Genomic DNA, 64,853 nt, shown 5'->3' with positions numbered 1-64,853 from the left:
GATGGATGGATGGATGGATGGATGGATGGATGGATGGATGGATGGATGGATGGATGGATGGATGGACAGTGTCCATTCTCTTTCTCCTTTATGCATGTGAACTTTGAGTTGTCACAAATGTTAACTCTATTAGACATTTTATATGCTAACTCAATACGTACCCCCAGAGAAAAAAAACTACAAAATAAAAACAAAGAGCTTCTCTATCAAAAGTCTTGAAACACAATCAGCCAACTCCCAGAAAGACACACTTTTTGACACAAATTCCTCCAGTCAGTGTCAGCCCCCTGCCTTCACACCAAGCCCTGAGGTAATGTAGACAGTAGAGGCTCACAAAGGTAATGTTTTCTCTTTGCTTCCTCTAGTATTTTCCCATTCCATTTCATTCCCCCTTTGTTTGTCTAGAGGGCATAAGTGAAAGGATGAACTGGTCCTGGAACGAAGAAAAAGGAGACACTGAAAACAGATTTGTTGAAAAAGACAGAGCACATTTGGTGCCTTATCAAAAAATAAAGACTTTATTGTTTTCACAGTCACATGGGGTATATCAAATGAAAACCAATATGTATTAATAATAAATGTTTCACAGTGTCACAACCGCTTTATAAAATGAAGAAAAGCAAATTGTGTTGTTTTTCTTAACCTTCATCTGATCTGATAAAATGATTTATCAAATAAAATGACTGAAAAGATGATGTAACCTTTAGTGAAATGGCTTACAAAACGTCTTTTCAATTATTAATGTAAGATAAACTGAAATTTTCTCCCTTCATCAACTCTTTTTCATGTAAATTTTCTGTTACTTTGTTTTTATGCTTCTGAGATACAGCCAGTGTAAAGTCATCAAAGGCTGTTCTCCCCTTGACCTTTTAAAGACTCCATTTAGATGTACCGTCTTTCCACCGAGAGACGCAGCTTTGACTGACGTGCCATGTGCTCAGGAGAGTTTCCTGTGTGCGCTTGTGTATTGGTCCAACACATGAAAGATTCACCTTGATCTTACAACAAAGAGAACCACTCTCCTCAGGTGTGCATTGCTGTTTGAAGCCGACAAGGTCAGAAAAAAAAGGACGTGTGAAAAAAATTGGCAGCAAAGAAAACAGGTTGAGATGGATGGTTTGAGAAAGACATCTATAGCGAGGAGGAAAAGGCAAAAGCGGAGATGGAATGAAATATTTGAGGCTAGTTTTTATCAGCATGGCTGATATTTGTCTTTCACAGTTTCAGCATAACTGTCATGAAGAGTAAAGGTTATCTCAATATAAGTACAGATGATGGAGGAATACAGATTTTTATTGAAAGATGGAAAAGAAGGCGATTGGAGAAAGGTTAAGTCCGCTGATAATCCAACTCAAATGGAAAGCAACAAAAAAATGCTGTGACTGATGCACATTTAAACTCGCCTTACAAACTGTGGTTGGATCCCTGCAGCTTCTTGCCTTGACTATCATAAAAATATCTTAAAAAATCAGATGACTTATTTTATCCTTACTGTTTTATCTCTTAGCTTTTCACATTTCTGTTTGCGTTTTGAATCAGGATTATCACTGTGAAAAACTAAATCACTGTAATGCCACTCAATTGTTTATGTGCTGCTGACTATCCATGCTGCTGCACTCATGCTTCTCATTTATTTCATGCTGCCGTGTTCATTCGTACTCATTTGCTCACACATACTCATGGTCATGCTGCTGTTGTTCGACGTAATGTTTTTGCACCAAGTACTTAGTGTATTCCTTAGTTCATATCTTAGCTCTTACTACTGTTTTTCTTTATAATTTATACTTTTGTTGGCTATAACTGGGACCCTTTGTACACAATTTCATTCCACCACATGTACTACATGTGATGTGAATGGCAATAAAGAAACCTTGACCTTGACTTTGAACCTGCTCATTGCACCACATCTTTGCTTTCTTATACCATAGTTAATGATTCCTGCTCAGACAGAGGGACCGTGGGTGTATGGATTCATTCATTCAACCTTTATTTAGACAGGTAATCCCATTGAGCCTCGAGGACTCGTTTACAAGAGAGACCTGATAAAGACCGGATACCAAGTGCCTTGACCACTTGGGCTGTGAATCAGTTCGTTTTGTAATATCACTAATGATAATTGCAAGGACTTGTGAGAAGAACAAATAATTAAAGGAAGAGGAGGAAAGAGGCATATTTATGCTTCCAATGTCAAGGGTAGTGTCTCTCTGGGTTGTAACTGTTGGTAACAACATTGTGAGAAAATGAGCAGATTTTCAGTTGCTGTCTTACTGAATTCTGAGTGCAACTGGTGAAGACGTGGACACATTTTGATCAACCTTTTTTTTTTGTTAATGATGACTTATTTTGGTGCTTGCAGAACTTAATACTAGGCTGTGAACACGTTGATGGTTTAATCTACAAAAGTGCAGTTTTGAACTAAAGATAAGCAGATTTGGACAGTTTATTATTATTATTATTATTATTATTATTATTATTATTATTATTATTATTATTATTATTGTTACTGGCATCATTTTCTGTTATAGAAGACTTCCTAAATAAAACTCTACTGCTCTAGAATTGATGGAAACTAAATTGCAAATGATTGGAGACAAGTTTGAGAACTTGTGAACATTTTGAGACATTTTGGAGTTTCCTTCATGAACGCTGTCTCCCAACTAGTCACCAACAGACTTCACTCAATGAGGAGCTAATTAAAGTCTTTCATTTTCATGAAATCTGAATATTTATCATTTTTCTATAAAACTGTGTAGCTTTTGTAATACAAGGAGTAAGATGTGCAGTCTGTCATTAGAATAATCCACTGAGTATGGGCAAAGCAGGTTATTTTATAAATATTTTTTACTATATACCACATTCAAAAGTTGGTAAGCTCATTAAAACTCATCAAACATATTATTAGTTTAGCAAAACTAAGTATTGTCTTCATGAATATACATTCATTTTGGTATTAGATTAAGTATCAAGTCTTTATTAGGCCTTTGATGCATTTTATTTTAAATATTTCACTGTTTTTTCTACAGGATCGCATATATTGGACAGACTTGGAAGATGAGGCGATCTACAGTGCAAACCGACTGACGGGACATGATGTGGCGAAGGTAGCAGAGGATCTTAATAACCCACTGGACCTGGTGGTGTTTCATGAACAGAGGCAGCCTAAGGGTAAGACATAAACACACTCAGTACATCTGATCTGAAACGGTGAAATGAAAAAACACCAAGCTGTCACAGCATTAAATATGAAGTCAAGGGTAACGTATGCAAGGACTGCACTGTGTCCAGCAGAATACATATTTCAGTCATATACCGTATTTTCCACTGCACATGTCGTACCGCCATAAGTCGCATCAGTCCAAATATGTCTAAAAGTGAAAAAAAAAAAAAAACATAAAAATGTCACTTTGCCGTATAAGTCGCATCTTATGCGTCACCGCTGACGTGTCGTGTTTGTTATGAGTCACTGCTGACAACCCGGAAATCTGGGCCGGTGTTGTGCCAAAAATCAATTGGCTGCCAAATGGTAGCTGCAGGAGAGTGCATGGGAGGACTTTAACAAGAATTTAACAAGATTAACACTTAAAAACAATTGTTTGTTTGCTAGAAATTATAGCAAAGGTGTGTCTCAGTTGAACGTTTCTTTAATAAATGCACTTTAATGGTCAAATCAGCTGCATTTCGCCTGGGCGGCGCAGCGAAATGAAGCTGATTTAACGTTTGCTCCAGGAGTTCCAGAGCGAGACAAAAGGTGGCAGGCAAGTATGGCAAGCTAAGTGTCTCATTAATAGCCACGTTTACTTATTAATGAGACACTTGGCTTGCCATATTAGTCGAGGGCCCTCTAGTGGCCGAAAATGTTGGTGTTCAATATTTTCCATATTGGAATGAATGAAATTGTCAGATCTCAGCCAAAAATTGTATTAAAAGTATAGAGAAAAAACATAAATATGTCACTTCAGTGTATAAGTCGCAGGGCATTCAAATTATGCAAAAAACTGTGACTTATACTCTGGAAAATATGGTAGTCAAATAAATTAATATAAAATTCTTTCAGCATCACAAATAAAACCTTGAAATATTATTATTATTAATTTTATTTTTAATGTTTTGTAATAGACAAGAGGATTAACTGTCTGAACCTAAAAAAAAATGTCTTCCTGATTAGTGCGATTACATTTAATTTAGGGTTGTGTTGAGAATGTTAAATGATGTTCTCATTTTTCCCCTTGATTGGTTGCTTTGTGTACGTGGGGGGTGGTGTGGGGTGGGGTAGGTGTGTGAGTGTGTATGTATGTGTGTGTGCATGCTAGCTAATGTATGGTGTGTAATTTGGCGTGTTTTCGCTGCGCCAGCCGTTTGTTTGCGAGTCTGTGTTGTTGTGATTTGTTTTCTCTCCTCTCCCATGTTCAAAGCAGCATGTGTGCCAGTTGGGAGATAATTGCATTCTCTCATTAATAAATCACAAGTTTTTCTTTCAAAAGATATCACAGAAATGAACGTTAGCTTCACATTGCCAAAAAATACAAAAGTAAAATCATTCTCCGGCCCAGACATGTTAGACTCTGAACAAAGTCCAGCTCTCCTGTCAAACCAGTAGCTTTAATAAGTGAAATGTTTCATAAAACATTGTTCTGAATGAAGCATCATAGTTTATACAAGTTTATCCTTTACTATTTTACTCTTTAATTATATTGTCCTCACACTTTCCCTAATATTGTATGTTGCTGGTGGCATTACTCTGTTATTTGTTCCGTTTTAATGTAGCTATAACTTTTAATGGTTTAAAGTAGTGTCAAGGTAATATCCCACTGGGCTGTCACTGTTTAAAACTAGTTATTTTGTTTTATTTCTTTATTTCTTTATTTGTATTTTTTGTTCGGTTTAGATTGCTAAAAAATTCCCCTTTTGCATTTGTGTCCTGATGCATGCTCAATAATCCAGGTAAATAAATCTAACAAGGTTGAATCAGGTTTGTTTGTTTGTTTTGATTCTCAATTATTTCTAAGTGTGTGGGTAAACATGCCATGGTGTTCCTAAGCAATACATCCAATCCCTAATTTCTCCCTGGGTGCTTATGTAGCTGCCCACTGCTCCACCTGGGTGTATCTCCTGTGTGAAGGGTTAATGCAGAGAACTAATTTTGCCATTGTATGGAAACGTACAATAATGGCAGCACATAGCACTTGGCTTTACTACTTACTTAAAAGATTAATTTCTCATAAGTGCTTTAGTCAACCCAATTTTAAAAATTACAAAATGTCCCTGAGGATTCAAAAATAAAACGAATGTGGCTTTACATCACTTTTTACTCAGATGAACACAAATCAGATTTAACATTGGGACTGCCCACCTCATTCTTTTTCCACAAAAGCAATGTAGTGCCTTGAAGTATTCAAGGATTCTTTATTGTCATTCCACCACATGTGGTACATGAGGTGGAACAAAACTGTGTACACAGGGTCTCAGTTACATCCAACAAAAGTATAAAATATAAAAGAAAAACTGTAATAAGATCCAAGATATGAACTAAGAAAAATGTTAACTAAAAATACACTAAGCACTAGTTGTACAAAAACGATACACTGAATAGCAGCACGAACATGAGTCTATGTGAGCAGATGAGCACGAATGAACACAGCAGCATGAAATAAATCGGCATCATGATGTGATTTTCCACAGTGATTATCCTGGTTAGAGATTCATGAGTCTAACAGCCTCATGGTAGAAGCTGTTCCTCAGTCTAGTGGTTCTACACTTAATGCTCCTTAACCTCCTTCCTGAGGAGAGCGGGACAAAAAGTGTGTGCGCTGGGTGAGTGGGGTCCTTCATGATGCAGGTGGCTCTCTTCCTGCATCTGGAGGTGTAGATGTCTGTGATGGTGGGGAGACTGACTCCAACAGACTTAGTATATATAGTATATAGACTTTTAGACTTAGTATATTTAGTAAATATGTATAGTATAAGAATAGGCTCAATGATTAATTTACTTTCTGAAGCAAAGGGGAATATATATATATATATATATATATATATATATATATATATATATATAGATAGATAGATAGATAGATAGATAGATAGATAGATAGATAGATAGATAGATAGATAGATAGATAGATAGATAGATAGATAGATAGATAGATAGATAGATAGATATGTTTTTGTTACTTTTCTTTTCTTTTTACTTTTCTTTTTTTAGCCATCCTATTTGTTATAAAAAAATTGTATGACTTTTTAATAACTGTTTATTGTTGTCGCTGTTGTCCATTGTTGGCATCATTCTTTGTTGAAATCAGGTCTCTCTTGTAAATGAGTCCTCGAGACTCAATGGGATTTACCTGTCTAAACAAAGGTTGAATGTATGAATGAAAAAAAAAAAATTTTAAAATGTATATATATATATATATATATATATATATAGTTCCTTTCAAACTCAGCTGTAAGTCCCTCTTTGTCTTGTATTTATTTATTTATTTTATGTTGCACTTTGCCAGCTTTTACACTGGTGCAACATTTTAAATGTTCCATCACAAATCAATTTCAAGAAAGTGTTTTGAAAGTGTATCTTACAGATATGGGATTCAGAAACAGCTGTTATTTGCTTTACAGAGCTACTATGTGAAGTGTAAAAAAAAACCCATCTAATTAAAGCCTGTGTTTAACGAGTGGCACTCGGGCTGATAACTCCTCACATGCCGAAACGGCAACGACCTGACGTCCTTCTGTTGCTGTGCCACATTATAAGCTGAGCAATATGTTCACAAGTCGGCATCTTTGGTTAAAAAGACTGCATTTAAATATTTTACTTGAGTAAAGATTTTGAAAAAAAAAAAAAGTTTTGTCACCGCTTCAGTTTGAGTTTTCAAATCTATTTGCTGAAGTCACACAAAGGTTTTGTAAAAATATATATAATAATAAATAAATATATATATATATATATATATATATATATATATATATATATATATATGATTTTTCTTCTTATGTCTTCTCAGCTCCTGACACGTGCAACATGGGCAGTCTACCCAACGGTGGCTGTGAGTATCTCTGTTTAAAGGCCCCTCAGATCACAGACCACTCCCCCAAGTACACCTGTGCATGTCCTGACGGCATGGAGCTGGGACCAGACATGAGGCGCTGTGCTGTAGGTACGTCGTTCACACTCTCACCCAATAAATCACAAACTCCAGGGGTAAACCTAATGAGAGGAACTGTGCTCACATGAGATCTGCACCACTTTAATCACAGCGACAAGATGAAGTGCCGGGTTGTACAATTCCAGCACTGTCCACATCTTTATAAAGTACTTATGCTTTCTATAAATAAACACTCATCTTTCAACTGTACAACATTTTGAGTGTTTTGGGGCTTTAAGTTTTCATAAATACTCACAAGAAAATAAATGATATTCGATGATAATATGATTAGAAAAAACACACCCTGGAACATTTTGTGAGATTCTATAAACTCCTTATGATTTTTTTTTTTTAAAGACATGTTGTGCTTAAAGCCCGTAAAGGTAAAATGTGGTAATTTGTAAATTGATGCTCTGTCAACTAGTTATGAATAGTTAGAGTGCAGAATATGTCCAGGTTAGACTAATGACCAGACTATCCCTTTAAAAATGATAAACATTTTATTATGACAGCACATTCTTGCTTTTGGATCATTTCTATTTCATTCAGCAGATCCTTTATTTCCCCTGAAAAACAGCCTAATAATAATTTTAGCTCTTATTTAAATCAAATTTCATCATGTGTGTCTTGATTTTGATGGATTCAGAAGCTGACTCCTTCAAAGAATGCAAACCTTTTTTTTTTTTTCCTTCTTAGTACTAGCTCAATAAATGGGTCAGGAATTCTGCCTACGTCCCCAACGCCCCTCCATTATTTCACTGACCTTATTTCACAGCTCACCTTGCACAGCTCCTCGATAGAGTCGCAGCATTTGTGGAGTTGTTATCCTTAATAGACCCTCTCTAGTTTCACACCTCGTGCAGCGGCAGGTGAGGCAAAATGAGCTGACTCAGAGAAAAGTGAGAAAGAGAGGATTGTGATGTATGTGGGCCATCATTCAGCGTCTCAAGAGAGAGCAGGAGCATGTGTGTTGAGCTGGCACCATTTTGGATTTCCTGATGTAATACAACTGTTTCTGCTGAACTCTGATATTTTATGACCTAAATGTCTGCATTGGTTCCTTTTTGCGTGTTGTTTTTTTTTAGTTTGTTGGTTGAAGCAGCTTTAAAGAGATGTTTTAGTTTGTTGATCAGATAACTTCTGTTTATTCATTTGGTTAAGAGGAAACAAGTGGTGCATCAGTGTCCCCTGTTGCTGAGGGATTTGAATAGTGAATGTTTGTAGTTTTCAGAACGAGTGTTTTTTTTTTCTGGAATGGAATTGAACAGAATGCAAGTAAACTTTCTGTTGTTTTTTTTTTTGGTGTAAGATATTGAAATGGGTAGGAGTTGCACTGTGTAGAAGAATGCAGGTAGTTTTGATTTATTTATTGATTTTTGCTTGTCTGAGGCAGCGCAGAGTGACAGATTCTGGTGAGTGGAGGGAGTAATTTTTTCCACAATTGGACAATTAGCCTAATCTCTTTGGACTAGACTACTGAAATGCACTTTATGTTGGGGTCAGTCAGGTGTTCCTGTCACGTCTCCAGCTCATCCAAAATGCTGCAGCTCTGCTCTTAACAGGAACTCGTAGGTCTGATCATATTTCACCAGTTCTGTCCTCCCTTCACTGGCTCCCTGTGTTCATCAGAATTGATTTTAAAATTCTGCTGACATTTAAGGGCCTAAATGGCCGTGCACCCTCTGACCTACTTCAACCCTATGTTCCTTCTCGGGCGCTGGGATCATCCAATCAGCTGCTTTTGGTTGTGCCAAAAACAAGACTGCAAAGAGGAGATCGGGCTTTTTGTGTTGTGGGCCCTAAACTCTGGAACAATCTGCACCCCCCCCCCCCCCCCAACATTAGACAGGCCACTTCACTTCCTGTTTTTAAATCACTTGTAAAAACACATCTGTTTTCACTGACTTTTAACACAGTGTGATTTGATTTAGTATTCTATTGTCTATGTTTTTCTTTTGATGCTTTAATTTTTTTTTTTGGGGGGGGGGGGGACATTAAATTACTGCCATTGATTTTTATTGTTAATCAATTTGGTTAAGCTGCTGTTTTTAAATGTGCTTTGTAAATAAACTTGACTTGCCACCATAAATTAATCATTGGCCACTCCAGGGACCGTCCTAATCATTTGAAGAAACTATACTTTTAAGCAATATAAAAAACTAGAAAGCATAGTTTTCTCAAATGATCGGGTGGTCAATTTGCACACATACACACACACACACACACACACACACATGATCTTGGATAATGACGTGCAACGCAATTTTTGATAGTGACCTTTCTTACACCTATGCAGCCACACACCAAATGAAAGTTGATCACTCCCTTTTTATTTCAAGTTAACAAGTTCTCAACACGCACAGATGGACAGACAGAAGTGCGGACGAACGGACAGACTCAAAGTATTTCCAATACCTCTCTTTGCTCCGCAATGGGGAACAAAAACGCCTCTATGTCACCAGCATTGTGTGCTTTGCCTAAAACTTTATGGCCTAAATATCTTCATTTATATGAGCAGTTTTTAATGTGCCCTTTTTTTTGTTTGTATCTTGTATCCAGTTCGAGTCAGGACCACCACCAGTACAACCACTTCCACCACAACTACAACAGGCACAGCAACGACTACCACCCCTGTCACCACCCCTGTCACCACCACTACCACCGTGACGCCCACCACCACAAGCACCACCACCACTGTTGCATCTACCACGCCAAGGCCCACAACAAGGCGCCTGACGACATCAGCGCCACCTCAGACCTCGAGAAGCAGCAGAAGTACAGAGCACCCTCAAACGCACGCCGCCACAAGCACAGAGACGACCAGCCTCAGCTCCACCAGTCTGACATCAACATCTACACACACACCCGTACTGGGCTCAGTGGTCCCCAACAGCATTCAAAAAGAGACCAATGCCAACCTTTCTCACAGAGGTATGTATCATGGTGGAACGTTGACCGTAGGTTATGAGTGAAGTGTAAGAACAGTGTGTGTGTGTGTTTGTGTGTAAATCCCCACTACCATTACCAACTGCCTTCAAAGCAGCAGGAAGCTGAAATCCAGTACTTACAGAACATTAGCTTCCTCTCCATCCCCTGCTTCTCTTCCCCTACATCTGTCCTTCTAACCATCTGTCCATCCACTGCATGACTTCTTTCTCTTCTCCTTTTCTCACTTGTTCACTCACATAAACACACTCAAGAACTCACACTTTGTCTTCTCACTCTTGGTCCCTTATGACCAGTTTCAGAGGTGATGGAGCTTACAAACGAGACTTGGTTTTATTTTCTACAGCCACTGTTCATCACTCATCCTCACTTTCTGACAGCCACTCTTTTTTTTTTCTTTCTTCCTCTGTTTCTGACTGTCCTTTGTGCTGCCTCGTGTCTTTCACTCCCTAAAACTGGCAATATTTGCCGTTGCCTCGCGGCCATGAGGTCAAGAAAAATAAACAGGATAAGCCACAATTGAGTCACAAAGATATGCTTAAATGTAAATTATATTTACAAGCAGATGTTTTGTTGGAACACTACGGTTAAGTTGACGATGCAGTGTGCTGCAGATATGAAGGTTTGTATTACAGCTATAGTTGAAAGTCAGTTTCTGATTATTATTGTTTTGTTGAGAAATCGACGTTTGTTTCTTTGTTTGTTTTACCAATATAAATGTATTTTTTTTTTAATCACTCACCCTTTTCAGATAGTGGGAGGCTAAAAACAGAATCAAAGTGGGAGAGGTTTTAAAACTGTAGCATATTGAATTTAGAGTAATATATTGGTACAAATGCATTAAATGAGGACTATATTTTATCTTTTAAACTATAAAATTTAAAAACTGATGTATTTGTATCTTGCATGCAGTTAAAAAAGCGTTGCGCTCGCAGGTAAGTCCTGGTCTCTCATATATAAGTGCATAGTAATTTTCAATACAGACAGTTAATGTCAGTAATTTGAATTAAATGAATAAATCCAACACCTTTTTTCAATAGGAATTGATCATTTTCATACAATTCTGTCTGGATCGTAGCAGTTGTTTGTGCTTGTAAAGAGGAGAATTGTGATTGTTCTGTTGCTTGTAAGTCACTAAAGTTTGCACATTTTTCCTTGAAAAGTGCCTTGTTGTAGCTTAATTGAAGAGAACAAGGATCAATTTGAACACAATAGGACATACATTGTTGTTGTTTCTTTGCAGAACCAGAGTGCAATAGATAGAAAGCTAATTACAAGTTAGTACACAGCCATCCTCAGATAGTCACACGCACGTCATTTTAAAACATTTGCATCAAATTAAAGCATCTTCTTTTGACAACTGCATCAGACTTAATGTGAACAACATTTACTTTTTCATAGAAACATATTTTGCTACCACTTTACAATAAGGCTCCCCTTATAGATGGCTAATAAATAGTTTATGGATACATTATTATTTAAACACTTTATAAATCATTAATAATTGTTTATTATGCATTAATTAAGGGTGACGTAGAGACAAAACAGCAGTTTCTTGCCAAATAGTGAGCCAAATCTGTTATTTCATCTAGAGTTGTTATATTAAACAACTCAGACTAAGTTAATACCTTGTAAGCACAATAAGCATTTGTAAACCAATATATTTTATGATATAATATTAGTTGTAGATACTTATGCAGTGTTAAAGTACAATATGATATTAAAAATAGGTTTACAAATGCTTATTGTGCTTACACAGTAGTAACTTACTCTGAAATGTTTAATATAACAACTCTAGATGGAATATAAAGGGAACAGATATGGCTCAATATTTGGCAAGAAACTGGTCAGTTTTGTCTCTCTGTCACCCTTAATTAATGCATAATATGCAGTTAATAATGATTTATAAAGTGTTAATAGAGGAATTAATAATGTATCTATAAACTATTTATTAACCATCTATAAGGGGAGCTTTTTTGTAAAGTGGTACCCATATTTTTATTTCCTTATTGCACTTTATAAGCATTTGGCTTGAATATATTCACATTTTTATCATTGCCAAATTCAACAACGTCACTTTTTTGTCCTGTTCCTGATTCAAATTAAAACTCATTCAACAACGGCCAAGGAAAAACTGATTTTGGCTGTGACTAGAAAATGCAGTAAGCACTTGTAAAAAGGGCTATAAACAAAAAAAGGTTGTGAGCATTTAGAGGGCAAGAACAGTTGCTTTCAGATGTGAGCCAAAGACGTAAAACAAAGTATAATGATGTAAACTGCATTTGATAACAACAAGGTGCTGTATTGTGTGTGTGAACACATTTTCACAGAAATGTGAAAAAAGTCAAGAATTTTCATTCTTGACTTTTCGTTTTATTTAAAAAGACAAGAAATGAAGCATTAAATCATATAAAGGAAGAAGAAGATGGGAAAGACTTTTTGAAATGAGAGTTTGATTTAACAAAGAAGAATTAATGGCATAAAGGTCATAAATGAGAGAGTAAATTTCAAAACATTTAAACAGAAAGGGACAGTTAAATCCAACAAAGAGGCCAAAGAAAGTGAAGAGTGGGCAGAACAAAATAGGACATAACTAAATATTTCAACACTGTTGGAAGAAAAAATGCATTTCTACAAGGATAAGAAATGACAAAATGAGAACAAGGCAGGAGTAAACATGCTTTTCTGGGAATAAAATAAAAGATGTTTGCTGCATCTCTTGTGGAGGATGAGTTTTTTTATGTTACTAAGTTCAAAAATGTGTTTCCTTTGAGTTTCTGAAGTTGTCATCTTCATCACCAGAAATGCTTAAAACAAGAGGAAGCAGACACACATTAAACTAAAATGGGAACATGAACAAGACGTGTGTTGAAAGCCGCAGGCCATGCGTTATATTTTTACCTGAGTGCACAACGTCAGGTTTGCCAGCATCAGCTGTTGTGTGTTTGCAGCAGTGAGGCTGGCACTGTGGGGCCAGGAACAACCGGGAGTTTAACAGAAAACATGGGAATTAAACAACAGCTGGTAGCAAAAGTTTCAATACATCTACACTCTTCAAAAGGTTTTTATCTTTTTTTTTTTTCATTGTGGGTAATTATTGAATAGACATAAGAGTAAGTCAACTGTGAAGTAAAATGATATTAGGAGTTTATTATAAAGTTAAGCGTTATGTTCTGCACATGCCTATTTTATCAATTAAGTGATAATTTGGGGGGGGGGGGTTACATTTTTATCCACAAAAACAAAAAACTGAAAATAAATAATTTAATAAATAGATAAAAATATGAATGAATGAATAAATAAAAACATTTTGATTCCGTGACAAGAGCACAAATTTTAGACAAAAAAAACAAAACTGTTGGTGCAAGTTGAGGTTTATTGCACGTTATCACATGTCACTGAAAAAAAACTGGTACAGTTGTCACAATTTAACATTTTTTGTTGTTATCTACCTGGATGATTGAGCTTATAACCTTTTTCATATATATTCCAAATAGTAATAGTATAATAAGTGTCATGTCCAAACTTATTTAGAAAAACCGCAATACAGCGAGTCCGTGAAAAACGCAGCGCTAAGTAGCGAGGGATTACTATACATTTTTCTGTTCTGATTTTAAGGGGGGCAGGGGTTGTTTTTTATTTGTATAGTGAACTACATATTATTTCTGACCATCCCAAAGCAGTTTTTTTTTGTTTGTTTTTTTACAGAAGGCAGCTTTCAGTGTGTTCTTTTATTAACAGTTTAGTATTTTTCCTATTTTTAGATTATTGATCATTGTTTTTGTGTCAGACAGGCCATATACACAAGATAACAGCTTTACTGAAAGCCAAATATGAATATGCACAGTTTTAAGAATAGCTTTTAATGACATGATGCATGCTCAATAATCCAGGTAGAAAAATCTACAGTAAAAACATTGTCAAGTCCTTTGCATGGGTTAAAAAAAAACATCCAGAGGACCTGACTTAACTTTTTTAGCTTTTAATGAAGTCTTTTTTAAATCAAAAATCCTTACAGCCATATTGTTCTTAATGAGAGTGAGACATTTTCACTGCTTCTTTCTGCCTTCGCTCTCCAGGACTTCCTCAGCGAGTTTTTAATAAGATTCTATTAATCCCCCTTGTAGAGTTTTGGGACCCAATGGACTTCACTCATTCTTAAAGAAAAGCCAAATTCACATTTTCTGACTCAGAGCTCACAGACGTTGCTGCTTAGTCTGAAGTCACAACAGCTCTTGTTCTTTTCTCTGTAAATGTCTGTTTGTATGCACGGGTACTGTTTTTTTTGTTTGTTTTGTTTTATTGTGTTCAAGACAAATTATGTGTCTATCACATGCCATCTGAGCAAATAGAACGTCACATTATCTTTCTAGATACAGCCAACTGGTATGCAGAGCCAGTACTGGGATCTCTTCAGTTCATCTTCCTCACTTGACTTTATTTGAGCCATCTGATCACACTTTGGCAAACAGCTAGCCTGCTGCTAATGGAAGGTTAGGGTGGTGCAGAACAAAACTTTTTGCTTACTTTGTGTTTTCTTTTTGTGTGTGTCTCCCTGCTGATTCATCACAGCTGCAAGTGATCACTACCTCATAGGTAACAACATCACGGTAGCCGTTTTGGGAATAGTCATCCCGATCGGTGAGTACTCCTTGCCTTCTCACGTTGTTGTCTTTGCTTTCTGCCTGCCTGCTTCTTCCTCCTCGCTCCTTCATTTCTGCTCGTTTCTGATGTTCTGCACTTTTTTTTGTCTGTGATATTTCTGTCTTCCTGTGTGCATGTGATAAAAATGTGTGCATGCGTGATTGTTGGGTTTTTGATGTGACCTCAGGTAATAGATACTTGTACTATAAATATAACAGTGAGACTTTAGTGTTAAATATTATTAAAACTGAGAAATTTAACCAAATTTTCAAGCCTCTCTTCTAGAAAAAGTCATTTTATGGAGGTAAATCATCAGTCAGTGAATGACTAATCCTTTTTATTAGAAACATAATGCTATTATTAATGAGATTTGAGCTAATGGGATTTTTTTTTTGCCACTTTACCACCTGTTCACAACATTAGGTTCATGTCCCCACTGCAATCTTGCGTCTGATTCTGATTGTTCTTAGGGGCTTGACTCAGACAATTGAGGAGGAGAGATTGTGAATAATTAATATAAAATTCCATAACAAAGCACAGTGACACTTTTTATTTTTATTGTCTGTTTTAAAAAAAAAATCACTTTGAACCATTCATTTGACCATATCCTCTATTTTAAAATAGTACTTCTTTCAAACCAGCTTAGGAAAATTATTCCATTAGCGTCAATTATAATAGAAATCGCATTATATGGGAAAATTTAATAATGTCATGCTCAAGCAAACTGAAAAATCAGCTGAATGAGCAAATGACCTTTTTTGTTCTTGCATACGCTGCTAATTGAGATGTCTTTGATCCAGAATATTGAATAGTTTCATAAGTCACGAGATGCTAAAATGTTATAAACCCATGTTTTGTCATTCTTTTACTCTCTACATTTAAGATGTCTGCTCATTAAAACAACCCCCTGAGACCGTTAACCCTTCATCCTTCATTCTGTCCTTTTGCCAGTCATTACTGCCACCAATCCTCCCAATTCTGCATTTTTGGCAGCTTTCAAACCTTAATTATTGTTGGAAGTCCACAAGGGCTGGATTTCTGCACCCCAGCTCTCCACTCTCATCCAGTAATGAACCACCCACAGCTCCACAAGAGAAACAGCCCGGCAGTGATTATCAGTATTTAGAGGAAGTCGGGTTTGTTATGCCGCTCTCTAATTGGAGTGAAATATTCTGAATGAGACAAAAGCTGATGTTTTTAGAGCATTTAGAAAAGAGCAAAGACAGACGAAGCCACACATAGATCTCCTGGGCTTATACTACAAAAGTATGATAAGATTGAGACTTCCATAAGGGGAAGAAATCACATCTGTGGATGCAAACTAACCCAATTTCATCTTATCACTCAATCCTAACACACTGCTGATGTGGCTGTTCCTTTCTCAACATACTAAGCCACATATGCACACTCCCTCTGTTCACGTGTGCACACTGGTTCTGCAGGGCAGTTAGGCATTTGGCTGATATGGTAATGAGAGGAGAAAGACGGCGCTTATCACAAATCCTCCAAATTCCCTTCTCTCCTTCCTCCATTCCCCTCTTCATTCTCCTCTAATAACCCCATCCAAAAACACCACAGCCAGGCTGTCTGCAGATAGTGTTTCATTTCTCAGTCAAGGCGAGCGCAAAATTATAAATCACAGCCCAAATGGAGAGCCGGGATAATATGCTGATGGAGGTTAAGCAACCTTGCAGGGTTTTATGAAGAAAATGTAACAATAAAAATAATAATTAGGGATGCACAATATTATCAGCATGGTATCAGTATTGGCTGATATTAGCGAAAAGGTAAATATTGAACATTGGCCATTCCATCAAAATCACTGATATGAAAGGCGCTGTTTTACAACCCAGTGACGAAGATGCCGGCAGCACTAGCACAATGTTATGACATCGCTGTTGAGTTTAGATTTGTGAAAAATTACAAGTTTGCACTGTTCAAGTGTTGTCATTGTGTTAGAGGGAGTAAATGTCCTGAATAAATTTGACATTAAACATAATCCAAGTTGAAGTGTTGCATCATTTTCAGCCCCCTTTTTTGGGATCTGCATTTGGTAACGCACCAAATTAACAAAGACCATGCAGAATAATGTATTATTTTAATTCCAGAGCAGAGAAAGCTATGTAGTCTCTGTAAGTAGATTTAGGGGGAAAAAAATATCGGTTTTGGTATCGGTTATTGGCCAAATAAGTTTTAACAAATCAGCATATGGAATATCGGTCAAAATCCAATATTGTGCATCCCTAATAATAATAATAATAATAATAATCCATCCATCCATCCATTTTCTTTACCCGTTTATTCCATTTTGGGTCACGGGGGTCGCTGGTGCCCATGTCCAGCAATCACTGTGCGAGGGGCGGGGTACTCCCTGGACGGGTCGCAAGTCCATCGCAGGGCCACATAGAGACAAACGAGACAAACAACCATTCACTCTCTCACTCACACCTCGGGACAATTTAGAGTTACCAATCAGCCTAACATGCATGGGTTTTTTTTTTTTTTGGTCTGTGGGAGGAAACCGGAGTACCTGGAGAAAACCCACGCATGCACGGAGAGAACATGCAAACTCCACCCAGAAAGGCCCCCGGACCGGGATTTGAACCAGGGACCTGCTCATTGAGAGGCAGCAGCTCTACCAGTTGCGCCACCGTGCTGCCTAATAATAATAATAATAATAATAATAATGATAATAATAAACAAGAGCTAAGTCAACACTTTCAAGTTCAAAAAGCTACAAGACTTTATATGAATTCTTGTTTAGCTCAGTCTGCATGTTGCATTTATTGATGTCTAAGTGTGCATATTGGATTATGAGTTTGTGTGTATGATGGTGAATGCAGGCAGGTATTAGTGAAAATTGTGCATGTGGATTTCTGTATTTGTGTTTATGATCTTGTGAAATTGAGAAGAAATGCTGTAGAATGAGCAACCGCAATATGAAGGCTCATTGTTTGGTTTTTTTATTTTGTGATTTTTATCATATTTTAGCAACAGAATTTTGTAGTGCAAATATATCTATTTTATGTTTAATGAAAGATAAAATGCAACATGGGTTTTGCTTTACCATATTGTCTAATCTCAGCAGTACTTTGGTCATTTGTGGTTCCTTGTCCCACAAATGTCTTGATAATGTTGAGTTTTGAAAATCAAGACAAAATGATGAGCCTTCAGTTGATTGAAGAATCTCGCCAAGCCTTGTTTCTGTGTGTGAGTGTTTTAAGCGCCGCTCCGTGTCCCCTGGGCTGTGTTAACGCTCCCGCCGTGTGTTGTTGTTGTGTGTGTGTTAAACACATGCAGTCCCTATCCTTGCCACAGTGGTCATTGGATTACTCTGCACCGGCGGGTACCTGGTTTGGCGCAACTGGCGACGCAAGAACACCAAGAGCATGAACTTCGACAATCCCGTTTACCGCAAAACCACGGAGGACGACGACGACGAAATCCACATCGGGCGTCACAGCGACTCCATCGGTCACATCTACCCAGCAGTGAGTGGCAGCCTCAGCCAGCCGTTTATAGCGCTTCCTCTGGGGAGCGGCGTCACAGACAGCAACTCTCACTGGTACTCAGGGGCGCCCATGCTGTCCAGTGGCAAATGAGAGAAAAGCAGCAGGAAAATGGAGTGTTTGAATTTTGGGGCAGTGGGAGGATGCACAAGGTTGGCCTGGTGGGACAAGAAAACAGGCTTGCACATGCATACTTCCCAAAGTCCATGTATCACTTTTGCAGTACTCACTGAGAGCACCAGTCATGCATAGTCCACTCAACATCATTTATACTTTTTTTTTTTTTTTTTACATTCCCCAGTCTTATTCATACAGTGCATAAATTAATCATCACCGCCTCCCCATGGTCAACCCACCATCACATTTATTTTCATGTTATAAATGTGTTCTTGGTTCTTGTGGTGATTGTCCATGTTTCAACACAAAACTCCCAGTTGAGTCAAAGAATCTCGTTTTGTTTCACACAACTTGTTGAAGCAACTAACTTGTTTTTTACTTGTTGAACAAAAAAACTAAACACTGGATTTACCACAAGGTAACATTCCTGTCAGGAGGTGTTTAAGAAAAAAAAAAAAACGTTATCCAAACATTTAAAAACCAAAGCTTAAGTAAAATGTTTTTATTAAATAAAACATACTTATACAGTAGTCCCTCGCTACTTGACAGTTCCTTTTTCGCGGACTCGCTCTATCGCATTTTTTTTTTTTTTTTTCAAAATAAGATTGGACATGACACACAAATGGGTGATTGATGGATGAGCCACACGATCGGCATGGAAATTTCATTTAAAATAAATTATTTTCAATTATTTGGCACCTGCTGCATCTTTGTGCAGCCCACACTGCAGTATAAACTTCTTCCTGCAGCTGATCAGCTGTTCCCGTGCAGAGCGGAGAAGTGGGCGTGGCCGAGACCGCTTGCAAGTGGCTGAGTATAGCCATGGCTGAGAGGAGGCAGAGAGCTAAAATCATGACATTCTGTGCGTTTAGAAACATTGTTTAGAATATTGCAAGTGTGTGGGAAGGATTATTTCTACTTTGCAGTTTCTCACTTATTGCGGAGCGTCAAGGTACGGATCCCGCCGCGATAAACGAGGGACTACTGTATTTGGGTATTCTTTGAGGACAAAGAGCATCAGCACTCAACGTTTCAGGTCAGACAAGACGTTTTAGTCATTGCCGTTTAAATAATACTTAAAACATACTAAAGGAATGAAATTCCAGACCAAAAAAAAAGAAAAAAGGAAAATTCAAATATTCAGTTTGCCCAGCGTGAGTATATATTTCTGTAAACAGAGAATGAAGTCTTGCGTTTTGATTGGTTGGCATGGTAACACAAATTTATTTGTGGGGCTCTGTAGAGGAGTAAAAAAAAAGCAAAGAGTTCTGGATATTCTTGGCACAATGACAGGCTAGAAGCACACACGCATGTGCACGCGCACACACATGAAACGGGTGCATGATTAGAATTCAAGGTCGAAAGAACAACAGTCTTCAGTGAAGAGCAGGAGAGAAGGGACTATTTTTCTTGTCTTCCCATTTTTATTATTTATCTCTGTACAAATCTCCTTTATTGCCTTTGATCGTTACACTTGTTATCTTCCTCTGCTCTCCTCAACCTCTCTCACCTTTTTGTAGTGGAAACAGATCAGGCAGCCAGAGAAATCGTGTTGGTATTACACGAGCCAAAAATTTGCAGCCGTAAGCAAGTGACCTGCCCAGTGTTGGAGCAGTCAGGGGGAGGAGGGGGAAATGCATGGTGGGACTTTGGTGAGAGACAATTAAAGACGGTCGGGGAAGGAAGAGAGAACTGAGAGCAGGAAGGAGAAGTTAATAAAACTGTCTTTTTTTTTTTCTTTTTTTTTTGTGTTCTCCTTGACTCTTCTGTCCCTCCGTAACAATTTTGATGCTTTATTTCTTTTTTTTGTCCTGTGTTCAGTGTCACTTTTCTCCTTCAGCCTACTGAGGTAACCATCTTTTTATCTGCTGTTTGCAGCGCGTGGCACTCAGTGTGGAGGATGATGGCTATCCCTGATGGGGGATGCAGCCTGCCCCCAACCCCCCACCCTACCTCCCTGTCCTTCCTGACCCCTTCTCTCTGCACCACCACAATGAGGCCAGTACAACGCAGAGGAGAATAAGGAGAAATCCTCATTTTGCTTCCCGTTTTAAGAAGCAGAGATGACCTGAGCATCTTGTAAATTCCATTTGCTCTCCTTCTTTTCCCACTGGAGTAACAATACTACCATTACTAGCCACTTCTACTGTCGTTGGTGTTAGTTTAATAGCCTCAGCTCCACTCCTCTCTTCCCGCCGCCTCTCCTTAACAGTAGTGGTGTCTGAAATGCTGCTTGATGATATCTTCCACACTAACCTCATTTGGAAATCTAAATGCACGTTGTAGATAAAATGGCTTGATGGCCGCTATGTAAGTGAAAAAAGGCAGAGACCACGTTTTTCCTCATAGTTTGATTGTTTTATTTATTCAAAAGTGTTAAATATGTAAACTACATCTGTCAGTGCAGAGTCATAAACGTGAGCTTGGGCAAGTTTTTGTACAGTTCAGCAGGAGGCAAGAATGTTTTAGTTGTATTCTTTTAGATCTCAAGTTATCAAAAATAGTGTTTTGTTTTGAAAGGGAGAATGTCTTCCTTTATCACAACCCGCCTTTTAGATTTTGCCAATGATACACTGTAAGGATTAAAAGAGCTTGGAGGACAGGATGGAAAAAATAGTGGGGGGTGTTTGTGCATTTGGAGGTGATTTGGTGGTGAAAAGAGGATGAAGAAAGCTTTGTTTGTTGGGGAATTGACAGATCTGTGTCACCAGAGGGTGACCTTAAGGCAAAAATCATTAGGACAGAAAATAAGCAAAGGATTATGGGTAATCTTTCTCATTGTTTTAGCACAAAGTAAATAACTATGACGAAGCTTTAGGGCCACGCTAAGAAAAAATATTGCATTGCCACGCTAAAAATAAAATTAAATAAAAAAATAAAAGCCATAAAATTACAAGAATAAAATCGTACGCATGTTTTTGCAGTTCTCGTGTTTTTTTGTTTTGTTTGTGTTTTTTTTTTTTTCCACGAGTCGGCTCCACCAAGTGGCATCAATCCAGTAGGCGTGTCAGCAAATGAGCAGGGTTTACTGCATTTTAACTGTAGTAAAATGAGGAATGCTGATCATCTTCTTAAGTTCTACTTTGGTATTGGTTTTACAAATAAGGAGGTAGTTAATCTGTCAGCACATCAGCATCAGATTATTATCAGTATCAGGACTTTGAACCTGCTTACAGTAAGGTGGTACGCTCTGATGGGTTGCAGCACAGCTCTGTGCAGGTAAGGAGCATTTAGCTTCGGATTGGACATTTGCTGACACGCCTACTGGATTTATTGACATGTCCTGTCGTGGATCCGACTCGTATGAAAAAAAAACTAAAAAAAAAAAACTAACGAGATCTTTAAAAAAAAAGTCTTGCACGACTTTATTCTTGTAATTTTATGGCTCTTTTGTTTTGTTTTTTTCTTAGCATGGCCCTAAAGCTCCGTTGTAAATAACAAACTTTGGGCTGCTTGTGTAATTGTTCTTTCAGCTTTTAGTATAATGCATAAATGCACAAAAAATACATCATAACTTTTAAAATTGCTTTGGACTGCTTTGTTTAAATTAAACCACTACTGAAAAAGCTCGTGAACAAAAAGAAAATCAGCTTAAAAGAAAATATCTAAACATGTTTATCGTGTCTTTACTCACTCAGGCTTTGGCACAAGCACTGATAGTGGAAGACAGCTGTGAAAAGTGTGTTTTAAATGCATATATATATATATATATATATATATATATATATATATATATATAATTTATACACTCCCACTTTTCTCCTGATTTAATATAACTCATGTACATCACTTTTAAGCTGCTGCACAATGACTTTGTGATGAACTTGAAGAGCTCCGTTTCTGTGACCTCACCGGTTCTGCTGCTCGTTTCGTGGCGTGACTACTCCTCCACTCTCCCCTTCCTTTAACAATGCAGCTGGATGAGACGGTGCAGAAAAACCACTCGCATCTGAAAAAAAAAAATGGCTCTGAGCTGTCACTGAGTGTTCGCTGCAGTTTGGAGTGGCCCTGTTTTGTATGAGCAGATCAGTAATACGCCAGGGTTGACTGAGCCCAGCGCTGATTTGATTTCAGAGCTGGATAGAGAGGAAATGTGTGAGCCAGCGTAAAGAGCTGATCTTCCTTTTGGCCTGTGTTAGACATGCTTCCAGCCCATTGAATCAGATAGACTTTATGCCCACTGAAAATTTTAATAATTGCTCATATTTTGTCCCAGAATTGGATTACTAGAGGCTGCTATCACAAAATGACAAGCTAGATGTTAGGAACAGTTCAAGGAGCTTAACAGCTATTGTATTCTAAATACAACTAGAAAATAAAACAATTTTTATTGTCCAGACTATATTTAAAACACTGGTCTTCCACTCTAAAGTTAAACAAATCTGAACAATATTGGATATCAGATATGCTGGACTGTGGAAAGAACATGCAAAAAATGGTGTTTGTGTCTTCCTGTGCTGGTTAAGTACTGTTTCATATACCGTATTTCTCAGACTATAAGGCGCACCGGATTATAAGGTGCAATATCAATGAACGGGTCTGTTTATATATATATGGTGCACCGGATTATAAGGTGCATTAAGCGAACCAAAACAGTCAGATAAGTCAAACTTTATTCAACTCGTTCACAATATCTCAGCATTGTTCAGTTGTACCACATAAATTCATTTTGAGGTCAGTAAGCACAACCAGAATTAATACATAAAACGCACCAGATTATAAGGCTCGCTGTCGATTTTTGAGAAAATTAAAGGATTTTAAGTGCGCCTTATAGTCTGAAAAACACGGTAAATGTATGCAACAATTAATCGAACAATAGTACAGTTCTTGGCTGTTTGTTGAATTTTAAGGCTCAGAAAACCACAAAGGTGGATGCAGGAGACGGACAAATCAGAAGAACCTGACTGCCAGGATTTATACACCACCTGGGAGGAGTTGGGTTCTTGGAAGATGAATAGTTGGTGATTTATATTGCTGAGTTGTGTGTTCAGTTCAGCGATGGCAGTCTGACATTCACTTCCTTAGAAATGCACTTTCCTCTCAATTTGTGATGTACACAGAGCAACTTGTACATATTTTTGGCACGAAAGTAAAGCCTATAGCCGTAATTTAACAAAGACATACATAAATCATATAAGCTGTGTGTGAGAGACCACAACCCAGCTGTACCTTGAAATGCATATGAAGCAAAGTGAAATGCATCGCACTGTTTATCTAAAGAGCCCAAATGAATATACAAGAAGTTGCGCTTGCTTAAAAATAGGATTGCGTCACGGTTTCATTTCCTGCCTGACCTCTTCCAGTGCTAAATGAGATGGATGCTGGACAACAGATGCTGCAGGTCAGAGTTTAGTAAATTTAAGAATAAAAAAAAAAAAAAAAAAATCCTTGACTTTGTCGACTGAACCCTGAGCTGAGTCAGCCCTGCACCATCTATGTTCGCCTCGGGTCTAATGGAGCTCCGTGCTGGGAGTTTGCAGTTAGGGGGATAAATTGCTTATTTATTTAGGTTCCTGAGCGTGACATTTTGGGGAATTTATTATTGCTAAAGTGTGAAAACAGATTGGTCGGTTCACTTTGTGGTCACCTTCCAGAGGAAGTGAAAGACACAGTGAAAAGTCCTAAATAAGTCCTGCACAACTTTTTCATTTTACCAGCAATCGGTGTAGTAGAAAAGGGCACCAAGTGACCCTTTGCTCCACTGGATGCACGTCCATAGTATCCCATAAACACAGGTGCTAATCCGTACTGTAATGCTAACATGGTTAGTTGTTTTACTGTTGGTCCAGCTGCTAAACATCAAGCTGCACGTTCATGAAGTAATTTGATAATTCTGCCTCGTCCTGACCTGTTGAGGGTTCATTGTGTGTGCGTGAACCCATCTCGACCTTGTTTAGTCACTGTAACGTTGTGTACTTGAAGTGTGGATTACTCGATGGTTTTTCAATATTAACACTGTACTTGCTGCTTTGAGAAGGATACTCTGCATAGAACAAACACACTTGAAATGTACAGCGCATTCAGCTTTTTGGAACAGCTATATTTATATAGCTTTTATATTCAAGTTAGAACTTTTATTTTTGTTTTACTTCATCCCTTAGCAAAAAGTTGTTTATTTAAGTGTACTACAAATATACTTATTTTACACTAACAATAAAGAAGTGTACTTGAAATTACTTTTTATAAACTTTGATATACTTAAAAATAGTTCAAGCAAAGTCCCAATTTAGTCCAAACAAGTATTAAATCAGTATACTTTCTAGTACACTAAAAGTATGGGTGTAGTATACGTGATATACTTATACTTATCTTAAAGTATACTTGCAAAAATGAACTCCAAATGTACTACTTTTTATTAAGGGATGACAAAAACTGAATCTTTTTTTTTGTAGATAAAGCAGGGCAATAACAATAGCAGGACTGTAATTTATTATTTTTTAAATATTTGTAGTTTCGAGGTGACAGGGTTGCTAAGAATCATAGCGAGTTTAGACACAGCTGCTCAGTAGAACATCTTATATTGCACTGCTCATTTAATTATTTAACTTTTAATTTAAACACTTGCATACATGATTATATTATTCCTGTCAACTTAAATGCATTTACTGGCTGAAAATGGCCAAATAAACCTTCTTTTGTGATTTCTGCAATATTTATGTTGCATGTTTTTCCCTCATCCTGATAACTGAAAATCAGGAAACGTAAAAGCTGTTTTGATTTATTCTCCTGCTTTCAAACCTTAAAGTTCCCTCTTTTATTTGTTTTCAAGCAGGGTACCTGACTCACACCACTTTAACCACTTCTTAACATCTGTCACTTCCGCTCGTTATGCTTCATCTCAGCAGTAGACGTTCACACCTTTCTTTCTTTTTTCATACTACTGAATTTGAGTGTTTTAAGTAAGTATTGTCGTCTCCGTGCACTCTCTGTGTCCCACCCTCCCGTTTTCATCTCAGCCATCAATTCTTCAACAAGGGCTCTCAGTCTTTTGATAGGCAGACACACACTGGAAGAATTCAGCACTGGAGCAAATAAACTGGAACCCCATTAATAGCGTGAAGCTGGAAATAGAAATTCTTCCCAAATGTGCGCCTGCAAACTGGAGAACGATGGCACCGAGCTGGAAGAAGCAGCCTCCCCTCCCAGCTGCAAGTCTGGACTGTGGAAGGAAACGTTTATTGATCTGGCTTGGCTGGCCTTTAGCTCCTCTTGACCCTGTGTGACTTTTCTTAACCGACTGCTTCCTCTTTTTATCATGTTTTTTTTGGGGGGTGGGTGGGGGGGATTGTATTTGTTTCTCTCTCCTTGTTAAATAATTCCCAGTTGATGTTTAAATACTTGAAGGGAAGTTCTACCAGCCAGTATTAAACGAAGTGTGCGGGAAATAAATTGCAAAGGTTGTGAAAAGTGTTGTGTTTTGCTAAAACGACTTGTGGACACGTTGCTGTCTAGACCAGTGGTTCTCAAACTGGGGTCCCCGGACCTCAGGGGGTCCGCATTTTTTTATTTATTATTTATTTACAAGCACATAGATGTTTAACAACCTGTTAAAATACACCAAAATGCAGGAAATTGCATCTACTTTATTCTACCCCCAGCCCCCATTTGCATTCCAGCATGAATTGGTTTACAAATTAAATGCTGTTATTTGGTACGACTGCTGTTATGATTCTGTTCAGTTTTATGGAAAGAGTTTTCTGTAATAATTTGAAGAAGTGGCAAAACATTTATTTATTTATGTGAATAGTTAACGTTTTAAAGTGGTTTTTGATGCTGTCAATTTTCTCAAAACTGTCATTTTTGGAAGTTGAAATAAAAACTGTTGCTAATTAAGGGTGTCTTAAATGAAAAATAGTCCATGTTTTAAAGTATAAAAATTGTATTAACACTATTAAAGAACAGGTCTTGAGTATTTATGTTACACATATATTTCCATTGCATTAAAGAGACAAATTGAAGAAAATTATTTAATAAACATGAGGCTTATGAGGGGGTCCCTGAACCCAAAAAAGTTTGAGAACCCCTGGTTTAGATTAATCTACATGATATAAAGAAAATGCTCCAGCTTTTATTAAATCTTTTCATCTGTGTTTTGTCAAAAAATTACATTCTGTCCATTCCTCAGCCACTCAACAGGCATTTTTTGGCGCCGTTTGTTGCACAAACATTTTCCAGAAGCCTTCTGCACTGTGTAAAGAGGTGACGTTCTTAGTTTGGGAGGAAATGAAGAGGGTGGGTGGTGCGGGTTCCCGTGTCCAATGGTTTTGAATCATAATATGTAAATAATACCTTTTCATAATGCAAAAACTTTTTGATAATGTTTTAAATGTATCTGTAAAAAAAAAAAAAAAAAAAAAACGAGTTGTACATAAACTTCCAGGGTGAAAAGAAGTGTAGACTATATATGAATTTATTTGTACACAACAGCACTGGGTTTCTTTAATATTTGATTGTAACTAAAAATTAATAATCTGCCAAAGTGTTTTTACTTGTTTCTCCTGTCTTCTCCAATTGTTTTGTTTTATTTTAACTTTTAACAGCACAGTGGGCTCTAGTATTTAATTCTTTTAAATTTAATTTTATTGTCTTTTTTTTTTTTTTAAATGGGGGTTATTTTAATTTATTGGTGCCTTGTTTTGTGCTTCTGTATACTTTTAGTTGTTCTGTTTCTCTGTATTGTGTGTCTCTGGGGTGGGACGGTGGGTGTCGGTGGGTTATTAAAAAAAATCTGAAGCTGGGAGGGGTGGGGGTGGAGGTGGGGGGGTTGTCTAAAACTTAGCAACTTCTGTACTCACATGGAATATCTGTACTTTATGCCAAAATGGTCTCACTCACGTTTCTATGGAATCAAGCTGTTGATAAATCACTATATATTGATATATTAAATTTATAAAAACTGTCAGAACTTTTATTGTTGATACTCTTGTTTATACCTCTTTGCATCTAATAAACCCAGACATGTCTCCTTTTTTACCAAAACAAAAATGGAGTTTGAAATAATTTTTCAAAGTAGTTAACCGTAATGAGATATTCATAGTTCCTGTTGAAGAGTCAGACTGTGGAAAAAATGTGTTTTCAACAATGTAATCAGCTCTTTAAGCAAGTAAACACAAGACGGGGTGGATTAAGACTGAGTTGATTTTCTTTGTATAAGTGTTACATTTTTTATTTTGTTTCTAGAAGATATCCGATTCTACATGGCAGTTTGTCCTTTTATACTAAAAGTTCTACTTTGTTCTTTCTTAAACATTATTTTTTCAAATGTAAAATTGACCGTTATTAGTAAAGTGAGACCAAAATATTGCATTAGATTTATTTATTGGCAAGTTCAATAACTTATGTACAGTAATATTGATTTTATATATGTTCAAACCAAGACTTAAAAAGAAAGTGCACTATATCATCAAAAATTGATTAGGACTTTTTTTTTTTTCCATCTCTTCACCTGGTGTAGGAAAACTGAATTCATGTCAGATATAGTGATGAATATTAGAAACAATGTTGTTGATTTACTGTCTAATCAGTAAATTTGTCTAATCAATTTCTGTCTAATAATATTATTAAAAAATGCATAACTACAAACTGAAATAAATAAGAATATAATACAGGAGTGACTTGTCACTGGAGTAATATGCTCATAGGTATCGTTCTTGTACCCTCAACAATGGGTACTTATTGGTGCACTTGCAGTTTGTAACTTTTGAAACGTTTCATAATTTATCCAAATGACTTCTTCAGTCTGAGGAGCTGCAACAAACTCAGTTCTTATAAGCATCACCTCCTCAGTGGATCAACCAGTTTGCTGGTGACAGACAAAAATGGTTGTTCACATACAAAAGGAGGACCGTCTAATGAACGTTGGTGCTCAGATGGCCGCTTGCTATTCACAGAGGGCTGAGTGATGTACTCGCAATAACAGCATTTTAAGAGCAACAAAAAAAGGGTAAATCACGTCATCTGGACCAGTTTATTTAAGTGAGAAACGTTTCGTCTCCCATCCAGAAGACTTCGTCAGTCTGCAGTCTGCCAACAAGATCTGTCCCATAGGTAGCCTTCACTGCTGTGTTTCAAGCCAACCTCCTGTTGGAATCTCAGAATTAGGCTTTACTTGCAAACCGAGCACACCCACCCAAAACAATCAACCATCATGTACAACAATCAAATGTTTGAGGCCAGATGGCCTACTTGATACAGAAACGGCCTGAGGACAACCAAAGCCAAAGTGGTTCAGAAAGAGGTTTGTAAACTCAATAATCCAGGTAGATAACAACAAGAATTATAAGAGGGGGACAACTGGACACAGAGGCCTCCGCCCCATTTAATGACGGGCGGGTTCTCTTCGCAAAGATGACTTCTTTTATTCCTCTCTCCAACCATCATTCCTCTATCAAGGATGTGCACATCTTCATCCCTGAAAGAGTGACCGCTGGCCTGCAGATGAGCATAGACCACAGAGGATTAGGATTAACAGATTATTTGGACAATATAAGAAATGAGCCAAATAGGCAAATAATATTTTCGGTCCCTCAGACATAGATAGGTGGATATCTGCTTACGTCCTGTTAGGGACTAAAAGTACTGAAATAAAAGTTGGCCTGTTTAAATAACACAACTGATGACTGGATGGAATTTAAATTAAATTTGATCACTAACTTTTGATAGAATGGGATTAAAAATATTCATTCAAAGCATATTTAGGTACCAGTAAGGAGAAGTCAGGAGCTTGCGGCAGAATTGTGAAAATCTGCACAAAAAAGAAAAACGGGTTCCTGACTGTTTCCTGCTTCATTTCTTCCAAGAGAGATGCACGTGGAGACATGATGACCGAGAAACCAAGACAAAAGGTATGTAATAGAAAAATATTTGTTCTGGTGTGTTATTTAAATCCAGCAATGATTATATGATGTGTATCCAAGCTGCATCTAGGTTTAGTGCTCATGGTTATAGTTCATGATGTCTGCAAGGTGAGTGTAACGGTGATTAGGATGACAAATATTTACTCGTAATTTATATTACATTATTTTTTTTATTGTGAGATCATTCGTTATGTTTCTAAAACTGACCCTGAATTTGCTCTTAAATGATTTTTTTGTTGTAATCATCAGAGAAGTCCTCTGGAAGATGTAAACCTGTCATGAGTTTGATACTAAAGAACACTTTACAGCTTGAAGTTAATTTTTAACGTTTGACTTATTTTCAATGTGTGTCAAAATGTTACGTTTTTCTTTAACCCTGGATAAAGATAACGCATGCCACTTTATTTATTTATTTATTTTTTACTTTTTGTCAATGTTTCTTAACTTTAATGACATAATTCAATTAAAGTTAAAGATGATCAGAAATGGAGAAACTGCCCAGTTTGGCAGCAAACAATATTGTCAGGAACCAGTGAATGAGTCAAGTGCCCGGAGAGTTGTGAGGAGTGACCGTTCATGTGTGGTTTGATGGATGAGGTGTCGTGCACGTCTGGCTCTGGATATGAAGCTGTTTCGGGGCTGCTGTTGCTCTTTATTGAAGATTCAACCCTGCCTGTGTCCTGCACCATCATCTCAGCCAAAAGTCCAGGCAGCTCAAAGACTTCAGATTGGGTTTCATTTTTGTTGGGTTTGAAATTCAGGGATTTTTAAACAATCTCAGGATATTTTTTTCAGATTCCTGAATACAACTCTGTGTCCAACAATGTTCAGTTAGGTCATCTGGACGGTTTCTTTTATTCTGCTGAGATGTTTCGTCCTTCATCCAAAGGACTTCCTCAATCTGAGAAACAAAACTGATTCCCTCAAACGTCATACTCCAAATCCAACATTTTTCAGTCAGGTCATCTGGACAGTTTCTTTTTTTGTGCTGAAACGTTTCGCCTTCGATCCAGAAGGCTTCATCAGTCAAGGAAACGCACAACAAAACTGATTCTTCCTCCAACAGCTTACTCCAAAGTGGAACATGCAAACTCCACCCAGAAAAGTCCCCGGATGGGATTTGATCCAGCGACCTCGCTGAGAGACAGCAACTCTACCAACTGCGCTACCATGCCACTACTATCCATCCAACCATCCATTATCTTTACGCGCTTGTTCTTTTTTGGTTAGCGAGGGTCACTGGTGCCCATGTCCAGCCATCACTCTGCAAGAGGCGGGGGACACCTTGGACAGGTCTCCAGTCCATCACAGGGACACAAAAAGACACTCTCTCTCTCTCTTTCTCTTTCTCTTTCTCTTTCTCTCTCTCTCACTCACTAGGGATAATTTAGAGTTATCCTCAAATCAAATACCGGTAAAATCAAATAAAATCCTATAATATAGCACTTTTTAAAACGACATCAACCTTAGCGGTAAATATAAACAACAATCAGTTTAAAGATAATACTAAACCCAGGAGAGCATAAAAACAAAACAAACAAAAAAAAGCCAGTCGGTGCACTGAGTGTAAAGTTTATTTCACTAGTTTATTGTCTGTGTGTATTTATCTGAATCATTAGTAAAATATCTCGCAAATCATTAACATTTTTGATAAAACTTTCAGATGGTAATTTTTGTGTTTACAACTGATTAACTTTTGAAGTCAACACCATTCAAGATGACTACAGCCCACAAATGGGTATAGAGCCTAACCACTTTTACAAATATTGGGCTATAACTGTGTACGGTAGTAGCTGATGGTCATTAACAGCACATGCTTCAAGAGCTCACATTAAGATATTGCAATATTGCATGAGATTGTGCATATTTTTATTTTTTAAGTTTGATTAATCTCCAAGTCTTTAAAAACCTCTAAATCTGAGGCCATGGACCTCAACCAGAAAATGGTGGATTGCTCTCTTTAGGTCGAGGGTGAGGTTCTGCCTCAAGTGGAGGAGTTCAAGTAACTCAGGGTTTTGTTCACGAGTGAGGGAAGAATGGAGCGTGAGGTTGACAGATGGATTTGTGCAGCATCTGCAGTATTGTGGACTCTGTACCGGTCTGTTGTGGTGAAGAGGAGGCTAAGCTGTAAGGCAAAGCTCTCTGTTTACCAGTCAGTCTACATTCCACTTTCCTGGGCGTCTCCCTAGGGAGGTGCTTCAGGCAAGTCCGACTGAGAAGAGACCCCGGGGAAGACCCAGGACACTCTACAGAGACTACGTCTCTGTTGGCCTGGGAACGCCTGGGAATTCTCCTAGAAGAGTTAGAAGAGGTGGCTGTGGAAGGAGATGTCTGGGCCTTCCTGCTCAAGCTGCTGCCCCAAGACCCAACTTTGGAACAAGCGGAAGATGATGGATGGATGGATGGATGGATGGATGGATGGATGGATTAAAATGGCAACAACTCAATAATTGATCAATATACTTAGCTTAAATCTTGGACACAAAGGCAGCATGTGGCATGCATTTTTATCAAGGAATTGTTGGCCTTTATATATTTATGTATGTGTATGCATGTAGTTATTATTGTTCTGTTATCATCTACTCAACAACATATTACTTTCTTTAAGAAACTAATGGTGTCTTGTGAGAGCAATTTCACCAAATTAGCAACTGAACAGTTTTGTTTGCAAGCTTTGTGTTTATTTTTCAGCTCTTCTGTAATGCGTCTCTCCCCACACATTTCCACTCTCATCCCTCCTGGTCCATTTTGTTTCACCTCCATCAGCAGTTTGCCTCCTCCTGTTCTAACACTTTGTCGCTGTGAAACCATTTGTTGCAGTGGTATGGATATTTGGAAAAGCAGCAACTAGAGAGCCACATGTTTTGTCTGTGTGTAAAGTCATGGCACTAAATGCTATCTGTCCATCCATCCATTATACTCGCTTCTTCCCTTTCTGCTAACAAATTCAGCGAGCACACGGCCACTCCTCTGCACCTCACACTTTCCTCTCACGGATGACAGTTCCTATTATCTCCTGGATAATAAGTTGCACAGATTAGCCATGGGCCCAGGCAGGGAAGCAGCGATATGGCTCTGCTTTTGTGTGTTTGTGCGTGCATAGTTTCTGAATCTAGGTGTGTCTGCTTGTGTTTGTGGATTCCTGTTTGAGTGTGTGCGCAGCTCGTCACGTTTGGCCGTCTGTGTTTGTCTGCGTTAATTGATTTCTACCCAGCTGCATGTGCACATGTGTCTGTCTGTCAGTCTAACTGAATGGCGCCGCATGTGTTTGTGTCTAAACGAGTGCGAGACCGTGCCTGCAGTGGAACTCACAAGAGGAGGAGTTGATGGGCTAAGTGCCATTAGCGGATAATTACTGCTAGAAGTCCCCATGCTAACGAGGATGCTCATCATCATGACGACGGCACAAAGAAACATCTGCAAGTCAGATCAGAAGCACTCGGGTGTTCACTGCATGCGTGTGCACATTTTATATCCCTCTATTCTTTTTCATGCACATGCTCCACCAATGGTTGTGTTGATATTTTTTTCTGTGGTGAGAGTTACAACAATGTGCATGTGCATGTTAGGAAAAGCATCTTATGTTTATGTCCATGTCTGTGTGCATGTGTATCTTTGTATGTCTGAAATGTTAGCAAAAATCTCATGAACCAATGAACAGATTTTAATGAAACTCTCAGAAAGTAATCTTTCAATGGGTACCTACCATTTTTTAACCTTTGGTGTCAATCTGATTCAAGATGTCTGCCCTAGCTCATTAATATAATCTGTAGCTCAGTCCATTTTAAATATATTTAGCTGAAATTTGTTCTAGTAGCAGCTGAAGTTTATCTGCAGCATTTACTCTAAGCCAGGGGTGTGCAACCTTCATTATCGAAAGAGCCATTTCTGCCCTTTTCTTCACTAAATTAAATGTGCCCAGAGCCACACAACCTGCTACAATTATTGCCAACGGGTGGCCCATGGGTTACTTTAAGTTTGTTAGAGGGGGCTTTTCTGGCCAGTAGGCATGAAATTATAAAACTAAAAACATTTGATGATTGTTAACATTTATTGATTACATGTTTACATACATTTGTTCAGGTCTCTCTTGTAAATGAGTCCCTGAGGCTCAATGGGATTAACCTGTATAAATAAAGGTTGAATAAACATTGTAAGACAAAAAAAAAAAGACTAGATTCCATCCATTGTATTTACCCGTTTCATCCTTCTCGGGTTGCAGGGGGTCACTGGTGCCCATATCCAGGTCACAAGTCCATCACAGAAGACTGGTTTCTTGTAAATAAATAAAAAAAAAGCTTATTTTGCCAATTTTTAAAATCTAAAACAACGAACTGTGCAGGCTTATGCATTTTTTTAAATTCAATTATATTTTTATTGTGGAGTAATTGAGTATACCACTTTGAAGAAATAAAGCATAAAGTTAAAATGAGCATAATTTACTCTGTGTATTAGTACTAGTATATGCATATTTGTAAAGAAATTGACAGGAAAACTGCTTAAAATAGTATTTTGTTGTTGTTGTTGTTGTTGTTGTTGTTGTTGTTGTTGTTGTTGTTGTTGTTGTTGTGACATCCTATTAAAGTAATTATTACGTTAGTTTTGGTCCAAGCTTGAAAGAGCTGCTGTGGAGGGACCAAAGAGTCGCAGGTTGCAGACCCCTGCTCTAAACACTAAATGATTTCTCAAGAGGTGCTTTTAACTGATGCCAATAACATTTAGGGTCAAAGCTCTCTGTTAGTAAAATATCTAAAAAAAAAAACGAAAAAAAAAAAAAAAGACCAATATCTTATAATCTGTGATAAATTTTAGTTTAAAGTTTAAATTGGATGGGTATCTACAACTAAACCAACAAAAGATGGCCACCACAACCACCTGACCATAGTAAACACAAACATGACTACACAGCCATATTAAATGGCTAGTTTTACAGATGTTAACCTGATGTGTTGTGCAGTAAAAGCTGAACATCTTCTCTAACACGTACACTGAGTGCTGCACATTGCACAATGTTTTTGCCCAAATCTATTAAAACTTAAAAGTGAAATTTTGGTAAAGATGATAAGTTCAGACTATTTGTTTGCTTTTCAAAAGTTGCCTCTGTGTGTGTGTTTCCACACACAAACAGTTAATGTGGGCTAAATTGTAAACACCTAACCGACGCAAATAACATCCTTATTGCCTTTTGGTGAGCAAATTAGTTTGTTTAGGAAACATCTTGAAGATTTCTGTCAAATGACCTTCCAGTCTGTTTTGATAAATCAACTTAGATACAAACGGTGACTTTTTTTAATTGATTTGAACTTTTATCTGACAATTTTTGTTATTATGAAAAGTCATAGCACTTGTTTTTTTAATGCAACCTTCACCCCAATCAAATCAATAATCTAACGTTTATTTGTCCATCCATACAGTGCTGAATACTGCTCAGCTTTACTGACTCTCTTTATGAACATATCTGTACGATAACATGTTTTAAAATATATTATGCAATTTAGATTTAATCAGGCATTGTCTTTTGCTCAATTGAATCAAACCAGAGTTTTAGACTAAAATCATCTTGTGTTAAGAAAAAAGCAAAGTTGTAGTTATTTTCATTAAACCTTCACAATGTCATATATTGAGCTACCTTACCTGATCTCATGTGATCTGTTAGCACTTAGAGTATAGCTGTTAACTCTACCATACCTGAATTTTTATTTATGCATTTTTTTCATAATAAACAAAGCTAATTTTAATATGTACTGGCAAAGTTTTAAACAGATCTCACGCAGTTATAGGACATCAGTTATGACAATTATCAACCACACCAAATTTTTATCCTGATATCTGTAAAATTGACTTGTTTGCTACAACTGTTTTGCTACTGTAACCAAGGGTGGCCTAGTGGTGCAGTGGTTAGCACTGTCCCCTCATAACAGGCCAAACACTTACATGGTTAGGGTAATTGGTAACTCTAAATTATCCAGAGGTGCTGGTGAGTGTGAGTAGTTGTTTGTCTCTTTAGGTTTTATGTGGTCCTGTGATGGACTTGTGACCTGTCCAGGGTGTCCCCCCACCTCATGCAAAATGAATGCAGGAGACGGGTACGAGCTCCCTCCAGAACCAGGAAGGGAAAAGTGAGTAAAGAAAATGGATGGATGGATGGATGGATGGATGGACAGATGGATGGATGGATGGATGGATGTGTTGACCATCTTTAATCAGCTTGATGAAAAGCTGATCAATGGCAGATGAACATTGGTGATGATAAAGTATAACACAAAGTGGCTTACGCACACACACACACACACACAAACACACACGTAGTTGCTGCTTTCACAAAGTTAAATGGGATTTCTTACCACAGTGTTTAATACACAGCTCTGTTTAGGAGGCTGTTTTCAGTTTTTAAAGTCTGGGTGTTACATATTGTGATATGCAGTGGCATCGGAGACAGGAGGCCTCACTAACTCACTCTTACCTCATTAATTCAGTTTATAACTTCCTAACTGACCATAACAAACTCTTAAAATCTCTCAATCCTTCTCCTTCCGTCTGTTAATACCACAAGCTTATACTACCATCTGCTGGTCACTTGTTCATGTTTCACACTGAGGCTTCAGAGTTGCAGTTTCTATACTTTTTAAATGCATCTTTCCATCCATCTATTACTTTTACTCCATTTTTCTTTGCCGGGTTGCAGGGGTCACTGGTGCAGCATCACGGTGCAAGGTAAATACACTGGCAAGTGAACAAAGTTGTGTTTTAAGTATGGATCAGAAGTATTCAGAATAAATTTGAACAGGAATTAAAAGTAAAGTTCTTAAAAGGCTAGGGGTAATAAAGAATTACGGCACAGTAATCATTCCTCTCACGGTAGTGTACCTGAAAAGATCACAGGATTATATGTAAAAAATAGTACAATAATATAATCTTAAACAGTGTATTCACATTAGTGACAAAACAAACTAATTACTCTTCAAAAATCTAAAATTAGTTGGTGAAGAGGATGAAATTAAGAAAGGAGGTGAAAGTTTTCTAAGTTTATTTTTAACTATAAATGTTGTCATACATTAATGTTGTGTTTTGATGCGTAGTTTAAAAAAAAGGATATGTAATATCCTATTTTAAACTATAAATGGGGTTTCTTTGAACACACCACTGTAAAACTATTCAAACAATATTTTATAACATCTGTAATGTTTGCATGTTGATAGAAAATTATAGTGTTGATTTATTTTCACTGTTGTCTAAAAAATAACTTGAAAGAAAGATTAACCTTGCTTCAATTTCTGACTTTAACTTGTGAAAACAATTGAACAAATTGAATGTTTTGGAAAATATTAACCATTTCTCTACTTTAAAAATGTATTGGATCTACACTAAACATGTTTGCTTTTCCTGTCACCGATTTAAAAAAAATAAAAAAATTTGCATAAAATGATTACATCTAGATTAAATAATCTGCAGCTGGATTAGAACACTTATTGCTCTTTGTCCTGTACATCATAGCTTCTTTTTACACATCTTCCAAATTGTAAATTATGTAGCTGGTCAGCTGGTCTCTCAACGCAATTGATAACATTTTCTTGACGAGGAGACGGTGCAGGAGAACCCTCACGCCCTGAAGGGACACATGCAGCTGGATATGTCATGGATTCCTGGGGTGAATGGAAGATGATATGCCTGTCTGTATTGTCTGTTGAAGACGTAGAAGATGCATACATAATTGGTTTTATGATAAAAGGGTTTCTGCTTTTTGGAATCGGTGGATACCTGAGATATTGACAAATTAGGAAGACGTAGGCAGCAGTTCTGGCAATTATGAGGCTGCCGGCCTTACGTGAAGGACTGAACCGTGCTTCGAGCGCTCATAGTAATATGCTTTGCCAACTGAACTGTAAGCTGGACGCAGTTTCTGATAATCGTGGGCCACTTGCAGCTCCGAGGACTCGCCATCATGAAGGAATCAACCTTGGAGAAGACTAACAAGCATGAACTGGCAGAATGTCCACAAATCTGGCTGTTTAGATTTGCCATTGAGTGTAGCAGCAGAAACTATGAAAGCAGCATGAAATCAGTAAAGTTGGCCTGCACAAAACAATTATCTGATCTGGCCTCCCCACTTGGGCTTGGATAGGCCTACTTATCTCAAATTACTCCTGGTGGATATGTAAATCAAAAGCTCTGCTCCCCCCCACCCGAGAACATCTGTGTATCCTATGAGAGTTGTACTGGCTGATAGTATAACATCCTTTATCAGGACTATGGAAACTATCTGGAAGTGTTCATGGACAATCTCACCATCTTGTCGTCCCCACCCTCCACCCCTGCAAAATATATTATGTCTCCCTATGTTGCTTTTGCGTTGAGGTAGATTTTTTTTTGGTACCTTACACTGTGCCCTGTGTCCAAGGACACAGTGTGAGAGATCTTTTTTTATATACCTTCTCTCATCATGTTTTCTTCTCCTTTTCTTATCTAAGAATAAGAGCAGCGCTTCATAGGAGCTTAAGCCCCGGTACACTAACATCTAACCTTCGGACGGCTGTATGGGACGTAATTTTGTTGTACTTAACTGTGCAATGACAATAAAGTTGATTCTGATTCTTGTTCTGTTTAGCACTCCCTGACATGCGCACAGACAAGAAGACAAAAAATGGCTTCACAAATGAGTAGAGAAAGAATCTGACCAATTTTAAAATGTTTATTAATTTAGAAGTATTTCTCTGATTTGTAATATTCACACAGTTTCACACAGATTATTACAGAAAAGTAGAGATTTATACATTTGAATCCGTCATGTCACGTCGACTCACACTGGGAGATTTTACCCTCATAGCTGGAGACGTGTCTCGTCTTTTTTCACTTTTTTTTTTCTGTGAATGTCGAAGTAGTGTCGAGGATGTGTGATAATCCACAGCCTCGTTGATTCACACGTTACAAACATCCAACCAGCCCGAGTTAAATCAAACAATCACAACATCAGGGAAACCTTTGCGTCCATACAAGTTCCCCTTCAGCACTAACAGTTGAATATTTGTCCCCATGCATAAATGTTTGTTATATATTTATGGTAAAAAATATAGCTTTCAGAATAAATACTTCATATAATTTTTAGACTGTCAGACAATACCTAGTATATGCTTTTCACAATACTGTATATGCATTTGGCTGGATTTACAGGAACAATAAACATATTTATTTAATATGAAACAGATTAAAGTTCTTTGGTGATCAGCCAGATGTAAAGTCCTATCACATCTGGGTCACACTGGATTAAAAAGAAAGACCTTATGTGTAGGCACGGAAGACCAGACACTTCTCTCAGCACAGGTCTGACCATCCCTAGATAGGTGGGAACAGACTCATTTTTGTTCCTTCAGTTACAATCAGGTGTGCAGCACAGAGTTAACGTCAGAATAATTGGTGCTTTGTGCTATTTTAGCTATAGAAAATAAACTTGTTGCATGGATTCAGTCAGTGTGTAGTTTATAATGTAGTTGATCCTTGTGAATATTTTCATGATGAGTTTATCTAGAGTTACATTTCTGTAGCTGATACAGTCAGTTTGCATTAATATGAGGGCACAACAAACTGTTTTCATCATGATGGAACATCATTAGGGCTCGAATCGATCTGTAAACCGCAACAGCGCTGAGATATCTGTCGCTTTTAAATGTCTTAGAAACTTTCCAAAGTTTGAATGATTGTCCGCAGTTTTTCATTGGCACTAAAAACGTATTTTATGATGCAGATTCAACTGATAACCACTCATAGATTCATCTGATGGTGTGTTTTATGTATCTGCATCTGTATATTGCATTTATCAGTTCTGATGATGTTGTTCATCCAATTTGCACTTTACTGACCCTCACAAACAATTAATTTTTTTACAGTTTCAATTATAATGCTAATTCCGAAAAGGTTGGAATGTTGTGTAAAATGTAAATATGCAACGGATAATGCAATTATTTGATCATTTTATAAACCCGTGGCTTGTCTTTTCCACACTGGAACACAGTAAACATATCAACATAATTTTTAGATAGTTGTTTTGCAGACTGGTAAACCTCTGCCCATCTTTACTTTGGAAAAAAAATAATAATTATCTCTAAAAAAAAATCATACCCAGTCTTTTTACAGACATGATTATTATTACCATATTTTCTGCTGTATAAGTCACATCAGACCAAATATGTCTAATAAAGTGGGAAAAAAAAACAAATAAGTTGCTTTGACGTATAAGTTGCATCTATTATGTGTCACCGCTGACCACCCGGAAACGTGGGATGGTGTGCCAAAAATCGATTATCTGCCAAAATGGCTGCCACGGGAGCATGCACGGAAGGACTTTAGCAAGAATTTAACAAGATTAACACTTTAAAACAATTGTTTTTTTGCGCAGGTGTGTCTCAGTTTAACTTTTCCTTAAAAAATGCACTTTGACGGTAAAATCAGTTGCATTACAAAAATCGATTTGCGGGTGTGGGAGCGCGCAGAGGGAGGACTCATTGTGCCTTTCTTCAAAACTTAACAAGATAACCACCTAAAACAGTTATTGTTTGCTCGATATTATAGTAAAGGTGTGTCTCAGTTGAACTTTTCCTTAATAAATGCACTTTAATGGTCAAATCAGCTGCATTATGCCTGGGCGGCACTGGTCGAAGATGGCTTAGTATGGCAAGCCAAGTGTCTCATTAATAGTCACTTTTACCTATTAATGAGACACTTGGCATGCTATATTAGTCGAGGGTCCTCTAGCAGTTGAAGATGGTAGTGTTCAATATTTTCCATGTCAGAATGAATGAAATCGTCAGATTTCATCCCAAAATTGGGTTATAAATATGGGGAAAATATGTATATTAGTCGCAGGACTTGCAAATTTATGCAAAATAGTGCAACTTATACGGTGAAAAATATGGTAATAATCTGATCTATTGCAGTCAGTACCATTTACTTTTACAGCCTTTCTGTTCTTGTCCCTTTTTTTGGTTCTGCCATCAAATTTAAAACGACCTACAAAGGGTACGATTTATTAGTTTAAACATTTGCTATGTTCACTGTTAATAAAATATGGATTTATGACATTTTCTAATTATTGCATTCTGTTTTATTTGCATTTACACAAGATCCCAGCTTTTTTGCCAAAATTGGTAACATCCCATCAAACAATGAATAAAGGAACTGTCGTGTGAACCTTCAATTTAGTGTGGTCTTTTTTTTTTTTTTTGTAGCATTTTATCACCTTATTTCATGTAAACATACTCAAAGTTTGGCATGTGTTGTGATCCTTGAGGAAGGAGTGTTTAATTGTAAACATTTCATTAGACCACACTCCTGTTCCACTGCCCGTGAGGAAAACGGGTCCAAATTAGTGGTAAACAGAAAAAGACCTGACTTCCTGGGAAGGAAGCATCAGCTGTAGAATAATAAACAGTTGTCTGATTAAGGCTAGACCAACATCACACCACCTACCTGATTTCTCATTGACAATGAAGTGTTTCATTGATATTGCTTCTTATTGCAAACGAAACAACCCCCCCACCCCCCACCCCCACGACTTTATCTTTTTAGCTGTCAGGTCAGATTTCTGAACTCCTCGAGGTGAGAACAAGATGATCATTCTAAAGACTCCATGATCACACAAGCGAATAAATGTCTCTAGTTATATAAAATAAAAATTTCCAGATAGATTCTTTCACTCACAGCTTGAGTTAGTCCTATAATCCATGCACGTTTAGTTAAAACTTGCTACATTTTCTTTTATCTTGGAATGTGTCGCAGCCAGCCTGACATTCATTGTGCATTTTGTTTCTGTTGCATACATCATTTGATTCGAAACAAGCAGGCAAACAAGGCATAACTTCGTATTTTTGACCTCAGATGAAAAAAATGGGAACATACAGTATTACAACATACTGCTATGGAGCATTATACACAAAACAACCAGTAAGGGGAGTAACTGTATTGGCATGCAGCATTTTCTGTTCAATATTACCTTTTCTTTTTTGTTTTCTTCCCAGTCTAGACATATAGTTGTTATAAAAAATGCTTAGTTTTGTGTTGAACAAAAAATACTTTTATCTCTGACTAAACCATTTGTTTTCCAACAACTCACAAAATGATACGCATGAATCACGCTTAAAATATGACCACTGCGGAGAAACGGTTCATTAAACGTCACTTCTGTTATAACTTCTGGTTATATAGTTGCCTCTAAACACCATATTATAGACGAATATTTAATTGACACAAACACAATTTTAAAAAAAAAAGTGCAGTAGAAAATACAGTCTCTGTTTGTATGATCATACTCTGATACAATAACATTCTATATATAATACTGAATGTTTAAAATAATGGCTTATGTCCATATATGAAATTAACAATGTCAATGTTTTAAAGAAAATAGAAATAATATACTATTATATATATATATATATATATATGTGCTTAGTATTTAGCTTTAGGAGTTAGTTAAAAGAAGCAGCAGTTCAGAGATATTCACTCCTTGTCCTGCTTTATTTTCTCACCCTGTGTCCTGCTTAATTTATCATCAGTTGCATTTGTTGTTATAACGATGTCTTATCCTCATTTTGTCCAAGACCCACTGACTGTTAGATCAGCTGTTGCAGCATATGCACAAACATCCATGGGGCATGCTGGCAGAGGCATAAACGCTTGAACGCTCCACTCCCAGAGGTTAAAAAAAAAAAAGAAACTCCACATGTCGGGCACATTTATCTCATGTAGCGTCATATATTTCGTTTCCACTCAGTTGGAAGAGTGTTGAGAAAATGGAGCTGATTGCTGAGAGGACTGTGGCTTAATGTGGGTCTGCAGCAGATGTGGGCTCGGAGGCGTGGGCCTTCAGAAGGTCAACAACGTCGTGATGAACAGCTGCCTCTGCCACAGACTGGGCTGTGTGACCGTTCTGGGAAAGAAAGCAGAATATAAATGTAGGTTTTAAATCTGACACATTGCAGTGACTGTTGTAGCCCTCACAGTGGCAGTGCTGTATTGTGCTTAGCAACTATTGAACGTCACAATGCATGCTGAACTTTTCCTAATAACACCAGAGGAGCTGGATTAAAAGACCAAGTACTGAATTTCTTGATGCCAATTAAGTTTTACTAAAATTGTACAAACCCTAATCTTATCTACTAGCCCTTATCAAAGAAATTGACAACTGTTTATCAAATAATTATGGTAAAAATAGACTAAATATGTACTAAAAGTAATAAATTATCATTTACATTCAAATTTACTTAGAAAATGCCACATTAACAAAGCAGAATTGAGATAATGTTTGAATGTATGAAGAAATAATGCTTCAGTAAACAAAACGCCTTTTATTGTATAATTGTATTTTCTTACTATTTCATCTAAATGCAGTTAGGATGAGTAATGGCAACATTGCTAACATTAAAATACATTTTGATCCAAAATTTAAACTGTTTACTAATTAGATCTTGTTGCTTACATCCCACACAGACTAGAGTCCCTTAGTATATGGGTCACAGTTTGGTGTAACAGGAAAAAAAGAAAAACAAATGTCAAATCCAAGTGTTTTTTTTTGTTTTGTTTTTCTAAGCATACAATTCATTGAACCTTTATTTAGACAGGTTAATCCCATTGAGCCTCGAGGACTCATTTACAAGAGAGACCTGATTTCAACAAACAATGATGACAACAATGGACAACAATAGACATTTATAAAAAGGCATACAGATTTTTTTTTCTTTATACAAATAAGATGGCAAAAAGGAGTAACAAAAACAGCTAGATTATAAGGCGAGTGTAGAAAACTAAAAACAGGAACACGTCTGCATTGATCCTTGCCAGGAGTCCAACAGATTCTTAAAGCCACTTAGAGAGGTCAAGATTGAGAGCTTCAGGTCTTTTTGAAAGATATTCCAGGAAACAGGAGCGGAGTAGGAGAAGGCCCGTTTGCCAAGTTCAGTCCTCACTGAGGGAACACTGCAGGTAATAATGTCCTGAGAGCGCACGCTGTAGCTGCACTCACAGAGTGACATGTAGGAGATGTATGAAGGCAACAGCCCAAGAAGTGATTTAAAGATGAAAATGTACCAGTGAGAGAGACTGCGTGAAGTTAATGATGACCAGTTAACCAGTGAATACAGGGTGCAGTGGTGGGTACGATAATTCTCCTAGAAACAGAAAAACAAAGTATACTTGCGAGTGGGGAGGCTGTAAGGTAGAGCGAGTCATGTTGGATTTGTCACTTTCACTAAAAATTAAATAAATTACATAATGTATGAAGTCTGAACTGAAGACTTCTTCCTTTTAGGGTCATGGGGGTCACTGGTGCCCATATCCAGCAGTCACTGTGCGAGAGGCGGGGGACATCCACAACAGGTCTTCAGTCCATAACATGGCTGACATCCGGGACTGGATGGCTTTAAACTTCTTAAGCTTCAATGAGAAGAAGTCTGAGGTCATGCTGTTCCATCCCAGTGGCTCACTCATGAACCATGACATTGACCTTTTCTCTCTAGCCCCGCTAGAGAAACAAAAGGTCACTAATCTGGGGGTGATAATGGACCCGTCCTTAAAACTCAACAGTCACGTAAACATGATGGTCAAATCCTGTTTTTTTCAGCTGAGACGGCTGTCTAAGCTGAAGCCTATACTCTCCAAGAAGAACCTTGAGACAGTGATCCACACCTTCATAACATCTAGGCTTGATTACTGCAATTCACTTCTGTTTGGAATCAGTCAATCCTCCATTGCTCGTCTACAACTGGTCCAAAATGCTGCAGCCCGATTTTTAACTGGTACAGGCTATAGAGAGCACATCAAACCAGTTTTGGCCTCCCTGCACTGGCTACCCATTCACCTTCGGATCCAATTCAAAATTCTCATGTATGTTTTTAAATCACTGAACAGTTCCGCCCCATCCTATCTCATTGATCTTCTGCAGCCATATGTCCCACCGCGCTCTCTGAGGTCAGCAGACCAGATGCTTCTCTCAGTCCCAGAAACCCGTCGTAAGCTCAGAGGTGACAGGGCTTTCTCTGTTGCAGGTCCACGACTGTGGAATGAGTTGCCACTGAGTGTTCGGCAGGCTCCCACACTCTCAGTCTTTAAGTCTCGCTTGAAGACCCACTTCTATTCTCTTGCCTTTAACACGTTGTGAGTTGTTTTGGTCCGGTCTGTTCTCCACTCTGTTGGCCATTTTAGTTAGCTTCTGCTGCTATTTGTATCTGTATTTCTATTTTATGTTTTCCTGTCCGCTGTGCATGTTTGTTTTCTTTTGTACAGCACTTTGGTTGGCCTTGTTGCTGTTTTAAGTGCTCTATAAATAAATTGGTATGGTATGGTATGGTATGGTATGGTATGGTATGGTATGGTATGGTATAACATGGCTGACAAACAACCAGTCACTCTCTCACTCACACCTAGGGACAATTTAGAGTTACCAATCAGTCTAACATGCATGTTTTGGTCTGTGGGAGGAAACCGAAATACCCGGAGAAAATCCACGCATGCACGGAGAGAACATACAACTCCACCTAGAATGGTCCCATAGTATTTTACATCATTTTACATTGTAGCTGTTTATGTTAGTTTTTTTAATATAAATTTCTTGCATCTATTTTTTCAATTTATTTGCTTTCTTTTATGATTGTATACTGTTGTCTTTGTTGTCCACTGTTGTCATCATTCTTTGTTCAAATCAGGTCTCTCTTGTAAATGAGTCCTTGAGTCTCAATGAGACTAACCTGTATAAATAAAGGTTGAATGAACATCTCATACCAGAATTATTTTCATAACTGGCTGTAACTATCATACCCATCACTGCACCCTGTATTCACTGGTTAACTGGTCATCATTAACTTCATGCAGACTCTCTCACTGGTACATTTTCATCTTTAAATCACTTCTCCATATGTTGCATACATCTCCTCCTACATGTCTCTGTGTGAGTGCAGCTACAGCGTGCGCTCTCAGGACATTATTACCTGCAGTGTCCCCTCAGTGAGGACTGAACTAGGTAAAAGGGCCTTCTACTACTCCGCTCCTGTTTCTTGGAATATCTTGCAAAAAGATCTGAAGCTCTCGACCTTGACCTCTCTAATTAGTGGCTTCAAACATCTGCTAAGTTCCTGGCAAAAAACAATGCAGATATGCTCCGTTTTTAGTTATATATCGCTTTATAATGTAGCAGCTGCATTTGTTTCATTTTTATTTAATTTGTTTTATGTATTCTTTTCATTTCATATGCTTTTTATGATTTTCTATTGTTGTCTACACCTCATCTGTGTTCTTTGTTCAAATCAGATCTCTCTTGTAAATGAGTCCTCGGGGCTCAATGAGACTAACCTGTATAAATAAAGGCTGAATTAATAAAAAAAAGGTTGCTCTCTTTTGCTACATATGACTTCCATTCCTCTGCTTTCTAGTGCATACCTCCACCTTCTTTCAAGTTCTCTTCCATAAATCTTTGCCATACACAGTAAAAAAAAAGAATCAAACTACATAAAAATACTAATTTGTTGCTCCAGATACACCTTTAAAGGTAAATGAATGGTACATAAATGGGCATTTTCTTGCCATTAGAAGACTAAGCACTGAAATTCTCAATGCCACATTGAGAATAGCACATTGAACAATAATAGTTTTTGGGTTTTTTTACATTTTCTTTTCCCTAAATGTACATTTCTTTGCATCATAAGGTAAACAAACAAACAAAAACAACTTCAACATAAGCTAGTGTACCGTTTTAGGTTCATTCTTGTACCTTTATGTTTTTACTGTGTGCGTGCACCTTTCATCTCCCCCCGCTGTAGCCGTCCATGATTCTTAGTACCCTAAATTACCCACACAGCTTGTGTGAAACAAATAGGCAGAACTTTAAGCTTCTGTGTGGTAATCTGTACTAACCACTCATGCTGTGTTTGATGTGGACTGTAGAGAATCTAACATTGCTTATTTTCTTATAGCATTTTGCAGCATAAAGGTAAATAAAATGTACACATGCTTCTAGATGGGGACAGTGATTATCAGTGACTGTATCTGTGTACCAAGCCGTGGTGCAAATACATGTACCATTAAGCACATTAAATCTGAGTGCAAGCAGTAATATAAAGCTTTAATGATTTATTTTTACCTTAATAATAAATCTACCTAAATAAAAGATTTTAGAGAACATTATAGTTTTGTAAAGCGCTTTGAGTATCTTGATAAGAGAGAGAGTCGCTATATAAGTTGAGTGCATTATGTAAGTCAGAAGGAAATTAACATTCCATTAGATGTTTGTTGCATTCATCTAAAAAAGAGGAGATTAGCAGCTATCAAGCATTCAGGTCATGCTCTACTAGCTGTTTAATACAAATGAGAAATCCTTCTATGTGCAGGTGACCTTGTGGTTAACAGTCGTCCTAACGTGCAGCTGAGAGAACAAACCTCTCCAAACACGAGCACTTACAAACCAATCTTTTTCCAAAGTGAGAGGGCCTGTGTGCTTGACACTGACACATCAATCAAACCTAATAGACCTGAAAATTTCTCCAGCTGATCTCGCTGACAATGTTCTTCAGTAATATTTGTGACTTCCTGCATCTAGCTCACAGCATATCATGGCATGTCATTTGTCTAATCAAATACTAGATATTAGATATAACAAATGGGAGCAGATGAAGCCTCATGCTGAGAGACAGACTCCTCATCTCCAGGGTGACTGGTTGTCTATTTCAGTGCAGTTGTTTAGTGCTTGTTTTTTACTCAATTTAACCAACTTCCTACGTGACTGCTGGACACAGACCTGCTCATTTCATTACATATGGGACTATTTTAGTCTCAGCTAAAACTAAATATACCATAATGACAAGCAACTTGGTTGACCAACACACACATTTATATATTTTTCTGCATGCATTCTTAATTATACTGCAAATACAGTTTAATCAATGTTATCTTCATTGTGTCAGTTTACAACAATCCAGTCATTTTAAACAGATGCCCCAATTTTTTTTTACTACTTTTGAAGCGGAGGAGCAGAAGAATCTATAGTTTAAACATTTTTTTTTCTATAGTTTGGATTTAACTTTAATTCATAAATAAAATCTTAACAAAAATTTCTTAATTAAAAAATAAAGTGTGGAAATTTGCTATCACAATTAATAACAGTTGTTGGCATTCTACATAGATCGGAAATGTGATCGTTTTTGAATATAAAAACAAATCACCAGAAACATGGCTACCAAAAGCTGAACACCCCCCCCACCCCCCCGCATTGTTTAATGGAAAAAAATGCTGTCTTTTCAGCAAATGTTGAAGACATGTTGTTTAATGGTGTAAAGTACCTTATCTGTGAGGGTGGTATCACAGTGACCCGTCTCCAGCAGCAGACGAGCAATGTGTGTGTGTCCGTGCTCGCAGGCACACATCAGGGATGTAGATCCCTCGCGGTCCTGGGCATTTACATCCGCTCCACAGCTCAGGAGCAGCTTCACCATGGCAACACGGCCGTGGCTCACTGCAAGCATGAGGGCTGTCTGTCCTGCCTGGAGAAACAGGCAGAAACGGATTATAATGAGAACTTATCAGGGTAGATTTGGAGGTAAGACTCAGAGATGCATAGAGTGAGACATTATCAGAGATGATGGGGGAGTTGGAACGAGCAGAGGGACAGGAGAGTGAAATCTATGAAAATAAATCTGATGTAGAGGAATAAAAGTTATATTATATCATCTAAAACAGTGGTTCCCAACCTTGGTCCCTGAGGAACACCATCCTGCATGATTTAGTTGTTTCCCTGCTCCGTCACATTCAGTGATTTTATTCTTCAAATTTGCAGAAGTTTTTTAGTCACCCATTTATTCAAATCAGGTGTGCCAAAGTAGGGAAACATCTAAAACATGCAGGGTGGTGTTCCGCAAGGACCAGAGTTGGGAACCACTGATCTAAAACATCATCAATTTTGTCAGAAGACCCGGTCAAACAAATCAAACAAGAATTCCATACTAAGTGTCTTAAAATGGCAGACAATTGATTCAGACCCAAATTAAATGTTGTCTTTGGGGCAGTTATTCTACAATTTATGGTAATTAATTTTAGGCAACACCACTTTTCACATATTTATTTGTGTTAACTCATTTTGGTAATTAATTTTACAGTAATTATTTTAAGGCTGTGCAGCTTTTCTTGTATTTCTGAGAATTCATTTAAGGCCCTACAAATTTTCTAGCATTTATGCTAATTCACTTTTGGTCGCGCAGCTTTTCTTGCATTTACCGTAATTTAGCCGGTGGTTTCTCTCTGCCGAGAAGCAGCTGCCAGCTCATGGAGCTGTGCAGACCTTAAAGACAGTATGCTGGGTGAAGAAAACTAATATTATTGTTACTAAAAGATCATTTAAATATATCTGTTTTTCATCTTTGCTACAGAAACAAAACACAAATAGGTGAACCTCTAAGTATTTTAATTGAAATCCACTCCTCTGTATAAAATGATTGAATTTCCAAAATCATTTTATTGAGTAAACCCTTGCTTTTGAGTATTTTTAAGCTGCAAAAACTGCAGCTAAATATCTCAAGTAGATGGTCAACACTTCTGTAAAATTGGCTGTGGTGACAGCTAGGTGTCTCTCCCTGGGTTTGGTCCAGTGTTCTTAAGCTTATAATGACCTCCTTTTTCCTGTTGTGAAAAACAGTTAAATGTAACATGCATCCCTGCAAAGTGACCTACTTACATCATAAATACTTTCAAATTCCCCTGGGGTATTTACTCCATGCTTTTGTGTTCACATAAATTTACAGTTAGTGCAATAAAAACACCACATACACAACAGTTTCATATTATATATATATAAATATATAATTTAAGGCATTTGTTGCGTCTTTTATTACCTGTCTTGAGCGTGCATTGACATCCCCAAGTCTTAGCAGCTGCTGAGCTACCTCCAGATCGTCAGGGCTCTCAGCAGCTGTCAGAGCAGCCAGCATCACTGGAGTGTAGCCTGCTTTATTCACATTGTCTGTTTCACATAAACCTAGAAGAATGTGCACAGAAATAGTTATTGACCTGTGTGTCTTTATTTGGGTCAATCTGTTCTGAAGTCACTAGCTGACTGTGTGGTGCGTCTCACCGGTGTCTAGCAGCAGTTTGACCACAGGAAAGTTAGAATGGGACACACTGTAGTGGAGAGCCATATTCCCGTTGCCGTCTGTCAGGTTAACAACGTATGGCAGGAGAGTGGGGGTGGTCAATCCCACCTGTCGCAGGTATAATCTGACTGTGTCTGCGTCTGACTCTTTCTGACTGGAGACTTTGAACCACTCCTGGTAGAGCACCACCAACACCTGACGCTGAATAGAGATGGAGGAGAGAATATGTCACATTGAAAAAGCAACTGTGAACTTTTCTTTTTTTTTATGTTTTGGCCAGAAAAAAATAAAAGCATTAAATATAAAACACAAATCAGCCTTTTTAAAAGCATTATGAAGAAAATAATAGAAAATGCACATCAAATAAACATGTATTTGAATAAGTACAGCTAAAATGAAATCCGTACCATTTCTTTATCTGGGGATGAAACATCTTCCATGCGATCTTTGACATAAATGCATGCATCTATGAATCCTTGATCAACTTTCTCCCTGAGAAGAAAAACAAAATAAACAAAAAAATGACTTACTGTAGAGTAGTTTCAACTCATTAAACCTTATAAAGTTTTATATTAATTTCAATCTTACATGTGCAACTGTTTTGTCTATAATCAGAGCCTATAAAACATGAAATATATCTTTGGGTTTGTGTAAATTGGGTCAGAGACAAAAACTGGAAAATATAATATGTGCTCTACAAGCCTCCATAGCTCACAGATGAGTTTGCTATCTGACAGAGTGAAAGTACCTGCAGACCTCCGTAACAGTTTGCACCTTTTTTCCCTGCATGTTACCAACCTGAGTTTTTAAACTCATCATCCATTATGCATTTATATTTGAGTTTACATACAGCATGAATATAGTGAATATCTCAGTCAGTACAGTAGTTGACCATTCATTCAACCTTTATTTAAACAGGTTAGTCTCAATGAGTCACAAGAACTCATTTTCAAGAGAGACCATGAAGTACTCATAATGTAAAAACACATTGAAATGGTCAAACTGGCTCTGAATAAGTTCATGCAAATGCTGACTTTTCTTCCCAGAACCACCTGATCCCCTGGCCCCCGCCTCATCCGCATGCCAAAGACAAACAGGCACTCAGTCGAGAGACATCAGGAATAACGCTGCCTGTTTTAATTTCAAATTGCTCCATTCATTTATCCATTTCTTTTCTTTACCCACTATGTGAATGATCATGATTTTATTACAATACTTTTATGTAAATAAACCTTGTGGCTGACAATTACCTGTATGTTATTTTGGTATGCAGCATCTGTCTATTGGCAGCACTGCAGCCTCTACTAACAAAATAGTTACCCTAATCTCACAGCAAAACTGATCGGAAACTTATAAAAACAAGATAGTAAACATGAGATGGTTAATATTAGGCAGGTGGTTTCACAGTTGTGTCAGATTACTGTGTGTCTGTGAGCCTGATTAGGAGGATTTGTGTTGATCTGATGACAAAATATTTCCATTAAAAGCTTGAACTCTGTTAAACCTAAAGTCAGGTGCATTTTCAAGAGGTAGATATGAAGGCTCTTGTCCTCCTCACCCCTCATCTTGCTCCTCCAGAAGCTCATGACCACATTCTAAGTCCAGCAAGTCTCTTTCAACCTTTTTCTCTTGACCCACAGCACCTCCTCCTTCAGACAAGGCTTCTTCTGCTGCTGCTCCCTGGATCTCTGCTGTCTCCTCAGACTCCTTGTCCTTTTCCATCACCATCTCTGGTTCGGCTTTTTCGTCCTCCTTCACTTCCACTTGTGACTTTTCATCTCCACTGGACTCCTCGCTTGACGTCGTCTCATAGCTAAAATTTTAAAAAAGGATACATAAAAAGAAGGTTATTTTTTATTTTTTTAGATTGAGTGTTTAAGAAAAAAAAATTGAGTTTTATTTCAAATGTGAAAAAAAGCTTCAGTAAAGATGGAAACAGACAGAAATCCATGTCAGAAATCTGCTTCTTGCAAAGTTTAGGTACATATTGGGACCCCCACATTATATAAATCAATTTAGTTTAAGCAAAGGTAAAGTAAGTAATGCCGGGTCATTCACATCAAAATAGGGGATAGTTAAATGTTTGGCTTTTGCAGTCTTGGCTCGTAAATCATCCCTTATGAAATTAACCATCTACATTAAACAACATAGGAATGTATACTCATACAAAACAGGACAGACACTGCTTTGTTCAGTGAATAAGGGCTCATCAGATATTTAAAGCTATGGGGTGGATGGTGGTGTTTGTGTGATCACTGGGGTGTATCATCAAGGCACCTCTGTGGGGCCAGTGATCAGGTAAGACACACTGAATGCTACTGATTCATGCTCATTTAGTCACACACATACACTCCAACAAGAGGCATTTGGGGGCCGCAGCATTCCTTGGATTCCAGAGGAGCTCAAGGGAGAGCAAAGATAGGTTTGAACATCTAAAGAGAAGAAACACAAACAGTGGCCTGATTTCTGATGTGGAAAAAAGGCCTAAAAATAGTCAAAAAATATCGTTGGCGATGTCTGGATAAATACACTGCCTGGCCCCAAAAAAAGTTGCCACCTGGATTTAACTAAGCAAATAGGTACGAGCCTCCTATTGGATAATTACTGCATGGGCGATTATTTTTCAGCTGGCAACAAGTCATTTAACCCCCAACTGGTGCAATGAGTTGCTTCTCATTTCTTAAACAAGCATGTTGAAAGATGCATCGTGTGGTCGTGGAAAAGATGTCAGTCTGTTTGAGAAGGGTCAAATCATTGGCATCAAGCAGAGAAAACATCTAAGGAGATTACAGAAACTACTAAAATTGGGTTAAGAACTGTCCAACGAATTACTAAAAACTGGAAGGATAGAGGGGACCCATCGTCTTCCAGGAAGAAATGTGGCTGGAAAAAAATCCTGAATGATCGTGATCGGCGATCACTTAAATGTTTGGTGAAATCAAATCAAAGAAAAGCAACTGTAGCACACAGGGCTTTGTTTAATAGTGAAAGTAAGAACATTTCCACACGCACAATGTGAAGTCAAGGGAATGGAACTGAACAGCTGTTTAGCCTTAAGAAAACCACTAATCAGTGAGGCTAACCAGAACAAAAGGCTTCAGTTTACTAGGGAGCATAAAGATTGGACTCTGGAGCAATGGAAGAAGGTCATGTGGTCTGATGAGTCCAGATTTACCCTGTTCCAGAGTGATGGGCACATCAGGGTAAGAAGAGAGGCAGGTGAAGTGATGCACCCATCATGCCTAGTGTCTAGTCATCAATGCAAGAACTTGGTGAAAAATTAATGCAACATTGGATGGAAATAGATCTTGTGACATTACAGACGCTTATCAAAACAATGCCATGGCGAATACATGCTGTAATCAAAGCTAAAGGTGGTCCAACGAAACATTAGTGTGCAACCTTTTTTTTGGGGGGGGGGGGGACAGGCAGTGTATTTACAGGAAAAGGGGGATAGACTTGGGCTTCCTGTTCAAAGCTTATTAAACATATTAGTGCCAGTTTAAAAGGACAAAGCCAGAAAATTCAATATACTTGAGAACAACCATTGTGTATGTTTGCAGATCATTTCGCACCAGGAAGGAACTGAGCTCACCACAACATTCTGAAACAACACGGCAAAGGTGAGCGGGTCATAAAACAGTGAAGCTCAGGAATGCAAGAACAGGAATGTGGGAATTAAATAAATTTACTCATGGCAACCATTTCCTTGACATGCACGACAATGCCACTAAGGAATTCCAGGCAGACCTTTCCAAGTAAGAACAGAGGAATCAAGGATTAGATGAGAGCATGAGGAGAGAAAGATAATCTGATTTAAAAATCTAAAAATAAAATTACCCATTCCAACTTTTGTAAAAATAAAAAATAGGAGCCATACCATGCCATACCAGAAAGACACATCGCGTGGTCGTGGAAAAGATGTCAGTCTGTTTGAGAAGGGTCAAATCATTGGCAAAACCATACCATACCATACCAGCTCTATTTATAGAGCACTTTAAACACCTACAGGACCAAAGTGCTGTACACACAACAAAACAATCAATGACTGAAATATTTTATATACTGTAGTTTTATGCATTTTTTTTTTCCTTTATGGTATTTGACCTTTCAAGATATAAATAAACCTTTGAAAGTTGTAAACACTGAATTTTTCCAAAACCAGTTGTGAGCCTTTAGCAAGTTAAACTCTTATGCCCTCACAGTGGGACATGTCCAAAACACTTCTCCTGGAAGATGTCTGGAAGGTGTACATACACTTCAATTTACTTGCATTTTTGAGTCACCTTTCCACTTGAAGAAACCATTTTGCATTCTGAGGCTTCACACTAGTTGCATTTGGGCCAAAAAAATCCGACCCGGCCCCAGCCTGTAGCCATTTTTTCCGAACCCAACTCGACCGATTAACATTACAGGCCTGAACCCCCACAAAAAATAAATAAATAAAAATGTCATTTTTTTTTTAATTACCAGTAAACTTTTACTGCTTTTGTAAGCAAATCAGTTTGACATGACATTTTAAAAATGTACTTCAAAGAAAGGAAACGTATTTTCTTGTTTATTAACAAGTCACCAAATGAATATCAATGTACAAAGTGAATAGCCTAAAAAATCAAGTCTAAAGATAGGCTATTACACATATGAACAAAAATATTTTAGAACAAATTTTTGGGAAAAATATAGAACAAGGTCATTTTAATTGAACGCGCTGCTCGCTTCGGCTTTTGTAGCTTCAGATGCTGCAACTTCCTTCACCACAGATGACAGCAGGCTGCGGAGACGCGCACGGCCGGTGATCAGGTGATCCATCTGAGCTTAACTGGACTTTTTTTTTTTATCTCTTTTAACCATCAGTGAGATCTGACTCCTCCTCAACAAGTAGATTAACACACTTTTATATTGTGCATTCTTATACTGTATAGTTTTCTTTGTGCTGTATGATTTGTAAAACCGCATCAAACGCCTGTGACTGACCCGGCCCGCCCATCAAGCACATAATTTTTGGCCAGACCCAGCCCAAATTTCGGGCTCGTGTTAGAAATCGCAGCTCTACTTCACACTTTGCTGAAAAGTGTCCATTCAGTTCTTAAAGGTCTCACTCAATAAAGTCAGCACTCACATAATCTGCAATAAGCAAAGCTTTCAGTCCAAAGCTAGAAAATCTTGAAAGCATCTTATAATGCCCAAAAAAGTCTATCCACTATGATTTTTAACAGAATATGTGACCAGAAATGAGTCTGACTTTTTAATGGCAATAAGCTTTCAACTCTAGTTGTAAAGGGACTGACTGGTCCATACTGTAGTTAGGGACCCGATACCCAATTAACCCAAAACAAATCCCACAAAACGCCAGAAGAGACATGTTTATAGCCTGCTCTGTGTCTACAGAAAAAAACTGGCTGGACTAATTGGTTTGACAAAATCTAAAAAGTTTGTGTAAAATTCCATGGAAAGGACAACCAAAGTGCTTCTCCTGACTTTATTTCCCACGCTGTTTTCTCTAACAATCGGAGAAAATATGTAAATGGTTACTGATTCAAATATAATTAATACAGATGGTTAAATTAATCCAGTACCAATAAACATAGAAAATTACAAATGGTAAAATATACCCAAAACCACATAGAAGCACATCAAAAATTACAAATTATTATGTTGATTAAAATAAATACTTTTACCCTCCGTTCACTCCAACAAACTTCAGGTTTTTCTTAGTTCCCCTGCTTCCCTGCTTGTCTGCAACACCATTTTTCTTCATAATAGATTTGAGACCTGGTGAAAAAGAGAAAGAAGGATAAAAAATTAGGAAAGAAAAATATATGATAGGTTTCTGAAAGCTCTTTCACAAAACACTTCAAGCCAGGTCTTAAGACGCCTTCTGGCCACCACAGTGTGATTTGTGAACTGGCCAAGGTGGCAAGGGTTGTCAAAGACAACCTACCCTTGATGCATTTTTGTGCCAATAAGTGAGGTAGTAACAGAGTTGAAATGACTGACGTGAAAAGATAAGCTGGCTTCGTAGATCCATAATATGATGAAGTGATGACATATGGACTGTGCAACCACTGGTCAAGTGCCTTGAAAATACCTTGAGGAACTGAGTTACAGTGTGTGTTCTATAAGTGTAAAGAAAAGCTATAGGGAAAATGAGTTAGTTTGTGAGATAGTATTTTAACATTTTATGCATTTTATTTGACTTGGTTTAGACCAAACTAAAACGATGGCATTAGAAACCTATGCTGAAGTCTGCAGAATATGTTGACATGGTAACAATGTTACTGTTACTGTGACAACTGGCTCTATAAATTATTTTGACCATGAGAAGCAAAACACAAAAATGCTGGAGAGAGCAAGTACAATAAAACAAACAAACAAATGAAAAAAAAAAAAAAAAAAAAACACAAGCTCACAAAAGGCAACAACAAATCCACAAATGCAACAAAATTAAATAATGTATTTATCCTATATTTTATGTATTATTATAAAGTCATAAAAGTTTAATAAAGGCAGCACAGGTGAACGTTTGTTGTTGAAAGCATTAATTTGGTAAATGTTCCTTTGCATGTACCGCTTGTTTCTGGGTCTCTGATTGTCATTTAATTTGAGCCTGGAATATACTATAATAAAAACCACCGGATTGAAATTTAAAATTTCAACTGATGTGGAAACACTATGAAAACAAAGGTAGGAGAGGCCTGGCACCAGTCTACACACTAATAAAACCAATGTGAAAGGAACAACGTAACAAGATATTTCATTATGTAAATGTTGACAGTTACTAGAAAATTAAGATTGCTATGATAAGCTGAACAAAGTCTTTTATTAAAATCTCCCTGATATATGCTTTAAGCTTTTCTTGTGGTCAGCATTATACAAACTCCCTGATAATATACAACCTTGACATTGTCAGGCCTGTTTATGTATGTAACTGGCTAATAATTGATTCTGCATAGGCTCTTTTTGCTGACTCCCCTTGGCGTTAAGCCTAGTATGGCTGCCCTAGTTGTGTCTTACAGCAGGCATGGTGCATTGAATCTGTAATGCTCTTTACAAGTACACAGATGTGGATTTGTGCCAAACAACACCGTCTATAACGAGTCAGACAAGAAGAATGATGCTTTTAGATTGAGTACCTCTCAAGAGACGGCAACAGAGAGCAGAGTGTAAAAGGTGTAATTAGAATTTGATTGTCATGTTACATTTTAATAAACAAATGATTATTTTTATTTAATACACAATGATTTTAACATTTCCTTTAGTTTGGAGGAGATCCTTTGAGATATGTTAAAATTTAGCTCGTGCGAAAATCCCCAAAGCTTATTATGAGTTTCAGATAAGTATTAAAAGTGAGGTCGCCGGTGCCACAGGAATGTTTTTTCATGTCATTACACAATAATGGAAACAAAAGCCAGGCTGGGATTTTAGGTGTCCATGATAACACTGGCGAAACACTGCCAGTTTTAAGAGAGCACATGTAGTAAAATTGAGGCATACACACCTCCCATAAATGCATTCCTGTACACAATACTCCCAGAACTGAACTGAATGTGAACTTTTTTTTAACATAAATTGTGGTTTGTAGCTCAGGCTCCTGACTAGAAACACAACAGTTGAGACGTCGAGGGAAGAAAGAAAAGCACCATCTGTTTTATGTATGAGTGAGAGTCTGTGCTTAAGAGTCCTCTTGGCTGTCGATAAGCGTGGGTTTTCTTTAATGTACGAATGTGGGTTTCTGTATGATGTGTATAACAAGAAATAGGTATTTGATGTGCCACGGGGAGTCCTTGAACCATATTATTATTCCAGGACTTAGTAATGTATATTTTTCTTCCTTAGTAACAGCAAGAAGTGATCACTACATTTTAGAAAAATAAAGTGTGCATTGCACAAAGTCATTCAAATGTCAATACATATATTTAAGTTGCACATGATAAGCAGTAAAGCAAATTGTGCCAAGTGATAAGCACATAAAAAGTAGATTGGGAGGAGATTTGACTTGTAGATTGTTAGGAAAACTTTACAGGGAGATGTGCTAGAACAGAAGATTAACTACAATCAATAAAGTAAACAAAAGCACACAAATATTCACTTGGCATGGAAAAACTCTCTCCTTTGGGGACAGTGTGTGAAGGTGACACAAAATGAAACATATTATCAGTGAGCAGATATGAACAGATGCTAGACAAACTGCAGTCAGTGAATTTTGTACTTTGCAACATTTCTTAACTAAAAAAAACTTAATAACCTAAAAAAGACTTGTGTAAATAGCTATACACTTACCACCTTTAATATGAATTTCACAAGAGAAATGAATCAAATGTATGAACTTGTTCAAAAAAGTAACAAAAACTAAACATGACGTCTACACAACCCTGTAGGGCTTGTAATCTGATTAAATCAAGTTCATCAACGCCAGTGGGATGCTTTTAATCAATATTTGATTTGATGACATTTCTTTTGAGTACATGGTTTCTTAATAAATGAACAAAGACTTTGGGGCTTCAAGTTACTCAAAAAACCATCATACCAAAAATACTCCTTCTTTTTGTTAGTTTGGTGATAAGAGTGTCCAGAGAAATGTCTTATCACAAGCAGAACTGGTTTGTTCCACTTTGGAGTAAGCTGTTGGGGGAAGAATCAGTTTTGTTGTGTGTTTCCTTGACTGATGAAGCCTTCCGGACTGAAGGCGAAACATTTCAGCACAAAAAAAAAAAGAAACTGTCCAGATGACCTGACTGAAAAATGTTGGATTGTATACCTGGATTATTGAGCCTGGACTTTGTTCCAGAGAAATGTGTTGTTTTACAGTAATGAGAGTAATATATATGTGTTTGAAACTGGTGTCCCTCAACAATGAGATCATATGTGTGTAAAATTTAATTTTATAATTGAAAGTTAAAATACAAATTGGCACAGCAAAAATGTAAAAAAACTACCATGCTAATCATTCTGACCATGCTAAGCTGCATCATCACCCTAAGGGGAGTAAAATATTACTCCCCATGATGATGACATGTTATTAAGACTCCTACTTGATGGGAGATCATAAAGGATATGTTGTAATTAGGCAACAATAGCTAATACAGCTGCAGAGCTTTGTGATTGGAAAATGTCTGGAAAACGAGACGAGGAGATTTAGCTCATTGTTGTAAGCAGATAAGCAGCTTTTTGACAGTCAGACTCATCACAGGCCTACCTTGTTCTTGCTGTTTGCTCGCGGCAGCTGCTTTTTGTGCTGGAGAGTAGAAGGCAGACAGGACACTGAGGGAGCTGACCAGCTGACTCTGAATAGAACTCATTTTCGAAGCTCCAGGCTTTCCAGCTTGTTTTGTTGTTGCTGTTGCTGCAGGGACCGTTTTGCCTACGGGCTTGGCTGGAGTTCCCTTTCCAGCCTCTGTCTTTTTAGTTGTGGTCTGTTTTTGTGTGTTGGGGCTTTCCTGTTGAGTGGTCGTCTGTTGAGCTCCAGAGCTGCTCCCCAGCTGTGCCCACTGTTCCCCGAGAAGCCCTGTTAATCGAGTAACAACTTGTCCCAAAGCGGCAGGGGACGTTGGCGATTCACTGGAACCTCTGCGAGCAGACTGAGACTCGCCAGATTCCCGACGTGAAGCTTTTGCTTCACTTGAACCTCGACGCTGAGTTGATTCACTAGAGCCTCTTCGAAGGGACTGTGTCTCACTGGCATCTTTCTGAGACGATGGAGCCTCATTGGAGCTTCTACGTGAGCTCAGAGGCTGAGCATCACGGGTTGGGCGAGTTTTTGTTTCTCCTGATTCACGACTGTGTAATACACTGGATCCCTTTTGTGTTACTTTTAGCTCTTTTGAGTCCCGGCGAGATGCAGTTTGAGACTTAGAATGGGCTTGAATGGATTTACGCCTTACTTGAACTTCACTGAAGTTTGGGGAAGGGCTTTGAGTATCAGCCTTGGGTTGTGCAGGAGACTGTTTCTCAAGTGACTCTTCAGGCAACTTCTTGACTTGGCTATGGTCTTCAACAAGAGGCACATATGGTGTTTGATGTTTTTCCTGTGATTCAGAACACTGTACTGACGAATGAGCCTCTGGCTGGGTTTCAGTCTGACCTTTTGTCAGGGTCTGCTGTGCTTGCGTTTCACTGGATCCCTTACGAGGGCGCACAGGTGCTGCCTGAGGTTGAGGGTGGGATGGCTGTGCTTGCTCTGCCGAAAGCTTCCGACCTCTTTGTGGTCTAACAGGAGCTTCTGTCTTTACAACTGAACTTTCTTCTGTTACTACAACACTGCCCATGATCACACTTTCTTTGACTGTTACACACACACTTTCTTCTTTTCCTTGTTCCTTTTTTTCTGTTGATTCCCCAGCAACCTTTTGGGGTTCAACCATTTGTGCACTCTTTGAGGGAAGAGTTTCTTTTATTTCTGAGTCATTTTGAGCAGTGATAACTTCAATTTTATTATCCCCTGTTACAGAAACAGGACTTGAACACACAGTAACTTGATTTTCAACAGCTGAATCTAAAATTTCTACATCTTTGCCTTCAACAGCTGTAACTGAATTATCTGTATAAACTTCTAGAAAACTTTCATCATTTTTTTGAATGACTTCTTCTGTACTTGTGTCTTCTGCTATGTCACTGACCACAGGGCCTACATCTTCTCTTTGCCTGCTTTCATTTTCACTCACTTGATCTGCTTCTGCATCTCTGGTTGTATTGTTGGACAGTCGTCTTTCTGTTTCTATTTGCTGGTCAGTCCTCTGTGCTACCTCTGTCTCTGTGACCCTATCCACAGTTCCCACCCTTTCAGTTTCTGTTTCTCTATCTACGCTGCTGGTCCTTGGTCTATGTGGATGGTCTGTTACTGTTTCTCCCTCTGTTTCTGTCACTTGGTTTACCCTTTCAGCTACAGGTGTCTCAGTCATCTGATCCTGAGTGATGATGCTCTCAGTTACCATTCCTCGTTCCATGCTGTTGGCTCTGGGTCGAGGTGGTATCGCCGCTATTACCTCTGCCTCTATCTCTGTTTCTTGGTCCTGTGTGTCAACTTTACTTGTCAATGTTCCCTGATCTATACTTACAGCCCTTGGTTTGGGTACAATCACTTCAACACATATTGTATCTGTATCTGTCCCCTGATCCACAGTAACAGGTGATTCTGTCTCTTTGTTTTGGATAGTGAAATCAATGTTTTCTGTGACAGTGCCCCTATCAACACTTTCTCTTCTTTGCCGCTCTAGTACTTGGGTGGTACAACTTTCCACTCTCGTTCCCTCACTTAGCTGTAATATTCTCTCCTCTTTTGCTTTGTTCTCTTTGATTTGTTCTTTCAAAAGAGTGTTAGTTTTCTCTAGCTCTTGGCTAGCCTGAGTAAGTTTCGCCTCTAGTATTATAAGCTTCTCCTGCAGCTTTTGCATTCCATTTTGGTCCTCAAAGAGTCCTTCTTTTGCTGAATTATTAGCTTGACTACAGCTATTTGCAGTCTCTTTTCTAACCACTGTAAGTGATACTAATTTTTGTTCTTCAACGTTCTTTGATAGTGTTTCTACTGCATGCTCCAGTGTACTTTTTGGGGTCTCTTTTTGTTTGTCTACTTTTTCTGATGGTTTAGTTTGTTGCTGTGACATGGTAGGCTCCTTCTCTTTTGGTAAATCTTTTGTTCTTTCTGTCCCACCTTGACTCTCTTTTGCTGTTACTGGCACACACTCTGGAACTGAGCCTCCAGTAGGTTGTGTTGCCACAGCTAACTTGAGGCCTTCTGAATGTCCATGTTCTTCAGAATGACCCTTTACCTCTGTATCATCAATTGTTGTTACTGCAGACAATGATGTAGAAACTTGCACTTGGGACTGAGTTTGTAGCTGAATTAACAGCTTCTCACGTTCCTCCGTCAAAACACAGATTTTAGCCTTTAATTCTGGTATTGTTTTGACCTGCTCTTCAAGCTCTCTGACTCTCTTCAAAGCCACTGTAATCTGCTGGTGAAGACCTGCCCGATCCTGTGGAAGACACCGTCTTTCGATTACATCTGGTGAAGCACGGAAAATGTTCTCTGTTGAGCCATTTTCTGGTGTGGCCACAGTACAGTCAGGGCTGCTTGAATCTGAACCTTTACGCTGCTGAAGGGTGATGGGCATGCTTGAGGCTCTGAGGAGATTTGGACGACTTTGCATTGCAGCAGTTTTATCTTCAACAACTTGAGGCCCTGTGGTTGCTTCATCTCTGGATTTAGTGGAAATATATCCACTTCCTTGACAGGTTGTCCCTCTGCTGCTATGGGTGGGGATTCCCCCTTCACTAGGCCTGAAGTCAAAGATTTGCTGGACCTCTGTCACTCGTGATTTAGGTTTAGTTCCCAACGTGGATGTCCCAGACCATGTGCTGTCCTTTTCCTTAAGGGGAGCCCTGACGCCATGCCCAGGGAGGCTAAAATTTCTTGGCAGAGTGCTGAATTTAGCTGGGCCCTTCACCCGGCGCTGGATGTGAACTCTTTTGATGGTATTGCCTTTTTCAATATCATCAACATATTTGAGGAAGTCAAGATCCAGGTGGAAGCCATAGGGTGTCTCCACTGAATAGGGCAGTTGCTTCCTCTGGACACCACCATCACTGGCTTTGGACTGGAAGCCATTGGCTGTAATGAATAAACATAAATAAAATGTTGTAAAAAAAATTGTTAAGTGTATGAACATAAAGTTTCACTGATTAATATAATAATTTACACTCAAAATGAGATATAAAACAATTCAGATTTGAGAGTAAAATGTAATTAGCCAAAGATGAACAAATTACAGATTATTATCAGCTTTATTATGTCTTTCCACTCATACAGGCAGGCTATAATAGGGTGTACCCATGGTTTTTTAATATGTAAAGCCATATCACTTACTGGGAAGTAATTATCATGCAGCGAACGTGCCAAAACAAACGAGTCACCATGTAAAATGCGGCTCGTGTTGTGCCAGCTTATGCATACAGTATGAGACAGGGGGTGTTTATCACCTGAAGGTAATAAGCCGTTGGCTGCTGTTAGGCACGTACACAATAATGAAGCTAAATGTTTTACCTTTTGTGCTGGATAATGGCTGCATAATGAACAAAAATAGAATTTGGCATGACTAATTACGGGTGTTGCAATTGAGGGAATAGGATGTGAATTGCAACACATGTTAGAAACAAGGGCATTGTTTGTTTAACCACAAGCTTTGTGCTACTCACCACTTTTCTTGTCCATCATGAGATGCAGAGTTCTCAGTCATCTACCTGCGTTTTGTACAGTTGAAACTGGCAATCTGGATGAAACAGAACAAAAAGTCATGTAGGGAGAAGATTATGATGACATTATATATACAGTATATATATATATATATATATATATATATATATATATATATACTGTATATATATATATATATATATATATATATATATATATATATATATATATATTGTATATACATACAAACACATTTTAAATTAAGAAAAAATAATAAATGTGTTAAATCGTTGGTCCAATTGGTGATTAAATAAGGAAGAATCAATTTAAAAAAATGTAAAGCCTTTTTTTTTGTCAACTAAGAAATTTATAGTGTTTTAATCAAATTGACAGATAAATAGGCAGAGCACTTTTGTACAGTCTCTGCAAATCAAATAAGATTCAGATTTTAACTTGTGAAATACGTAATTATTATAATCATATCTAAAATGCACAGTGCAAGTGTAACCTTTAGCCCATTTAAATTTGATAAAGTTAATAAAGTTAAAGCCCGTTCTGGGCAGGCACATAAAAGGGGCTATTTGGTGTCACTTTTTGTTCCAAATCAAAAAAATAAAAATAAAAGCAGAAAGTGAAAGCTGTAAACTGTAGGGTATCATTCTGAAAAATTAAAAGCAATTCAGAATGTGGAGTCAAAACATGTAAAAGCTTATAAGCTCTAAGTTATAACAATAACAATTCCAAGTAATGTGTCAAACTCTGAATGAGCAGCAAAGTTTAAATCCATTAAAATGAAGGAGTAACTCCTTAAATCCAAATATCAGTTCTAAAAGAATTTGGAAAAGGAGAGAAACAATATTTCTTTTATCCAACATTTTTCAGTCAGGTCATCTGGACAGTTTCTTTTTTTTGTGCTGAAACGTTTCGCCTTCGATCCGGAAGGCTTCATCAGTCGAGGAAACACACAACAAAACTGATTCTTCTCCCAACAGCTCTGGATCGAATGTGAAATGTTTCAGCACAAAAAAAGAAACTGTCCAGATGACCTGACTGAAAAATGTTGGATTGAGCATGGACTTTGTTAATATTTTTTTATGTCTGTGTCATGGGTGGAAAAATAAATCTTTGATGATTTACAGTAGTGCTAAAATGTTTCGAGCTGTGGTTTAAATAAGGCTGAAGTTTAAACTGCATCATGTGTGGTAAAATTACAGTGAAAACCTTTTGAATTTATCAGCGTATAAACTCAGCATTTATTAGGAAACAGAATGTTTCAACAGAAATGCCAAAAACAAGTTTTTTACCCCTGTTTTTACACATTGTAAATGCACAAAATATAGTCTTACAGGGAAACAGAAAATACCGGTACCCCTTTGATGTACCATAATAAAGTAAGAAAAAGATGTACCTCCACTCTACAGGCTGAGTCAAAAATACTTACATTTTCCTCAGCAATTCAGATATTTATTATTATATCAAATCAGGTTTTCAGTTAATACTGCATCAAAGTCTGGAAGAGCATCTTCTCTCACCAACTTCAAGTGCAAAATTACATTCACTGCAGCATACTTTGATACAGATGTGTGTTTGGGCCACACAAACATGAATTATCTACAATAATTTGAAATAGGTACACAATCCTTGCCAAGGAGAAAGCCGTGTTGTGTGGTGCTGAGCGATGACATTCTGCAAGGCAAGCATTATATGACCTGACGATGTAATCAATCAAAATGACAGACAGATCACCCTGGGACCTAACAGGAAATGTGACACGCACTATTTGGCCGTGTTCAGTCTTAACAGATTGAGTCTTATTAATGAAAAAAATAGGTGACCTGAGACAGAACTGTTGTCTCTGTTACAGATATAAACACACAAACACACACACATCAGATGACTGATGAGATCTGACATTGTCTGATTGCTACCATGACAACCATTCTTCAACCTGCTACTTTTGTGTGTTCCAGGAGTGAGAGGAGCACAGGTATTTCCTGACTCCTCATGATGTTTAATGCAACAACAATCATCTTGCTGTCCTTAAGGCCCAATTAGGCGATTTAGGAGAAAAAAATCATATTGTGAGTAACTGCTGAGTGAAGTACAGGGTGACCCAACTGGCAATTAGAAATAGTTGGCAGGCACATACCACCTTTAATTAGACTGTTACTTATAAAAGACACAGAGACAAAGAAGAGAGAAATAAAGAGAGTCAAAAAGGTAAAAGGCAAGGAAAAAGACTAAACTGAAAGCAAAAAAATGGATGTGGTAATGTAGTGGACTAGGCCTACGTCAAAACTAAGTCTAAGGTCAAAACTCTTGACCTTAAGAACCTTGTG

The 64,853-nt window shown here is 37.8% G+C and overlaps 2 protein-coding genes across 2 annotated transcripts in view; one reads left to right on the top strand and one right to left on the bottom strand.

The window, feature by feature from the left end:
* The window catches only part of lrp8 (low density lipoprotein receptor-related protein 8, apolipoprotein e receptor), a 91,673-nt gene extending 72,820 nt beyond the window's left edge, over positions 1 to 18,853 (top strand). The window contains exons 13-17 of the mRNA XM_037698031.1: positions 3,024 to 3,165; positions 6,996 to 7,148; positions 9,696 to 10,067; positions 14,655 to 14,723; positions 18,027 to 18,853. Of these exons, the coding sequence (XP_037553959.1) occupies positions 3,024 to 3,165; positions 6,996 to 7,148; positions 9,696 to 10,067; positions 14,655 to 14,723; positions 18,027 to 18,328 (1,038 nt within the window). The 3' untranslated portion in view covers positions 18,329 to 18,853. The remainder of the gene's footprint in view (positions 1 to 3,023; positions 3,166 to 6,995; positions 7,149 to 9,695; positions 10,068 to 14,654; positions 14,724 to 18,026) is intronic.
* Positions 18,854 to 41,995: 23,142 nt separating this feature from the next.
* Positions 41,996 to 62,155, bottom strand: kank4 (KN motif and ankyrin repeat domains 4). The gene is made up of 9 exons (XM_037698010.1): positions 62,152 to 62,155; positions 58,522 to 61,932; positions 55,004 to 55,097; positions 50,884 to 51,138; positions 49,733 to 49,817; positions 49,307 to 49,526; positions 49,068 to 49,210; positions 47,523 to 47,723; positions 41,996 to 42,127 (listed from the first exon to the last, which is right to left on the bottom strand). The coding sequence occupies exons 1-9, from the start codon at positions 62,153 to 62,155 to the stop codon at positions 42,020 to 42,022; spliced, it is 4,521 nt and encodes a 1,506-aa protein (XP_037553938.1). The 3' UTR covers positions 41,996 to 42,019.
* Between the last annotated feature and the right edge of the window lie 2,698 nt (positions 62,156 to 64,853).

Source organism: Nematolebias whitei, chromosome 3 (genome assembly GCF_014905685.2).
Source record: "Nematolebias whitei isolate Nwh7 chromosome 3, NemWhi1, whole genome shotgun sequence".
NCBI classification, from domain to species: Eukaryota; Metazoa; Chordata; class Actinopteri; order Cyprinodontiformes; family Rivulidae; genus Nematolebias; species Nematolebias whitei.
Note: the sequence above shows the minus strand (reverse complement) of the source record. Positions and strands in the feature narration are given on the sequence as shown.

What these genes read in the sequence shown, in the direction of transcription:
- kank4 (XM_037698010.1), bottom strand. An exon ending in TTTGTTGGAGTGAACGGAGG is followed by an intron (nt 51,139 to 55,003) that starts GTAAAAGTATTT and finishes TTAAAATTTTAG; the next exon opens with CTATGAGACGACGTCAAGCG. An exon ending in ATACCACCCTCACAGATAAG is followed by an intron (nt 42,128 to 47,522) that starts GTACTTTACACC and finishes TTTCTTTCCCAG; the next exon opens with AACGGTCACACAGCCCAGTC.